Here is a 72,089-nt window from a genome sequence, read left to right on the forward strand (position 1 = left end):
CAGATTTAGATTTATTTATCACATGTACAGTACTGTGCAAACGTCTTAGGCACTCTGGATTTTTATATGGTTTCAGAAGGTATGGCCTCCACAGAGCTCTGATCGCAACATCATCGAGGCTGTCTGGGATTACCTGGGGATACAGGAGCAAGCGAAACGGCCAAACTCTGCAGAAGAACTGCGGCAGGTTCTCCAAGATGCTTGGAACAACCTACCAGCTGATTTTCTTCTAAACTTGCACGGCAGTGTACCTAAGAGTACTTAAGATGTAACTTTAAAGGCAAAGGGTGGTCATACCAAATATTTATTTGATTTACACACACAAAATGCTGGTGGAACGAAACGTCGACTGTACTTTTTTCCATCGATGCTGCCTGACCTGCTGAGTTCCTCCAACATTTTGTGTGTGTTGCTCAGGTTTCCAGCATCTGCTAATCTTCACTTGTTTGATTGATTAGATTCAGTTTTTTTTTACTGTTTACAGATCTTTATAGTTTTTTATATATTTGGAAACTTTTCATTTCATTATTTTCCAAAGCATCATCACCTTACAGAATTTTTTTACATGTGATCAAGACTTTTGCACAGTCATCATCATCATCATTATGTGCCGTGTCGTATGACGTGGGTGATCATGGTCTTTGACCAATATTGTTCTTGCCAATTTTTTCTACAGAAGTGGTTTGTCATTGTCTTCTTCTGGGCAGTGTCTTTACAAGATGGGTGACTCCCAGCCATTATCAATACGCTTCAGAGATCGTCTGCCTGCCATCAGTAGTCATATAACCAGGACTTGTGATATGCACCAGCTGCTCCCATGGCTTCACATGACCCTGATTGGGAGGGGAGGGTCTAAGCAGGTGCTGCACCTTGCCCAAGCGTGTCCTGCAGACTAGTGCCTTACCCCTCCTTTGGTAGAGATATATCTCCACCCTGCCACAGTTCTTACATGGAAACATACAGTGAAAAAGTTTATTTGAGTTAACAACCAATATATTCTAGGATCTTATCAATAAGATTGAAAGAGTACAGAGAAAATTTACAAGGATGATTCTGGAACCTGAGGACCTGAGTTATCAGGAAAGTTTGAATAGGCTGGACTTTATTCTCTTGAGTGTAGGAGAATGAAGAGAGATTTGATAGAGTATACAAATTTATGAGCATGTAGATAAGGTGTTCGTTTAATCATTTCCATAGATTCTTCATGATCTCTGAGTTCCTCCGGCATTTTAGACCATAAGATTACAAGACATAAGAGCAGAACTAGGCCATTTCCCCATTGGCTGATCCCAGATCCCTCTCAACCCCATACACCTGCCTTCTTGCCATATCCTTTGATGCCCTGACTGATCAGGAAACTATCAACTTCGCCTTAAGCATACCCACAGACTTGGCTTCCACCGCGGTCTGTGGCAGAGCATTCCACAGATTTGCTACTCTCTGGCTAAAAAAATCTCCTCCTTACCTCTGTTCTAAAAAGTCACTGCTCAATTTTGAGGCTGTGCCCTCTAGTTCTGGATACCCCCATTATAAGAAACATCCTCTCCACATCCACCTTATCTAGTCCTTTCAACGTTCAGTCAGTTTCAATGAGATCCCCATGCATTCTTCTAAATTCCAGTGAGTACAGGTCCAAAGTTGCCAAATTCTCCTCATATGTTAACCCCTTCATTCCTGGAATCATCCTCGTGAACCTCCTTTTCTTTCCAATGACAACACACTAATTCTGAGATATGGAGCCCAAAATTGTTGACAATACTCCAAGTGCAGCCTGACTGGTGTTTTATAAAGCCTCAGCATTATCTTCTTGCCTTTATATTCAATTCCCCTTGAAATAAATGCCAACATTGCATTTGCCTTCTTTACCACAGACTCAACCTGTAAATTAACCTTCTGGGAGTCTTGCGTGAGGACTCCTAAGTCCCACTGCATCTCTGATGTTTGACCCTTCTCCCCATTTAGATAATAGTCCACACTATTGCTCCTTTTATCAAAATGCATTATCATACATTTCCCAACACTGCATTCCATCTGCCACATTTTTGCCCCTTCTTCCATTCTGTCTAAGTCCTTCTGCAATCCTCAACACCACTCCAGCTATTTTTGTATCATCCGCAAACTTTGCCACAAAGCCATCAATTCCATTACCTAAATCGCTGACGAACAGCTTTCTTTAGATAAGGGGCCCAAAACTGCTCCCAGTGCTCCGAGTGAAGCCTTGTCAATGCCTTATAGAGCCTCAACATTACATCCTTGCTTTTATATTCTATTCCTCTCGAAATGAATACTAACATCGCATGTGCCTTCCTCACCACAGACTCAACGTACAAATTAACCATCAGTTCTGTGTGTTGTTTTAGATTTCCAACAACTGCTGAATTTCTAAGGTTTATCAACAGTAATGCAAGCCCGTTTGCTGTCATCCTATCCAGCCACTCATTCACATGCTCAGACAGGTCTGCAACGCTTCATGTCTCCAGGCCTTGGCCCCAGATGTCAGGCCACCAATCTCCAGTCCCCGATCCTCAACATGGCAGGCAGAATCTGCAGGGAGAGAAACAGAGTTGACTTATCAGGTCAATGGCCTTCCGTCAGGGCTGGGAATATTTAGAAAGCAGAACTGTTTTAACTTGGCGAGAAGAGGGAGAGAGGGGAAGAACAGAGGGGATGTTCACAATCGCACTTCCAGTAACTATTTTTGCACTGGTAAGCTCCCAGCCTATCGAATAATGAAATGGATTAAAATGAATTAAACATAAAATAAATTGTCAGAACTGTACATACTAAACAATGTCTGAAAGAAAATGAACAGTTAATCTGTCAGTGCTGAACTGCTGTGCCCATTCTCTCTGCCTTCAGGGGGTGGAAGAATTTGTCTTGCTTCCTCAAACTTCATTTCGATTTGACTACAAGCTCCGAACAGGAGACCCACCCAATGCACAGATGCATTTCTTCCTGTGCGGATTCTGACTGACAAATTGAGGACCTGATGAAGGGTCTTGGCCCAAAATGTCGGCTCTTTGTTCCTCTGCCTTACCTGCTGAATTCCTCCAACATTTCGTGTGCATTACTCATTTTTTTCAGACGTGATACATCGAACCTTGAAGTGGATCCGTCCTGCTGTGTGATGAACTGAGGCTGTGGGCCTGCTCTGGGAATCTTGTCTCTTTCACTCTGAATGCTGATGCTTGCTTTTATTGTTTGCATGATTTGTGTTTTTTATCCTCTCTCTGCACATTGGGTGTTTGTTGCTCTTCTTTTAATGAGTTCTTTTGGGTTTCTTGTCTTGTGGCTGCCTGTAAGCAGACAAATCTCAAGGTCATATAATTTATACATAATTTAATAATAAATGTGCTTTTAACATACCCACTAAAGTGGGTAAGAAAGATCTGAAGTGAGTGACAAATGTGGTTTCATTTGTGGGAAAGGATTTTCCAAATTTGCCCGAATCCACAGAGATTGTTAGATTATGCTCAATCACACATTTTGTTATGATGATGTTATTGTACAATATACACCCAGTGGCCACTCTATTAGGTACACCTGTACAGTTGCTCGTTAATGCAAATATCTGATCAGCCAATCACGTTGCAGCAACTCAATGCATAAAAGCATGCAGACATTGTCAAGAGGTTCAGTTGTTGTTCAGACCAAACATCAGAAAGTGAGTTTGACCGTGGAATTTTTGCCCGATGGGGTGGTTTGAGTATCTTAGGTAATCCTGATCTCCTGAGATTTTCAAGCACAACAGCCTCTAGTGTTTACAGAGAATGGTGCGAAAAACAAAAAAAAATCCAGTGAGTGGCAGTTCTGTAGGTGAAAACGTCTTTTTAATGAGAGAGGTCAGAGGAGAATGGACAGACTGGTTCAGACTGACAGTAATTCAAATAACTTCACATCTCAACAGTCGTATGCAGGAGTGATCTCCGAATGCACAACACGTCGAATCTTGAAGTGGATAGCTACAGCAGCAGAAGACCATGAGCAGGAGGAAGCTAATAAAGTGACTACTGAGTGTACAATTCCTTCAATCAGTAAAGGAAGGTGGAAGAACAGAGGGGAAATTTATTAAATGGTACATCATGATCTGGTATTAACTTTATGAAATGAACTTGTAATGAAGATTTGAAATGTACCTAAGCAGAAAAAATTGCAAGTGTGAACTGTTGCACTTTGGGAGGTCAGAATAAGAGGGAGTATACAGATGGTGAGGCAACACTTTATACTCCGATTTTGTGGCCTCCAATCTGATGGCATGAGCAACAATTCCCTGAACTTCTGGTAATCCCCCCTCCCCTTTCACCATTTCCATCTCTCACCTTATCTCCTTACCTGCCAATTACCTCCCTCTGGTGCTCCTCCCCCTTCCCTTTCTTCCATGGTCATCTATCCTCTCCTATCAGATTCCTCCTTCTCCAGCCCTGTTTCTTTTTCTCAGCTCTTTATTTCACCACCTCCCCCTCTCCCAATTTCACCTATCACCTGCCACCTTGCACATCTTCTTGCCCTCTGCCAACTTCTTACGCTGACTTCCTTTCCAGACCTGATGAAGGGTCTCGGCCTGAAATGATGACTACTTACTCTTCTCCTTGGCTGCTGCCTGAGCTGCTGATTTCCTCCAGTGTTCTGTGGGTGCTGGTCAGGAGTCCCAGCAGCAGGAATCTTGGGGTCCATGACCCTAGCTCCCTGACAGTGGTCAGACAAGTAGAATAGGTGGTACAGAGGCATGCTTTGTCCTCAGTGTTCAGGGCACTGAGTATAAGGAAGGCATGTTGCAACTACAGTCTTGTGCAAAAGCCTCAGATACACAGACAGGGTGCCTCAGACCTTTGCACAGCACTGTATTTGTCAACGTGGAGAGGAAGTTGGGAATGGTGAGGGTGGAGCGCCAAAGGCGGGGTGTGGGACAAGTGACAGAGGAGGAATGGAGCTTGGGAAGGTGGGAGGTGACGTGGGAGCCCTGAGACACCAGGCAAGGTTATTTGATTCTGAACAATTGGTTTATTGATCATTACAGAATGTCCTTCTGGTGCTTCCCTCTCCCTTCCCCTTTTCCCAACCATGATTCCCCTCTCCCTGCCCCTTCCCACTCTCAGTCCACAATAGAGACCCATATCAGAATCAGATTTATTATCACTCATAGATGTTATGAACTTTTTTGTTTACAGCAGTAGTACAGTGTAATACATAACATTGCTACAGTACTGTGCAAAAGCCTTCGGCAGCCCAGTTGTACATATGTGCCTCAGACTTTTGCACGGTACTGTAATTGTTACCAACAATCTGAGTCATGGCAAAACAGAGGGAGAGCAGGAGAATGGCCTGACAGGTGACTACTTCCAAAAGGAAAGTACAGGCATGAAGGGTTGAATATCCTTCTTCTGCTCTGCCTCAGAAGAACCTGAACAGTGTTTCTCAGATCCAGGGCTTAACTAAAACAGATGTTTCACACAGGAAGCTGTCCGGCGTGTGTTCAGCAGCACCATCCTTTTATTGCCCATTGTAAATTATCCTCAGTGAGAAGCCCCAGCTGCCTGTGGGAAGTGAGGCCTCAGATACACACACAACCCTCAGCAGCTGTTCCGTCCTCTGAGACCAGAGGAAGTACGTGTGGCAGAGAATTCTGTAAGTTCGAAGCAAGAGAACTGTGAGAGTTGAGTCTCAATCTTGGTCTTTTAGTGAGCTGTACATGTATCACCTGGTAGCATGATGATTATGTAATTCACGTATTTTGATTAGATTAAATTATGAGGACATTCAGTCCTCGTTTATTGACATTTAGAAATGCATGTATTAAAATATGATGCAATGTTCCTCCAGAATGATATCATAAGGAAAACAGGACAAACCAAGACTAAAACTGACAAAACCACATAATCGTAACATATAGTTACAACAGTGCAAAACAATACCATAATTTGATAAACAGCAGACCATGGGCACGGTAAAAAAAAGTCTCCACGTCCCGATCGACTCATCTCCTAATGCAGGCGGCAGAAGGGAGAAACTCTCCCTGCCATGAACCTCCAAGTGCCGACAACTTGCCGATGCATTGGAAACACCCGACTGCAGCCGACTCTGAGTCTGTCCAAAAACTTCAAGCCTCTGACCAGCCCCTCCGACACAGCCTCTCCGAGCACCATCCTCTGCCGAGCGCTTCGACCCTGTCCCGGCCACCGAGGAACAAGCAAAGCCAAGGACTTGGGGCCTTCTCCTCCAAGATTCTGGACCACACAGTAGCAGCAGCAGCGAAGCAGGCATTTCAGAAGTTTCACCAGATGTTCCTCCGTACTCTCACATCCGTCTCCATCAAATCAGGATTGTGCACAGCACCCTACTTGACAAATAACAGACGTCACCACCGGAGTGGCCACTGTGAGCTGCGTCGCACCGCTATCTTCTCCTGATTATACAAATAACCCAGAACAAAGTATTTAAATGAACAAGAATGCTTAATCATAGAATATATATGTAATACGCTGTAAGGTTTCACTGCTAATGTAATGGACTCTCTGTAATGTTTCACTGCTAAAGCTAAGGTAATGGCAGCAATGTTTGGGTTATGACTAGAGATAACGGGCACTTTGGAACATATGTTAGCTAATGACAGGGGTGTTGTTCTTTCCCGTGGGTCTGGAAGAGGGATTTTCATGGTCCTTTGTTGGCGGGAGAGGAAGAAGGAGGAGGACATGTGTGGAGAGAGCTGGTAGACCACCAGACGAGTGGACTGGGAGCGAGGGTCCGAAGCTCGGCAATGCTCGGAAGAGATCTGTGGTTGATGAAGGTTGATGAGTGGCCGTATCAGTGAGTCCAATGTGCACTTTGATTTTTTCCTTAAAATGGGCCCTTTTTCTTTTTATTTTCTTTACTAACCCTATACTCAGATTAAGATTTATAAAGTTCATTCATTTAATTGCATATGGTGTACTGTTTGATATTTTGCGGTGCAGATTTGTATCCGGGCAATACATCACGCAGCATCCACACAAATGAGATTTCTCAGAGGCTGTCTTACCCTAGACAAACACTTGCTGGCTGAGCCTCAGGGTGACACACAGCACAAGGACACAGAGCACATTCGGTGTAAGATAGCAGTAAAATATAGTCACGCAAACAAATGTTGAAATTGTACAAGGTATTGGTGAGGCCAAATTTGGAGTATTGTGTACAGTTTTGGTCACTGAATTATAGGAAAGATGTCAACAAAATAGAGAGAGTACGGAGAAGATTTACTAGGATGTTACCTGGGTTTCATCTCCCAAGTTACAGAGAAAGGTTGAACAAGTTAGGTCTTTATTCCCTGGAGCATAGAAGGTTGAGGGGGGACTTGATAGAGGTATTTAAAATTATGAGGGGGATAGATAGAGTTGACGTGGATAGGCTTTTTCCATTGAGAGTGGGGGAGATTCAAACAAGAGGACATGAGTTGAGAGTTAAAGGGCAAAAGTTTAGGGGTAACATGAGGGGGAACTTCTTTACTCAGAGAGTGGTAACTGTGTGGAACGAGCTTCCAGCAGAAGTGGTTGAGGCAGGTTCGATGTTGTCATTTAAAGTTAAATTGGACAGCTATATGGACAGGAAATGAATGGAGGGTTATGGGCTGAGTGCAGGTCAGTGGGACTAGGTGAGAGTAAGAGTTCAGCATGGACTAGAAGGGCCGAGATGGCCTGTTTCTGTGCTGTAATTGTTATATGGTTATATAGTTATAAAAAAATAGTGCAAGTCCCTGAGACCATGAAAGTTGCAGCAGTCTGTAGTTGAACACAATATATCTTGTCTTCTGCCTAGCAAACACCAGAGGGCAGCACCAATTCCCATACGTTTGCCACGCCACATCGCCTCCGGCACTCTGGTGAAGAGCACTAACTCCATCGCCTCTGTCCTGAGCAGCTGCAAGCAAGGCTTGAGACCCAGTCCTTGCTACAACCGAGGACACACTGCTCCCCCGGCGATCGCCAGTAAACCTGTGAACTGGACTTGCAGCGTTCCACATTAACAATAGCCATCGCTGGCTGAAATATTTCCAGTTTCGTGCTAGGGAGCTATGCCAAAGAAAACATTGATGTACACTGTGGCCCTATTCAGCGATCAGGTTTACAGACTGAGACAGAGCAGTGATTATATACAATACATATATTGATATCTATATGGATGTAGGTGTATACACATAATGTTCATGTTTGTAACCTGCATATTCTAAAGTATTCAAAGTTACAAGAGCTTCCCCGCCCCCCCACTGTAAGTATCAAATTTCCCAACACCTGATAGATGGGCTTTGTGTTGAAGGGCAAATGATGCTTTGGATTTTAACCGGTTCTGCACAGAGCCTGCTTTGTTCTGGGTCCATGTAGGGAACGGTTGCTTTTAATTCTCTTATGTGACTTAAATGATCAGAGAGAGAGGCTGAATAACTTCTCTCGCCACAACATTGAACTGATTCACTTTCAAGGACTCGATAACTTATGTTCTCTCTGTAGTATTTAGTAACTTCTTATTACTTTTATTTCTCAGCTCAAGCTGGTAAAGCCTGAGGTACGAGCATAGCCAAGTATACTTATTTCTCAATCACTAGGAACCTTCAGATTATTCTAGTGGTGTTTGTTATTGTGGAGATTTACATAAATATTGCTGTGTAGGCCTAGTTGTTTAATGCTACTGTGTAGTGACTTTGGGATAATATTAGTTGTAGATATTACTATTGGGACAATCTATGCCCTGTTGATGTTCCATAGTCTTTCAATTTCCTCCTTTAATTCAGCATACAAAGAGCGAGTCCATAAGATATAGGAGCAGAAATTAGGCCATTTGGCCCATCGAGTTTGCTCAAGAAAAACACAAGGAACTCTAAATGATTAAAACAATTAGCCATTTTAGGTGCTCTAAAAACTTTGGAGCCCAGCACTTCCCAGCACCCTACACAGGACTGAAGAGTCAGTCATTCTTCCTGTGAGTATGTGGGTTTCCTCCGGGTGCCCTGGTTTCCTCCCACAGTCCAAAGGCACCCGGTTTAGGGTTTCTGAGCTATAGGTATGCTATGGTGACTCTCGCAAGCTCACCAGCACAACCCTCATTGATATGATTTGACGCAAGCAACATATTTCACTGTATGTTTCAAAGTAGGTGTGAGAAGGAAAACTGATCTTTGATCTATAAAGTGCTACAACTAATGAGAGAGTGCAGTGCAGGTAGACAATAAGGTGCCAGATCATAATGAGGTAGACTGTGAGGTCAAGCATCCCTCGTATTGTTCAGGAGGGTTGTTTAACAGCAGGTAGAAACTGTTCTTGGGTCTGGTGACACAAACTTTCATGCCCAATCCTTCTGGGTGTGATTGCTTCAGAGAACATTACACGGGAGATGAAGATTTAAAGATTAGTTTTATTTGCCACACAAACTTCTTCTTGGACACTCAGTTTCAGTGGAGTACAGGCCATCGATGACATCCTGTCTCCATTGTCCACTGTCCTGAGCCACTTTCTCCAGAGTGGACCGGGGTGCCCCCATTGTCTAATTTCAGCCTCGATTTCTCCCCTCCATGTGTTCTTCAGACATTCCTTTTATTCTCTTTCCTTGGGATTTCCATTTTATTGCCTTCCTGGTGATGTTGCTTGGCTTCCTCAAGGTGTGGTTAATGTATCTCCATTTCTGATTGTGTATTTGTATCTCTAAGGATGCCTGGTTGGTGTTTTCCCACAGTGTCGGGTTAGTTCCTTTGTGAGTTTACCTGATGTTTAGGACCCTACTCAGGCACTGGCTGATGAAAGCCTGCAGTTTTATAGTATCACACATGCATCGAAATTTAAACATACAATGAAATGTGTTGTTTGCAGCAACGAATGACACGGTAGTGTAGTGGTTAGCACAACGCTTTACAGTACCAGTGACCCGGGTTCAATTCCCATCGCACGGTAGTGTAGTGGTCAGCACAACGTTTTACAGTACCAGTGACCCGAGTTCAATTCCCATCACACGGTAGTGTAGTGGTCAGCACAACGCTTTACAGTACCAGTGACCCAGGTTCAATTCCCATCACACGGTAGTGTAGTGGTTAGCACAACGCTTTACAGTACCAGTGACCCGGGTTCAATTCCCATCACACGGTAGTGTAGTGGTTAGCACAACGTTTTACAGTACCAGTGACCCAGGTTCAATTCCCATCACACGGTAGTGTAGTGGTTAGCACAACGTTTTACAGTACCAGTGACCCGGGTTCAATTCCCATCGCACGGTAGTGTGGTGGTTAGCACAACGCTTTACAGTACCAGTGACCCGGGTTCAATTCCCATCACTGCCTGCAAGGGGTTTGTACATTCTCCCTGTGACCACGTGGGTTTCCTCTGGGCATGAAATAACAAGGTAAAGAGTCCTTTAAAGTGAGATCATTGGTTGTGGGAACACCAGAAGAAGAATGAGTGTAGTTATCCCCTTTTGTTCAAGAGCCTGATGGTTGAGGGATAGTAACTGTCCCTGAACCCTGCGGTGCGAGCTCTGAGGCTCTTGTACCTTCTACCTGATGACAGCAGTGGGAAGAGAGCACAGTCTGGGTAGTGGGGATCTTTGATGATGGATGCTGCTTTACTATGGCAACGTTTCATGTCGATGTGCTCAATGGTTGGGGGGGGGGCTTTACCCATGATACGAGGTCGAGATCTTCGCAGAGTAACACACACAAAACGTTGGAGCAAGTCAGGAGGAGAATGAACAGTTGAAGTTTCGGTACTGCTTACCATTCCCATCATCTGTGTCTTGGATTTGCACAGGACCTGTGGCCATAATAAACCGGTTCCAATTCCATCCTGCTCACAGTGCCCCAGGTGTGGCCTAACCCACCCAGTGAAGGTATTAGTGTCATAAGCCTCCAAACTGCCTCCCACACATTGCATTCTTCCCCCTAATTAAGGAGGCCCTCTCTGCACATTGTGGTCCAGATGAGGTTTCACAGTGACCTCATAACTGAAGCATAACCTCCCCCATTGCTCTATTCAGCAGGTCGGACCAGTGTTTGGGGAGTGGCACCTGTTCCACACCTGAGAATGCAGACATGGGCTCAGACTCTGCAGCAGACGTGAACAGCTGGCATGCATAACAAAGACGTTAACATGTTCGAACTGGTGTCAGCTAATGCAATCAACCCATTTCGTCAGATTTGGAGCACTTGGGGGCAACTGAGAGAAAAAAATGACATTCCTTTGCAATTCCCTCCTTCAAAGCAGCATTGTCTGATGTTGTACTTGGCAGAGGGTGGGTCCAGTTTTAAAATATTTGACTCCTCTGGTAAGTGGCATTCCATCCTTGCAATACGGAAACATAGACAATTGAAAGGGCATTCAGTTCCCAAGCCTATTCTCACACGAAGTGAGTCAACAGCTAATGTGCGGTCAGACACATCGTCAACACAAGATTCTGCAGATGCAGGAACTCAAGGATAACACTCACAAAATGCTGGAGAAACTCAGCTGGTCAGGAAAGGAATAAACAGTCATCTTCTTGGGCCATTAACATTGATTTAAGCAATTATATTAATTTAATTTTATTTATACAGTATGGAATATGGGAGGAAACCAGACTACCTGGAGGAAATCCCTGTGGTCACAGGGAGAAAGTAATTAACTCTTCAGCCCTGTGTGGGCGCCAGAGAGCACTGAGCTCCTTCTGACCCACTGAGCTACACTGCCCAGCAACCCCCTGATTTAATCCCAGCCTAATACAGGACAATTTGCAATGCTCAATTACCCTACTAACTGGTACGTCTTTGGACTGTGGGACGAAACCAGAGCACATGGAGGAAACCCATGTGCACACAGGGAAAATGTACGAACACTCTTACAGAGGACCCCGGAAATGGATTCTGAACTGATGTTCCGAGCTGTTGTAGCATCATCCATGGCACCCTGACTTACAGTAATTTCCTCCCCCTCCCTGCTTCCCTCTTTTTCCATTCCCCGTTCTGGCTTCCCTCTTACCTCTTCCCTTCTCAACCTGCCCACCACCTCCATCTGGTAACTCTCCTCCTTCCCATAATCCTATTGTCCATTCTCCTCTCCAATCTGATTCCTTCTTTTGCTTTCTTCAAGAATCAACTCCCAGGTTCTCATGTCAATCTCCTCAATCTCACCCACCCATCTTCTCCCTTACTTGTACTCCTTCCCGTCCCCTGACCTTCTGACTCTGGTTTTTGCCCCCTTCCTTTCCAGTTCTGAAGAAGGGCCTTGGACCGAAACATCAGCTATCTATTCATTTCCAGGGCTGCTGCCTGACCTTCTGGATTCCTCCAGCATTCTGTTTGTGTTGGTCCCTCTTTTCTCTGACCTCCTGAGGAAATAGCACAAAACAGAAACCAGAGGGCTCTGGTTTAAGGTGAGGAGTAAAAGGTTTAGAGAGGATATAGGGAAGATATTTTACACCCTGAGGCTGACTAGTATCTGCAATACAATGCCTGAAAGGATGGTTAGACTAGGGGCTCCTGCAACTTTTAAGTACCCAGAGGAGTTTAGTAAATGGGAGTCGTATAGATGTGTACTCGATCGTCAGCATGGATCAAAGTGCTTCCTTCCCTACTGTAAAATGTCAGCACCTACCCCACTGTCATCAGACTCGTGACCTCACAACCTACCTTGTTATCATCTTGAAATTTATTATTTACCTGCACTGCACTTTCTCTGTGGCTGTGACACTTTATTCTGCATTGTTACTGCAGTGGGAGGGTGGAGATACATCTCCAGCAAAGGAGGTTTAATGTGCTCCTTCCCACCGGTAGCCTGCAAGTCACCCTTGGACAAGTTGTAGCACCTGCTTAGCCCTTCCTGCGCCGTCCCCCCCTGCCGAATAGGGTCACATAAAGCTCTGGGAGAAACTGGTACATATCACAGGTCCTGGTTGTACGGCCACTGATGGCAGACAGACAATCATTGAAGAGTATTGATAATGGCTGGGGGAGGCACGGTTGGGTCGTCACCCGATTTGTAAAGACACTGTGCAGAAGATAGCAATGGCAAACCACTTCTGTAGAAAAATTTCCCAATCACATTCATGGAAAGACCATGATCACCCATGTCATACGACATGGCGCATAACGAATGAACAATTGTTTGACCTTGTTCTGCCTCAATGCACTGAGCAATGGTCTGATCTGTATGAAAAGCATGTAAGACAAGCTTCTCACCGTATGTTGACAATTGCAAACCAATACCAATACCACAGGAAGTTATTACCCTAAATCAGGGGTTCCCAACCTGACCCTTCGGTTAATGGTAGGAGTCCATGGCATTAAAAAGGTTGGAAACTCCTGCTCTAAATCCGTCAGTCTCCTGAACCTTGAAGTAGATGGTTAGAGCAGCAGCAGGACACAAACATGCACTCCGTGGCCACTTCAGGAGATACCTGATAAAGAGGCTGCTGAGTGTAGTATGAGGTAATTCCCTAGTACAGTACATTGGACTCAACCTCACAGTCTGCCTTGTTATCACCTTGCACCTGCACTGCACTTTCGCCCTAGCTTTTACACTTTATCCTGCATAGTTATTGTTTGACCTTGTTCTGCCTCAGCGCACTAAGGAATGGTTTGATCTGTATGAACAGCGTGCAAGACAGGTGGAATCGGAGCTAGTGTGCTGCACTGGAATGCCAGCGGCGGTGTGGCCTGGCGAACATGCTGGAGTCAGAACTGCCTCTAGTGTTCACTCAGCAGAAAACAAGAGTATTGTGTTCAACCGCAGACTGCTGCAACATGCATGGACTCAGGGACTTGGACAATACCTTCTTTACATGGTTATATTTTACTGATGTCTTATATCAGCTCTGTGTTCCTTGTTCTGTGTGTGACTGTTCGAAACATAGAAAACCTTCAGCACAATACAAGCCCTTTGGCCCACAGTGCTGTGCCAAACATGTACTTACTTTAGAAATGATCTAGGGTTACCCATAGCCCTCTATTTTTCTAAAGTCCATATACCACGTTGGTACTGTGTTTTGCACCTTGACCCCAGAAACGCTGCTTTGTTTGGCCGTATTCATGGGTGGCAAAATGACAATTAAACTTCCACTTCAACTACTAATCGAACAACCTCCTCCGCTGCACATACATACTTCCTCTGGACTCGAAACAGCTGCTGAGGGTTGTGTGTGTATCCGAGGCCTCACTGCCCGGAGGCAGCTGGGCTCTCACAGAGAAGGTTATTTACAATGTGCTTTTTAATTACCTGCAAAGACAGCAGAGAGATGATTTCCCCCCTTCTCGCCCTCCCATTGGCAATAAAAGGATGGCGCTCCTGAACAAACGCCGGACAGCTTCCTGTGTGAAACATCTGTTTCAGTTAAGCCCTGGATCTGAGAAACGCTGTTCAAGTTTTTCTGAGGCAGAGCGGAAGGAGGATATTCAATCCTTCATGCCTGTACTTTCCCTTTGGTAGTAGTCACCTGTCAGGCCATTCTCTTGCTCTCCCTCTGTTTTGCCATGATTCAGATTCTGATTGAGATTATTAATTGCATCTACAGTACTACAAAAGTCTTAAGCATATAAGCGGGGCATCTGTGGATTGAGCTACCAAAAAATAGCTTGAGCCAGGTGCAACACCTAAAAGACATTTGGATAAGGACGTGGGTGGTTTAGGGCAGGGGTTCCCAACCTTCTTAACTCCATGCTCCACTACCATTCAGCAAAGAGTCCATGGTCCGCAGGCTGGGAACCCTTCATTTATAGGGATAAATGAATTTTATTATTAACAACCATTACTCTGAGCAGGAAATTTTTACATGGTCTGGAAAGTGCTTGGCACTTTAAAGGTGTTGTTGTAGATGGCATCAGCATTCCACAAAGCTGACGGTTTATTAACAATGACTTCCATTCTGTGTTTATTTTTGCAATTTGTAACAGTGTTGTAACTTGAAGCATTAACAATATAAATATGTTGAAGTTCTAAAATAAGTCAAGGTTGTAGCACATTTATTATTTAGAAAATTTATGGATTATATTCATTAACATATAATTAATTACAGGGTATTTCATAATTAGAGCAACATAATTTCAAAATGACTGTGTTTTAACATTATAGAAAAGAAAATTCCAGCTGTGCAGCAACAAAGGCCATGTGCTCAGGTGGTCTCAGTTACTGTGCGGCCGTGCACCTGTACAGCTTAGAGGGCACAGCAGAAATGGGCAAAATGTGGGAAATGGGACTTGCTTAGTGTCTTGGCTGAGTTGGGTCAGGGTTTGTTTCCATGCCATTTTAATCTCTGACACCATTCTGTTCTTCTTCCTGGAGCAAAAGGAAGTTGTCTCTATGGAAGGGTGGAGTTTGTAAGCACAAGAGGTTCTGCAAATGCTGGAAATCCAGGGCAACACAGACAGAATGCTGGAGTAACTCAGCAGGTCAAACAGCATCCATGGAGAGGAATAAACAGCTGACATTTCAGGTCGAGTCACTTAATCATGACTGGAAAGGAAGGGGGAAGATGCCAGAACAAGAAGCTGGGGGGACTTTGTCCCTATATAATTTCACATATGGGCCTGGCATCCAACAATGGCTGGGATATTGTAAACACAAAATAATCTGCATATGCTGGGGTCAAAACAACACTCACAACACGCTGGAGGAACTCAGCAGGTAGGGCAGTATCTGTGGAAAAGATCGGTCGACGTTTCGGGCCAGAACCTGTCCTGATGAAGAGTTCCGGTCCGAAACGTCGACCAATCTTTTCCACGGATGCTGCCTGACCTGCTGAGTTCCTCCAGCGTGTTGTGAGTGTTGCAATGGTTGGGATATGGATTGTTGAAGAGATGGTTAGCGTCATAAAGTCACAGAGTACAACAGTACAGAACAAAAATATTATGTTGATTTATTTACTTTTTTACATGCAAATTCCCTGATAGTGAGTTTTATTCCATATCTCAAATTTTGGGCAGTAGTTTGTGAATCCTGCAAACACAAATTGCTGTTAGCAGAATGGCTGGAAGGAAAGATCTCTTGTACCCTCTGAGAAAACTGAACAGCACAGTACAGGTCTTATGGACCACGATGTTGTACCAACTGTTAACCTACACTAAGATTAACCTAACCCTTCCCTCCCATATAGCCCTCCATTTTCTGTCATCCATGTGCTTATCTGAGATTCTTTCTAATGGATCCGCCTCCACAACCACTCCTTGCAGGGCATTCCATATACCCACCATTCTCTGTGTAGAAAACCTCTGAGATCTCACCTATACTTTTCTCCAATCACCTTAAGACTATCTCCTCTTGTATTAGCCATTTCTACCCTGGGGAAAAGTCTCTGGCTGTCTGCTCTATCTATGTTGCTTATGGTCTTGTACACCCCTCAGATCACCTTTGGCCCCTCAGAGGAAAACCCAAGCTCACTCAACCTTTCCTCATAAGAGATGCTGTCTATTCCAGCCAGCATCCTTGTAAGTCTCCTCTGAACCCTCTCCCACCTTGTTTACAATTGAGTTCCAGTTCTTACTTACAGTGAGACCTGTGTCTTTGTTAAAATTCTTTTCCTTTAGTTTTATTTCAATGGTTTCCTCACCAGGCAGTCCCAAATACAGCAAACATTCAATTTACGATGGAGATGGAGAATGGCTGCCTCTGTTCCTGGACATTCTAAAATGACGGAAAACGGACATGATGTCGATCGGAAACCCACTCAAACGGACTTATACCTCAACAATAACAGCCACCATTACACTGCCCAACATACAGCAGTTCTTTCTACTTTGATTAAACGTGCAAAAACTATTTCAGACCCAGAGAGTGTCCCCGAGGAAGTAAGATGATTACACACGATGTTCCCACAAATGGCTACAAGGTGAAGGAAGTCAATTGGACCCTTAGAAGGAGCAACGGGAAAACCAGGAAACTGAACAACGAGGAGGAACTCGGCACTTTGGCCTGTCTTCCCTATATTCCAATAGTTTCTGGAAGGATCACCAGGATCCTGAAGAAGTACCGGATTAATACCATTCACAAACCTGTCAGGAACCTCAAATCACAGCTGATGTGGGTCAAAGATGACCTGGGACTCAGGACAGCTGGTGTTTACAGGATTCCCTGTGAATGTGGAGCAGCATATATCAGCCAGACGGGATGCACAGTGGAAACTCGCATCAAGGAGCACAGGAGGTGTATCTGTTTGGGTTACCTGGAGAAATCAATGGTAGCAGAACACTGCATTTGCAATGGCCATAGAATTGACTTCGATGGCACAAAAATATTGTACCATGCCAAAGGCTTTTGGGACCGCGTGGTGAAGGAAGCCATTGAAATAAAACTAAAGAAAAAGAATTTTAACAAAAACGAAGGTCTCGCTCTAAGTAAGAACTGGAAATTGATTGTAAACAAAGTGGGAGAGTGGAAACCTGATTGGATAAGGACTAACCAATCAGGAGGGACAGACTACAGGAGTATAAATACCACCAGATTAGACATGTCCAGGCATCATCCCTGATGAAGATGGCAGAGTTTGTCATTGAAACATCTGTTATAATGACAAGAGCAGGGTCACTAAACAGATCCCTGTGGAGCAGCACTAGTCACCAACATGGTCCCCCCTCAGATCCCCTCGAAACCTCAAACCCCTTACTTTGAATGTATGACAGTTTTATTCATCTCTGGGGGGGAATAGTTTCCTGCAGTCTGTGCTGTCTCCACCCCACATAATTATGTATACATTCAATGTGCATTATCACAGTACGCACGCAGTATTCAACCCTGAGATTCGACATCCCTGCAGACAGCCACAAAACAAGGAAAGCCATGGAACCCTGTTCAAAAAAGAAACTCACTCCCCTCACATGCAAAAAAACAAATTGCACAGACGGCAACCAAAAAGATGAGCGGAAAACACAGAATATAAAACACAAAATTGAAAGAGTCCAGGCATATTCAGCTCAGCTCAGTGTTTGTTATCTGCAGTCCGCCCCATTCAAATCGCCACAATTACACCAACAACGGCAATAACAAACCAGAAACACATCATAACGTGAACTAAACAGTGGAAACCTGCATCAATAATACACAAACCGTTGACTAAACCTTGCCCAAGACCCATCAGAGGACGATGACAGCACCATCCACTGACAGCTTCGAGACGGAGAGACCATTCAAAATGCAGAGACTTTCCTCTGGAACAGTGAGAGAGAGACCGCCACACCCTGACATCTTCATCTGGGAAGAGTGAGAGAGAGAGAGAGGGACTGTCACACACTGTCACCTTCCTCTGGGAATAGTGAAAGAGAGAGAGTGTCACACACTGATACCTTCCTCTGGGGCCAGTGAGACAGAGAGAGAGAGGGAGAGAGAGAGAGAGAGGGGGGAGATACAGAGAGAGAGAGAGAGAGAGCTCGTCACACACTGACACCTTCCTCTGGGACCATGAGACAGAGAGACAGAGAGGGAGAGGGAGACCATCACACATGGACATCTTCCTCTGGGAGCTGTGATTGAGAGAGAGAGACAGAGAGAGAGAGAGAGAGAGACAGAGACAGAGAGAAAGACAGAGAGAGAGAGACAGAGAGAGAGAGAGAGAGAGACAGACAGAGACAGAGAGAGCTCGTCACACACTGACACCTTCCTCTGGGACCATGATACAGAGAGAGAGAGAGAGAACATCACATGCAGATACCTTCCTCTGGGACCATGAGACAGAGGGACAGAGAGAGAGAGAGAGAGAGAGAGAGAGAGAGAGAGAGAGAGAGAGAGAGAGAGAGCTCATCACACACTGACACCTTCCTCTGGGAGCTGTGATTGAGCGAGAGAGAGAGAGAGCATCATACACGGATACCTTCCTCTGGGACCATGAGACAGAGGGACAGAGAGAGAGAGAGAGAGAGAGAGAGGGAAAGAGAGAGAGAGAGCTCGTCACACACTGACACCTTCCTCTGGGACCATGAGACAGAGAGACAGAGAGGGAGAGAGAGAGACCATCACACATGGACATCTTCCTCTGGGAGCTGTGATTGAGAGAGAGAGACAGAGAGAGAGAGACAGAGAGACAGAGAGAGAGAGACAGAGAGAAAGACAGAGAGAGAGACAGAGAGAGCTCGTCACACACTGACATCTTTCTCTGGGACCATGAGACAGAGAGACAGAGAGGGAGAGAAAGACCATCACACATGGACATCTTCCTCTGGGAGCTGTGATTGAGAGAGAGAGAGAGATCGTCATACACTGACACCTTCTTCTGGGAAGAGTGAAACAGAGAGGGGGAGAGAGAGAGAGAGACAGAGAGAGAGAGAGACAGAGAGACCATCACTTCTGACACCTCTCTCTGGCAAATTCGAGGGAGACAGACTGTCCCTCACAGATACTTTGCTCTGTTTGCAGTGAATGAGAGGCTGCTCGATGACAATGGACACCCCCGCGCCTTGTGCACTCGCCTCGATGATTTCAGTCTCTTCAGTGCTTTAATCTCTGAGATCAGCAAGGAATGGAGTCAATCATGTTCTGCAGGCTTCTTGCCTCAAGGCCGCATGCCTCGCAGTACCCCCTCAGAGACAACAAAGAGCCAGATACAATTTACAGTTCAAGAGATATGGGTTCAATGCCTGCTGCTATGTGTAAGGAGTTTGTGCATTTCCCTGTAACCACGTAGGTTTTCTCCAGATGCTCCGGTTTCCTCCCACAGTCCGAAGACGTGGTGGTCAGTAGATTGTAAGCAGTGCCATGGTTAGGCAAGGGTTAAATCAGTGGGTTGCTGAGTGGTGTGGCTCAAAAAACCAGAGGGGCCTGTTCCATGCTCTACCTCAAAATAGACCGAAATAAAGTCATTTGGTCAGCCCAAAAAACACAAAACACCAATATGTAGATCACAGGCTTCAACAGTAGCAGAACTACATTTGAAAGGAAACAGTGATGTAAAGGAAGTGAAAGAAGTAGCTTTGTAAACTATCTGGAGAACGTCATCTTTGGTCGTGTTGTTCGGTTCCACCATCTCCTTCAGGAAAGAATGGCATTGGTTTATTATTGCCATGTGCTACATCAAATAGCTATATCTGGGTGAATGGTTTCCTGCAGGCTATGCTATCTACACACCTCATCATTATCTACACCATTACGCTGCATTGCTACAGATCAGGCAGAGCATGGAAACATCAAAACATATAACCATAGTTAGCGAGCCTTTTTATTCTGGCCTCATCTCCATTCCTGCCCCATTCTCAACCTGAAACGTCCACTGTTTAATCATTTCCAGTGATGCTGCCTGACGTATATAATGTGTTGCCCTCTCGTTGTTTAGCTGCTGCCGTTTAGGGCAGCAAGGAAGGTTTCTCCATCTCTGGCAGTGCTTTCTTCATCTTGTCAGTAGCTCGGTTTTTGCTACTGTCAGTCATGCAAGTCCCGGGTGGAGACTCAGGAATAATGTCTTACCAGTCAGGGTTGTTAGCTCTGAACTGAACCCCCGAACCTAGAAGACCATGGACCACTCTATAGTCTGGCCTCTACCCTTCGACCTGTTTTGCATGGCTCACCTTACCAAGAGCCCTGACTAGCCAACATAGCTCTCTGGGTCATTGAGGCACGCAAGCCTCCAAACCCTACAATGAGGTTGTGGTCCTCATCGTTGTTCTAAGTCAAACCAAATCACCTGGGGTTTGCTGGAGGCAGCCTGCAAGTGTTGCCAAGCTTTCAGCACAACATAGCATGCCCACAACTCACTAACCCTCACCGTACATCTTTGGAACGTGGCAGAAACCCACTTGGTCACAGAAAGAATGTGCAAACTCCTCACAGAGACCGCTGGAATTGAACTCTGAACCACAATGCTCTGCGATGTAATCGTTTTATTTCTCATGAATTCATTAAGACACAGTGAAATGCTTCTCTTGCATCAGATCAGTGAGGACTGAGCCGCAAATGCATCGCCAGCATACTTACTAACCCCTAACTCGTACGTTCCTGGACGGTGAGAGGAGGAAGCCCACGCGGTCACGGGGAGAACGTGCAAGCTCCTGATGGGAATCTCGACCAGGATCGGTGATCGCAGGTGCTCACTGCTGCACTACCAGAGTACCCAGTGAAAAGATTGTCTGTTCATACATAAATGAATAAGTCATTACCCAGGAACAGAGGAAACCAGTGCGTCTTTCGGTGAAAGGCAATAACCCACCGGTAAAACTTATGTAGCTGATGTGACAATTTTTCAAGGCGTGTACAGGTGCTTTTTTATTCACAGACATTATGATATCCTTGTTTTTTCACACACGTCCTCGCAGGTAGTAACAGATTTCCATTCTGTCAGCTGCTACAACGATTACCACAAATGTCACACTTTCTGATCTCTACTCAGGCAAGATCTGGCCTACTGATTTGGTTAGTTACTCCACACAGATGCTTCTGCATCACAATCTGTGTGCTTCCCCCAGACAGCGTCCCACGCCCACCCAGTTTCCAATGTCTATGTGATCTCTGGGCTACAGATGTCTCCAGATTTCTACAAATTTCGACAGATGTCACGTGGAAGCGTTCTGTCTGGATGCATCATTGGCTGGTATGAAGGCTCCATCGCACAGGAGAGGAAATGTGCTGTAGAGTGTTGCAAACTCAGCCAGCTCCACGAGCCTCCCCATCATCGACTGCATCTTCAAACGGCATTGCTTCAAGAAGGCAGCATCATTATTAAGGACACAAAAACGAGAAAATCTGCAGATGCTGGAAATCCAGAGCAACATGCACTAAATGCTGGAGGATCTCAGCAGGTTAGGCAGGAAGTATGGTAAAGAGTTTTTCGGCCAAGATGCGAAATGCTGACTGTTTACTCTTTTCTGTAGATGCTGCCTGGCCTGCTAAGTTCCTCCAGCATGTTATGTGTGTTGCATCCATTATTAAAGACCCCTACCATTCAGGACATGCCCTTTTCCCATAACTATCATCGGGGAGGAGATACAGGAGCCTGAAGGTGCACACTCAGCATTTTAGGAACAGATTCTTCCCCTCTGTCATTACATTTCTGAATGGACAATGAACCCATGAACATGTCTCACTATTTTGCTTTTTGCATTACTTATATATTTTTATATTTATTATTGTATCTGCAGGAACTTTTTCAATGTATTGCAATCTACTGCTGCCACAAAACAACAAATTTCTCAGTGATAATAAACTTGATTCTAATTTTGACTTCCGGCTGATCTCTGTTTTGTTAAATGTTACATTGTGAAACTATGTTCAGTTGCCAATTGATTAGGTGCAGGAACGGAGCCCAGTGTCATCTTTTCTGCTGTATTCCAACCACTTCAAACTTTGATATGTTGTGTGTTCAGAACTGATCTTCTGCACACCACTGTTGTAATGTGTGGTTATTTGAGTTACTGTCACCTTCCTGTCAGCTTGAACCAGTCTGGCCATTCTCTCACCTCTCTCATCAACAAGGCATTTTTACTCACAGAACTGCTGCTCGCTGGATGTCTTCTTGTTTTTTGCACCATCCTCTGTAAACTCTACAGACGGTTGTGCATGAAAAATCCCAGGGGATCAGCAATTTCTGAGATACTCAAACCACCCTGTCTGGCACCAACAATCATTTCACAGTTAGTCACTTAGATCAAATTTCTTGCCCATTCTGATGTCTGGTCTGAACAACAACGGAACCTCTTGACCACATCTGAATGCTTTTATACATTGAGTTGCTGCCGTGTGATTGGCTGATCAGATGCAGTACTAGCATCAGGTGTACCAAACAAAGTGTCCACTCTGTGTATAAGAAATTCAAAGGGTGGTACAATAATAATTCCGTTTGTCGACGGCCCATTAGTAGTGCATCCTTGCTGAAAAGCAATGGTGTACTAATGAGAAATCCTCCAAGGAGACCACAACCTCATCTCGGGTTTGGGAAATCCCCCAAGAGGACCACAGCCTTGTCATAGGGTTTGGAGGCTTGCGTGCCTCAATGACCTGCAGAGTTTGTTGGCTAGAGTCGGGGATTATGCTTTGGCTCTTGGTACGGTCACCCATGCCAAACAGGTCAAAGGCTAGAGGCCAGACTAAGAGTGGTCCCCCAGTTTTGGGGGTTCAGCTCAGGGCTAACAACCCTGACTGGTCAGAAACAAAACTGTTTGAGTGTGACGGTATTCCTGAGTCTCGACCCTGGACTTGCGTGACTGACGGTAGTGAAACCGAGAGGAAGCTACCGACACGATGAAGGAAGACTTGAACACCGTCAGAGATGGAAGACATTCATTGCTACCTTAAGCACTAGTGGTGTAATGGGCAGGAAGTAAAGACTGTTGGGAAGTTGCTCTCAGATCAATCTGTGGAGACCTGACCCAAGGAAGGTGTGCATCTAATGGGGTTTCAGAAGTACTTGGTTGGTGTAGGTAAGTAGGTGACTTTGAGGTTTACAGTTTTCCTTTGGGTACCTAGGACACCTTGCAGTACCAGACCAAGCACATGGAAAAAGTTCTTTTGCAGTAACAGGCATTCAAGAATGGCCCAGAGAGAAAAACCAAGGTTCATGCCTCAGTTAGGTCAAAATTATTATAAACGCAAGAGAGTCTGAAAATTCTTGCTTTTATTAGTCAGGGCATTGAGTTCAAAAGGCAAGAGTTTATGCTGCAATTTTATAAAACTCTGCTTAGGCCACATCTGGGGTATTACATACTGTTCTGGTCACCCCACTACCCCCACTATAGGAAGGATGTTGAGGCTTTGGAGACGGTGCAAAGAGGCTCAATAGTTCAATAGTTCCATTTAAGATCAGTGAATATATACAAATTCTTGCTCTTCTGAAAACAGAAGAGTACCCCAAAAAATGTGTGACAGTTAACACATTAGAACCCCAAACACCCCTACTTTCCCAACCCCCCCAATACACAAAGCATCAACCAGGATGCTGCCTGGTTTCGAGGGGATGTGCTATTGCGAGAGGCTGGATAAATGTGGGGATGTTTTCTCTGGAGCACGGGAGACTGAGGGGAGATCTGATAGAGGGTTATAAGATTATGAGAGGCATAGATAGAGTGGAGAGAGAGTATCTGTTTCCCAGGGTGGAAATACCTAATACCAGAGGGCATGCATCGAAGGGGGGGGGGGGTGTAAGTTCAAAGGGGGATGTGAAGAGTAAGTTTTTCACTCAGAGAGTGGTGGATGCCTGAATGTGCTGGTATGGTGGTAGAAGAAAATTCATTAGAGGCTTTTACAAAACATTTAGTTAAGCACATGGATGTGAGGAAGATGGAGGGATATGGACATTGTGTAGGTTGGTGAGATTAGTGTTTGGGTGTTTTTGATTTGCTTTTTAGCTGGGTTGAGAGTAAGCAGAATGGGGAATGGAAGAAGAGGGTTAGAGACATCGATATTCATGCCATCCAGTAGGTGGCCACTCAGACAGAATATGAGGGAGTTGCATCTCCAGCCTGAGTTTGCCTGGTCATTAAATGAGGAGGCCATGGACAAACACATCAGAGTAGGAGTGGAAAGCAGAATTGAAATGAGTAGTCACCAGGAGATCAGGCCTTTTGCAGTCAGCAGAGTTAAGGTTATCATGTGCACAAGAACATTGAGGCTTGGTACCATGAAAAATTTTCTTGGAGCAACGCATAGGTACAGATATCACACAGAATACAAATTAGACCTTGAGACCAGAAGACATAGGAACAGAATTTGGCCATTTGGCCCATCTAGTCTGCTCTGCCATTTCAGCATGGCTGATTAATTATCCTTCTCAATGCTATTCTTTTGCCTTTTACCCGTAACCTTTGAGACCCTGACTAATAAAGAATCTATCAATCTCAGTTTTAAATATACCCAATGACTTGGACTCCACAGCCATATGTGGCAGCAAATTCCACAGATTAGCCATGCTCTGGCTAAAGAAATTCCTTAACATTGTCAATGATCCCTCCAATCCATCCAATTATCTCTTTGAAACCTCCCCCCCCCCCACCACCACCACCATCAGGTAGGAGGTGCCATAGCATTAGGACACCAGGGAGAGAGCAAACCAGAGATGCTCCTTGTGAACTTACAATTGCACAGTACTGTTCAGCAGTCATAGGCACATATATATAGCTAGGCTGCCTAGACTATACTGCTGCCACAAAAAAAAACAGATTTCATGACATATGTGAGTGATGATAAACCTGATTAACTTTCCTTTATTCAGGACATTTACAGCAGCAGGTGCATAAAAAGGGCCTGGAGGATCATCAGGGACTCCAGCCACCCCAACCACAAACTGTTTCTGCTGCTTCCGTCTAGTAAACCATACCGCAGCATTAATACCAGGCTCCCGGACAGCTCCTTTCCCCGGGCCAGCAGATTGATCAATACACATTGATCTGATTGTGTATCTGACTGTGCATACAAGTATACAAAACAATTACATACACAATCTTAGTGCCTGAGCAATATCCTCCCACATCTCCCTTCCTTATTGCTTCTACATTACGATGGAGACACAACATAAAGATATTTATTCCCTCATGTTGTGACATGGATGTAAGAAGCAAAAATTCTAATTCTAATTCTAATTCTGATCTGGGTCTCTATTATGGACTGACAGTGGGAAGGGGGCAGAAGGAATCCTGGTTGTGAAAAGGGGAAGGGAGGGGGGAGGGAGCAGGAAGCACCAGAGAGACATTCTGTAATGATCCATAAACCAATTGTTTGGAATCAAATGACCTTGCCTGGTGTCTCAGGACTGGGTGTGTCTGCACTGCACCAGCCTCCACCCCTGGCACTCCTTCTCTGCTACCTGTCCCACTCCCCTCCACCCTCTTCATTCCCAACAACTTTGCTCCCACCAGATTTACAAACTTTCTCTCTGCACCATGTTGACAAATACTCTGCAAAAGTTTCAGGCACCCTAGTGACCAAAACGCTAAATACCAGAGGTGAAGTAAGAGTGATAGCCCTTGACATCAAGGCAGAATTTGACCAAGTATGGCATCAAGGCTCCCTAGCTAAAATGGACTCAATGGGAATGAGGGTGAAACCCTTCCACTGGTTGGAATCATACCTGACATAAAGGAAGACGGTTGTGGTGGTTGGAGGCCAATCATCTCATCCTCAGGGCATCACTGCAGGGGTTCCTCAGGGAAGTATCCTAGGACCAATCATCTTCAGCTGATTCATCAATAATCTTCCTTCCATCATAAAGTCACAAGTAGGGATGTTTACAGATGACTGCACAGTGTTCTGTACCATTCGTGACTTCTCAGATAGTGAAGCAGTTCATACTCAAATGCAGCAGGACCTGGACAATATCCAGGCTTGGACTGACAAGTGGCAAGTGATATTCAAGCCCCGCAAGTGCCAGGCAATGACCATCTCCAACAAGAGAGGCTCTAACCATCGTCCCTTGACATTCAGTGGCATCACCATCAGTGAATGCCCTACTACTAATATCCTGGGTGATACCATTGACAGGAAGCTGAACTGGTCTAGCCATATACGCACGGTGGCTACCAGAGCAGGTCAAAGACTAGGAATCCTGCGGCGTGTAACTCACCTCCTGACTCCCCAAAGCCTATCCACCATCTACCAGGCTCAGGTCAGGAGTGTAATAGAATACTCGCTACGCACCTAGATGAGTGCAGTTCCATCAACACTCAAGAAGCTCGATACCATGCAGTACAAGGCAGCTCAGTTGACTGGTACCCCTTCCACAGGCATCCAAGCCCTCCACCATTGATGAACTGTTGCAGCAGTGTGTACTATCTACAAGGTGCTCTGCAACAACACACCAAAGTTCCTAAGCAGCACCTTCCAGATCCACAACCACCAACATCTAGAAGGACGAGAACAAGAGATACTTGGGAGTACCATCACTTGGAAATCCCCCTCCGAATCATTCACCATCCCGGCTTGGAAACATATTGCTATTCCTTTGCTGTCACTGGATCAAAATCATGGATTTCCCTCCCTAACAGCACTGCGGGTGTACCTATCCCTCTGGGACTGCAGCGGTTCAAGAGGCAGCTCATCACCACCTTCTCACTAGGGATGGGCAATAAATGCTGGCTTAGCTGGCGCCGCCCACATCCCGTAAATGAATCAATTAAAAAATTATATGAGACTTGCACATTACTGTACATGAAATTTTACCATGCACTGAATGAGGACGGTGTAAGAGCAAGACCTTAGTAAAAAGACAGAACAATCAAAGACAAGTTGATGGTGGTGGAAGAGGTGGCCTGTAGTTCTCCATTGTTGAGGCAGGGTTGAGGCTCAAGAACTTGACGGCTGTTGAAAAATGCAGAAACTGGTGATGAGAGATTTCAGGCTTCTCTAAAATCCATAGAACCACAGCTAAACTATAAACACAGCCCTTGATCAGATCTCAAGCCCCACATGATTGAAACCAAAAGTTGCTTCAAACTACCTCTTCCCTCAAGCGATGCAAGTCTGGTCACGTAGACTTTGTTCAGTTTTAACCACACACCACCCTGTCCTTTCTTCTGGAAGTGCTATCAGACCAAAATATTTACCCACACTGCTAAAGCGCGATCAGATTACAGAAGCTGTGGTTTTCCTGTTGCTATCTTGAGATGATACAAATTGTAGACGCAGGGTGCACTTTGTCGGTTTCATACAGCCACTCACTGCCACCGATACTAGACCTTTTGACCTCTGATTCACCCAGAGTTCGTGGGAACCAGGAATCATCAGGGACTACTCAAACTACTGTATGTTCCCCCCACCCCGCCCGACACACACACACACACACACACACACACACACACACACACACACACACACGCCCGTGCTCAAAGATGATGCTGGAAACAAATCAATCTTACAGGATGATCTGACCTACATCCAGTGTGGATAACTTCACCCAGCTCAATGTGAGCCTACGCTCGCTTTCAAACACTCTGCAACTCACGTTCTCAGTATTATTAATGAGGTGGCTGGGTAGCGTAGCGGTTAGCACAAAGCTACTACCACAGGACCATAAAATGTAAGAGCGGAATTAGGGCATTTGGCCCATCAAGTCTTCTCCGCCATTTCATCATGGCTGATTCATTTTCCCACTCTGCTTCTTCCCCGTATCCCTTCGTGCCCTGACTAATCAAGAACCTATCAAGCTCTACCTTAAATGTACCGAATGACTCGGCCGCCACAGCTGTCTGTGACAATGAATTTCATAGATTCAGCAATCTCTGGTGTAGGAAATTTCTCCTCCTCTCCGTTCTAAAATGACGCCCCTCTATTCTGAGTCTGTGTCTTCTGGACTTAGAGGAAACATCGTCTCAGGTGGTCAGAGTTCAGAGTTCAATTGCAGTGTCCGCTGTAAGAAGGATTGTACACACTTCCCATGTGCATGTAGGCTTCCTCCCACAATCCAAAGAATATTAGTAGGCTAATTGGTCATTGTAAATTTCCCTGTGAATAGGCTAGGGTTAAATTGGAGGATTGCTGGGCAGCATGGCTCGTTGGACTGGGAGGTCCTATTCCACGGTATCTCCAAAAATAACTTTTTTTATTATTTGCATAATTTGTCCTTTGCACAATGTTTGTCAGTCTTTATGTATAGTTTTCATAAGATCTACTATATTCTTTATTTTTCTGCAATGTGGTAACAGTCGTCCAGATTCCCCTCTCGCCTTCGCCAGTGTAGTCCAAAGGAAAGTTTATGGAGCGATGTGTTTGACACCGGCCCAGCTTCAGGAGCTGCCAGAAGGACATTCAATGATCCAGCCCGAGTCCGAAAGGAGTTCATTTTCTGTGTGTCACCGGGGAGGAGGTACTACATGAAACTTGCTGTTGCAGAGGCTATGTACGGGCAGGAGGAGACTTGCACATTCAGATCTCCTTTTCACAAGACGGCTAGCCAGCGGTGGAAGCTGAAAGTGAGAGCAACAAGCTCTACCCACTACACTACCACACTAGACGCATCAGAACAACCATTTTGACACCAATATACACATATACTTATTGCAATTCACAGTTTGTTTTTATTGTACTACTGCCACAAAGACAATGAATTTCATGACATATGCCGGTGATATTAAACATGATTCAGATTCTAATGGACCTTCATTTATTTACTATTTGGGAAACAAAATCATGTTTAACATCACTGGCATGTACTGCTGTATGTACTGCTGTACTGTTGTATAATAATAGAGAAAAAACTGTGAATTACAGTAAGTGTATATATATGTGTGTGCATGTGTGTGTGTGTGTGTGTGTATAAAATAGTTCAATTGAATAAGTAATGCAAAAAAAAGTAGTGAGGTAGTGTTTCAAAGTCCATTGAAGGATTTACTGGAGTGGTTTTAGAGGTGAGGGTCAGACTGGAGAAACTCTTCTCCTTGGAGTGCAGGTGGTTGAGAGCAGATGTGCATTATAAAAAAGCATCAGAGAAAGCAGCCCCCCTCCATGGGCAGCCCCCCCCTCCATGGGCAGCCCCTCCTCCATGGGCAGCCCCCCCCTCCATGGACAGCCCCCCTCCATGGACACTGTCTACGCCTTGTTGCCTTGATAAGGCAGCCAGCAGAATCAAATGTTCCACCCCCCCACAAAGTGCTGTCTTCTCCCCAACGGCCCCTACCCACACCCCACTTACCATTGGACAGAAACGGGGTGCAGTTTGTTAGGTGTGCTCAGGAAGGTTTCTTGATACAATATATAGATACGTCTACAAGAGGAGAGACTGTACTTGATTTGGTATTGGGAAATGAACCTGGTCAGGTGTCAGATCTCTCAGTGGGAGAGCATTCTGGAGATAGTGAACACAATTCTATCTCCTTTACCATAGCATTGGCGAGGGATAGGAACAGACAAGTTAGAAAAAAGGTGTTTAATTGGAGTAAGGGGAAATATGCTATCAGGCAGGAACTTGGAAGTATAAATCGGGGACAGATGTTCTCAGGGATATGAATGGCAGCAATCTGGCAAATGTTCAGGGGATATTTGCATGGGATTTTGCATAGATACATTACAATGAGACAGGAAAAGGATGGTAGGACACAGGAACTGTGGTGAACAAAGGCTGTTGAAAATCTAGTCAAGAAGAAAAGCTTACGAAAGGTTGAAAAAACTAAGTAATGAAAGATGATCTAGAAGATGATCTACAAACATTTGATTAAGGTTAGCAGGAAGGAGCTGAAGAATGAAATTAGGAGAGCCAGAAGGGGCCATGGGAAGGCCTTGGTGAGCAGGATTAAGGAAAACCCTAAGGTACTTTACAAGTATGTGAAGGGCAAGAGGATAAGACGTGAGAGAATAGGACTAATCAAGTGTGACAGTGGAAAAGTGTGTATGGAACTGGAGGAGATAGCAGAGGTACTTAATGAATACTTCGTATCAGTATTCACTACAGAAAAGGACTTGGTGATTGTAGGTCCTGACGAAGGGACTCACCCTGAAACGTCGACTGCACCTCTTCCTAGGGATGCTGTCTGACCTGCTGCGTTCACCAGCAACTTTTATGTGTGTTGCTTGAATTTCCAGCATCTGCAGAATTCCTGTTGTTTGGTGATTGTAGGGATGACTTACAGAGGACTGAAAAGTTTGAGCATATAGACATTAAGAAAGAGGATGTGCTGGAGATTTTGGAAAGCATCAAGTTGGATAAGTCACTGGGACCAGGTGGGATATAACCCAGGCTACTGCGGGACGCAAGAGAGGAGATTGCTGAGCCGCTGGCAATGATGTTTGCATCATAAATAGAGACAGGAGAGGGTCCAGAGGATTGGAGGGCTGCATATGTTGTTCCCTTATTCAAGAAAGGGAGTAGAGGTAACTCTGGAAGTTATAGACCAGTGAGTCTTACTTCAGTGGTTGGTAAATTGATGGAGAAGATCCTGAAATGCAGGATTAATGAACATTTGGAGAGGTATAATATGATTAGGAATAGTCAGCATGGCTTTGTCAAAGGCAGGTCATGCCTTACGAGCCTGATTGAATTTTTTGAGGATGTGACTAAACACATTGATGAAGGTAGAGCAGTAGGTGTAGTGTATATGGATTTCAGCAAGGCATTTGATAAGGTACCCCATGCAAGGCTTATTGAGAAAGTAAGGAGGCATGGGATCCAAGGGGACATTGCTTTGTGGATCCAGAACGGGCTTGCCCACAGAAGGCAAAGACTGGTTGTAGATGGATCATATTCTGCATGGAGGTCAGTGACCAGTGGTGTGCCTCAGGGATCTGTTCTGGGACCCTAACTCTTTGTGATTTTTATAAATGATTTGGATGAGGAAGTGGAGGGATGGGTTAGTAAATTTGCTGATGACACAAAGCTTGGGGGTGTTGTGGATAGTGTGGAGGGCTGTCAGAGGTTACAGCAGGACATTGATAGGATGTAAAACTGGGCTGAGAAGTGGCAGATGGATTTCAACCCAGATAAGTGTGAGGTGGTTCATTTTGGTAGGTTAAATATGATGGCAGAATATAGTATTAATGGTAAGACTCTTGGCAGTATGGAGGATCAGAGGGACCTTGGAGCCCGAGTCCATAGGACACTCAAAGCTACTGCGCAGGTTGACTCTGTGGTTAAGAAGGCGTACGGAGTATTAGCCTTCATCAATTGTGGGATTGAGTTTAGGAGCTGAGAGGTAATGTTGCAGCTATATAGGACCCTGGTCAGACCCCACTTGGAGTACTGTGCTCAGTTCTGGTCACCTCACTACAGGAAGGATGCGGAAGCCATAGAAAGGGTGCAGAGGAGATTTACAAGGATGTTACATGGATTGGCGAGCATGCCTTATGAGAATAGGTCGAGTGAACTTGGCCTTTTCTCCTTGGAGAGACGAAGGATGAGAGGTGATCTGATAGAGGTGTATAAGATGATGAGAGGCATTGATCTTGTGGATAGTCAGAGGCTTTTTCCCAGGGCTGAAATGGCTGCCAGAAGAAGGCACAGGTTTAAGGTGGTTGGAAGTAGGTACAGAGGAGATGTCAGGGCTAAGTTTTTTACGCGGAAAGTGATGAGTGCGTGGAAGGGGCGGCCAATGACGGTGGTGGAGGCGGATACGATAGGGTCTTTTAAGAGACTTTTAGATAGGTACATGGAGCTTAGAAAAATAGAGGGCTATGGGTAACCCTAGGTAATTTCTAAAGTACATATTCGACATAGTATTGTGGGCTGAAAGGCCTGTATTGAGCTGTGGGTTTTCTATGTTTCTATGTTTCTATTATCTGTATGGATAGCATGCAAAAGGACCACAACCTTGTTGGGGTTTGGAGGCTTGTGTGCCTCAATGACCAGAAGAACTATGTTGGCTGGAGTCAGGGCTTTATGCTTTGACTCATGGTGGGGTCACCCATGCCAAACTGGTCAAAGGGTAGAGGCCAGACTAAGCGTGGTCCACCGGTCCTCCAGGTTTGAGGATTCAGCTCAGGGCTAACAACCCTGACTGGTAAAACAAAATTGTTATGGAAACAGCAATGCAGAATCCTTCTATATCTGAGTGCGGCCATTTTCCTGAGTCTCCAACTGGGACTTGCATGACTGACAGCAGCAAAAACCAAGAGGAGGCTACGGACATGATGAAGGGAGCCCTGAGCACCGCCGGAGTTGGAGGATCTTCATTGCTGACCTAAACGCCAACGGAGTAAAGGACAGTAATAATTCAGTCCGTGTGACAATGTAAGAAGCAGGAAAATGAAGTGTAAGTATAAGGTGAGCTTCTCCCACTAGAAAATTAAGTTAAATACGAAGCTGCCAACAAAAGATAAAGTGGGATAAATCATTTCACACAGCTTTTTATCCTTTGTATGTTAGTTGTTTGTCCGTCTCTGTTGTGTGTGGTCTTTCCTTGATTCTGTTGTGTATCTTCCTAATTACTGTGACTGCGCACAAGAAAATGAACTCGGGGTGTGCATGGTGACATGTGCAGTACTGTGCAAAACTCTTAGACACACATATAGAGAGCTAGGGTGCCTAAGACTTTGCACAGAGCTGTAGTAATTTTATGTATTGCTCTGTATTCTTCCCCCCAAAAAAACAAATTTCATGACATATGTCAGTGATGATAAACCTGATTCTGATACAGGTTTTTATTGTGGACTGAGAGTGGGAAGGGGCAGGGAGAGGGGAATCATAGTTGGGAAAAGGGGAAGGGAGAGGGGAAGGAGTGGAAAACACCAGAGAGACATTCTGTAATGATCAATAAACCAATTGTTTGGAATCAAGTGACCTTACCTGGTGTCTCAGGGCTGGGTGTGTCTGCACCCATGACATTTCCCCACCCACCTTGGCACTCACTCTGCCACCTGTCCCACACCCCTCCCACGATGCTCCAACCTCACTATTCCCTCACTTTCCTCCCGCCACATTTACAAACCCGCTGCTCCTTGTTCCACGTTGACAAATACAGCACCGTGAAAAGTCTTAGACACCCTCGCTATTTATATGTGCTGAAGACTGTTGCACATGACTGTACATACATTGATAATAAATTTACTTTGAACTTTGAACTTTGGAAACACTCAGCAGTGCAGGGTGCATCTGTAGGAAGAAAAAATTGGTTAAATTTTCTGATTGTAGGCTCTTTTTCATGATATAAAAGAAACTTGTTAAGAGGCAGGCAAGGTGAGGGAGGGGGAATTCTCTGAATGGGTAAAGCAGAGCAACTATGGGGGTTAGCTGTAAACAAAGTTATCAGTGAGAGAACACTTTCCACCTTTGAGTTTCACAGCTCCTAACATGCCTATGTTATTACGCTCCAGTTGCTCTCAGTTGGTAAAGCACCAGATCAGAGACAGCGCATCAGAGATCTGTGTTGGAACCAGCAGCTAAGTGCCATCACAAACAAAGCATGACAACGCCTCCATTTTCTTAGAAGTTTTGCATAGATTCAGCATGTCAGCTTACACTTTGACAAACTTGCGTAGATGTGAGCTGAAGAGTGTCCTGACTGGTGGCGTTACAGGCTGGTGCGGAAACATCATTGCCCAGGAATGGGAAAGTCTGCTGAAATCGCTGAGTACAACACAGCAGAGCCTTCCCCGCCATTGACTACATTTACACAGAGAGCTGCCACAAAAATGCAACATCAACGACCCCCACCATCTGGACAATGCTAGCTTCTAGCTGCTGCCAGGAGCCTAACAGCGGATACAGTAGCCTTAAGTTCCACCCCACTAGGTTCAGGAACAGTTTTACCCCTCAGTCATCAGGCTCCTGAAACAGCATGGTTTGTCATGATTTGGAGGTTTGTGTGTCTCCATAACCCGGAGAGCTATGTTGCCTGGAGTCAGGACCTTGTGCTTTGGCTCTTGTTGGGGTCACCCATGCCAAACAGGTCAAAGGGAACAGGCCAGACTAAGAGTGGCCCACCAATCCTCCAGTCTCAGGGGTTCAGCTCAGGGCTAACAACCCTGACTGGTCAAACAAAACTGCTATGGAAACAGCAATGAAGAATCCTTCTACATCTGAATGTGACAGTATTCCTGAGTCTCCACCCAGGACTTGCATGACTGAGAGTAGTGAAAACTGAGACGAAGTTACTGACATGATGAAAGAAGCTCTGAACACAGCCAGACTTGGAGGATCTTCATTGCTGCCCTAAACGCCAGTGGCGGAGTGGGCAGTGAGTAACAGTAATACCTGATAAAAAACACAACAAATACAAACACATAGTATACACAGACTACAGGAATTCTGCAGATGCTGGAAATTCAAGCAACACATATCAAAGTTGCTGGTGAACGCAGCAGGCCAGGCAGCATCTCTAGGAAGAGGTACAGTCGACGTTTCAGGCCGAGACCCTTCGTCAGGACTAACTGAAGGAAGAGTTAGTAAGAGATTTGAAAGTGGGAGGGGGAAGGGGAGATCCAAAATGATAGGAGAAGACAGGAGGGGGAGGAATGGAACCAAGAGCTGGACAGGTGATTGGCAAAGGGGATATGAGAGGATCATGGGACAGGAGGCCCAGGGAGAAAGACAGTAGGGGGGGGGGGAACCCAGAGGATGGGCAAGGGGTATAGTCAGAGGGACAGAGGGAGAAAGAGGAGAGTGAGAGAAAGATGTGTGTATAAAAATAAATAACAGATGGGGTACGAGGGGGAGGTGGGGCATTAGCAGAAGTTAGAGAAGTCAATGTTAGAGAAGCCAACTCACAGGTGAAGTGCCACCTCACCTGGAAGGACTGTCTGGGGCCCTGAATGGTAGTGAGGGAGGAAGTGTAAGGGCACGTGTAGCACTTGTTCCACTTACAAGGATAAGTGTACACTTCACCTGTGAGTCGGCTGGGGTGATATACTGCGTCCGGTGCTCCCAATGTGGCCTTCTATATATTGGTGAGACCCGATGCAGACTGGGAGACCGCTTTGCTGAACACCTATGCTCTGTCCGCCAGAGAAAGCAGGATCTCCCAGTGGCCTCACATTTTAATTCCACATCCCATTCCCATTCTGACATGTCTATCCACGGCCTCCTTTACTGTAAAGATGAAGCCACACTCAGATTGGAGGAACAATACCTTATATTCCGTCTGGGTAGCCTCCAACCTGATGGCATGAACATTAACTTCTCTAACTTCTGCTAGTGCCCCACCTCCCCCTCGTACCCCATCCGTTATTTATTTATATACACATATTCTTTCTCTCTCTCTCCTTTTTCTCCCTCTGTCCCTCTGACTATACCCCTTGCCCGTCCTTTGGGTTTCCCCCCTCCCCCTTTTCCTTCTCCCTGGGCCTCCTGTCCCATGATCCTCTCATATCCCCTTTGCCAATCACCTGTCCAGCTCTTGGCTCCATCCCTCCCCCTCCTGTCTTCTCCTATCATTTTGGATCTCCCCCTCCCCGTCCCACTTTTAAATCTCTTACTAACTCTTCCTTTAGTTAGTCCTGACGAAAGGTCTCGGCCTGAAACATTGACTGTACCTCTTCCTAGAGATGCTGCCTGGCCTGCTGCGTTCACCAGCAACTTTGATGTGTGTTGTATACACAGACTGACTGTTTGCACATACTGTATTCACAGGGCACCAATATTCAAAAATAACATTAGATGTATTTCCCACATGTACATCATAACAGAAATGGGTTCCTTAAGGTTGTCACTGTGGCAGGGGGTGGGTGGTTTGCGGGGGATAAGCTCCCACTACCAATGAAATGCTCCCAATGGCAGACATCACAAATAGTCTCTGACAGCCAAGTCCATCTCCTGGCTTTCAGAATCAGAATCAGGTTAATATCATTGGCATGTGTCATGAAATTTGTTAACTTAGTAGCAGCAATACAATGCAACACATGATAAATATAGAAAAACACTGAATTACAGTAATTCTATATACATGTATTAAATAGTTAAATTAAATAAGTACTGTAGTGCAAAAACAGAAATTAAAAAGTGGTGAGGTAGTGTTCATGGGTTCAATGTCCATCAGAAATCAAATGGCAGAGAGGAAGATACTGTTCCTGAGTTGTTGTGTGTGACAAAAGGTCGTTGCTACAACACCACTCATCTAGCTGGTATATCTCACCCCTATACACCTTCTTGTCACCATCTGAGATTCTGCCAAAAATGGTTGTATCATAAACAAATTTATAGACGGTTTTTGAGTTTCATTCATGTGTGGCTTAGCTACTAAGCCCAGCAGAACTCTTTCTACTGACAGGAGAAGGGGCAAAGGTGAGTCATTGGCACCTTAAGAGCAGTCGCTTCGGGCAGATGGAGCTCATCAGCTGTGGCTGGCAGCTCAACGGGGAGAAGAAAAATTCTGATATCAAACCTCCATTGCCTCGATTCAGCAGCACCAGCAGTAGAGCTGTTGTAACAATGCAACATCTCCAGCAATGCAGCAGCCATCTCAGTTCTGCACTGACGTTGTTACCTTGCACCATCCGCTCTGGCACAAGATCAGAATCAATAACCTGACTGACTCACAAGATGAGAGTTCTACCGAGTTAACCACATCCAACAAGTGTTGAGTTAAACCCATCCTGCTAGAAGTTACAGCTTTTACTGGTGATGTGAAAAAGCAAGTACTGTAAAGTTTCAAGTCCTTTAAAGGCAGTGTAAGCTCAACCAGACTCTTAGGACCTTAGGACCATAGAACCATAGACATTACGGCACAGAAACAGGCCTTTTGGCCCTTCTTGGCTGTGCTGAACCATTTTTCTGCCTAGTCCCACTGACCTGCACCTGGACCATATCCCTCCATACACCTCCCACCCATGTATCTGTCCAATTTATTCTTAAATGTTAAAAGTGAGCCCGCATTTACCACTTCATCTAGCAGCTCATTTCACACTCCCACCACTCTCTGTGTGAAGAAGCCCCACCCTCCCCATGTTCCCTTTAAACTTTTCCCCTTTCACCCTTTACCCATATTCTCTGTTTTTTTCTCCCCTTGCCTCAGTGGAAAAAGCCTGCTTGCATTCACTCTATCTATCTTACATCATCATCTTATATACCTCTATCAAATCTCCCCTCATTCTTCTACACTCCAGGGAATAAAGTCCTAACCTATTCAACCTTTCTCTGTAACTCAGTTTCTCAAGTCCCAGCAACATCCTGGTAAACCTTCTCTGCACTCTTTTAGCCTTATTTTAATATCCTTCCTGTAATTTGGTGACCAAAACTGTATACAATACTCCAGATTCAGCCTCATCAATGCCTTATACAACCTCATCATAACATTCCAACTCTTATTCTCAATACTTTGATTTATAAAGGCCAATGTACCAAAAGTTCTCTTTACAACCCTATCTACCTGTGACGCCACTTTTAGGGAATTTTGCATCTGTATTCCCAGATCCCTCTGTTCTACTGCACTCCTCAGTACCTTACCATTACCCTGTATGTTCTACCTTGGTTTGTCCTTCCAAAGTGCAATACCTCACACTTGTCTGTATTAAACTCCATCTGCCATTTTTCAGCCCATTTTTCCAGCTTGTCCAAATCCCTCTACAAGCTTTGAAAACCTTCCTCACTGTCCACTACACCTCCAATCTTTGCATCATCAGCAAATTTGCTGATCCAATTTACCACATTATCATCCAGATCATTGATATAGATGACAAATAACAATGGACCCAGCACTGATCCTTGTGGCACACCACTAGTCACAGGCCTCCACTCTGAGAAGCAATCCTCTACTACCACTCTTTGGCTTCTTCCATTGAGCCAATGTCTAATTCAATTTACCACCTCTCCATGTATACCTAGCAACTGAATTTTCCTAACTAACCTCCCATGCGGGACCCTGTCAAAAGCCTTACTGAAGTCCACGTAGACAACATCCACTGCCTTCCCTTCGTCCACTTTCCTGGTAACCTCCTCGAAAAACTCCAATAGATTGGTCAAACATGACCTACCACGCACAAAGCCATGTTGACTCTCCCTAATAAGTCCCTGTCTATCCAAATACTTGTAGATCCTATCCCTCAGTACTCCCTCCAATAATTTACCTACTACCAACGTCAAATTTACCGGCCTATAATTTCCCAGATTACCTTTAGAGCCTTTTTTAAACAACGGAACAACATGAGCTATCCTCCAATCCTCCAGCACCTCACCCGTAGATACCAACATTTTAAATATATCTGCCAGGGCCCCTGCAATTTCAACACTAGTCTCCTTCAAGGTCCGAGGGAATACCCTGTCAGGTCCTGATAGGGAATACCCTATCTACTCTGATTTGCTGCAAGATAGCAAGCATCTCCTCCTCCTCAATCTGTATAGGTTCCATCACCTCACTACTTGTTTGCCTTATTTCCATTGACTCCTTGTCAGTTTCCTTAGTAAATACAGGCGCAAAAAAACCATTTAAGATCTCCCCCATTTCTTTTAGTTCCAAACATAGCCAACCACTCTGATCTTCAAGAGGACCAGTTTTATCCCTCACTGTCCTTTTGCTCTTAATATACCTGTAGAAGCTCTTTGGATTATCCTTCACCTTGATTGCCAAAGCAACCTCATGTCTCCTTTTAGCCCTCCTGATTGCTTTCTTAAGTATTTTTTTGCACTTTTTATACTCCTCAGGCACCTTATTTGCTCCCTGTTTCCTATACATGTCATACTTGTCTCTCTTCTTCTTTATCAGAGTTCCAATATCCCTTGAGAACCAAGGTTGCTTATTCTGATTCACTTTGCCTTTAATCCTGACAGGAACATACAAATTCTGCACTCTCAAAATTTCTCCTTTGAAGGCCTCCCACTTACCAATCACATCCTTGCCAGAGAACAACCTGTCCCAATGATCCTTTCTCATTCCTTCAAATTTGGCCTTTTTCCAGTTTAGATCCTCAACCCGAGGACCAGATCTATCTTTATCCATGATCAAGTTGAAACTAATGGTGTTATGATCACTGGAACCAAAGTGTTCCCCTACACACACTTTCATCACCTGTCCTAACTCATTTCCTAATAGGAGATCTAATATTGCATCCTCTCTAGTTGGTACCTCTATATATTGATTTAGAAAACTTTCCTGAACACATTTTACAAACTCTAACCCATCGAGACCTTTAACAGTATGGGAATCCCAATCAATAGGTGGAAAATTAAAATCCCCTACTATCACAGCTTTATGTTTCCTGCAGTTGTCTGCTATCTCTCTGCAGATTTGCTCCTCCAATTCTCACTGACTATTTGGTGGTCTATAAAACAACCCCATTAATGTGGTCATACCTTTCCTGTTTCTCAACTCCACCCATATTGCCTCAGTAGACAAGCCCTCTAATCTGGCAGTTGAACCATCAACTGGCTGACGATCTGAACAAGTTTTATTGTAGATTCGACACCTTCATTCCCCCCAGCCAAAACACAGACCTACCTGCAACCCCATCATCCATCACCCCGACATCTCAGTATCCGCTTTCTCACCCCACATTACAAAAACTGCTCCCCCTACCCCCCTTCATTTCAACCCTCTTGTACCTGCACTCAGGACCTGTGAGAGGGAGGTGAGTCAGCTGTTCTGGAGGCAGAAGACCAGGAAAGCTCCAGGCCCAGATGGCATGTCACCCTCCTGCCTGAAGACCTGCGCTGATCAGCTGGCCCCCATCTACACATGGATCTTCAATAGATCTCTGGAGCTGTGTGAAATCCCTCATTGCTTCAAGTGATCCATTATCATTCCAGTCCCTAAGAAACCCACTATCAAGGGACTAAATGACTACAGGCCTGTTGCCTTGACATCTGTGGTCATGAAGTCCTTTGAGAGACTAGTGTTGGCTCACCTGAAGGACATCACAGGCCCCCTGCTGGACCCCTGCAGTTTGCTTATCGGGCAAATAGGTCAGTGGATGATGCAGTCAGCCTGGGACTGCATTACATACTACAACACCTCAACAACCCAGGAACTTCTGCGAGGGTCCTGTTTGTTGACTTCAGCTCAGCGTTCAACACCATTGTCCCAGAAATCCTCCACTCCAAACTCACCCAGCTCACTGTCTCCCCGGCCATCTGTCAGAGGATCACATGCTTCCTGACTGACAGGGTGCAGCAAGTGAGGCTGGGGAGCATCATTTCTGCACCCAGACAATCAGTACTGGTGCCCCCCAGGGATGTGTGCTCTCCCCACTGCTCTTCTCCCTTTACACTAATGACTGCACCTCACAGGATCCATCTGTTAAGCTCCTGAAGTTTGCAGACGACACAACTGTCATTGGCCTTATCCGAGACGGTGATGAGTCTGCATACAGACGGGTGGTGGAATGGCTGGCCCTCTGGTGTGGTCAGAACAATCTGGAGCTAAATATGCTCAAGACTGTGGAGATGACAGTGGACTTCAGGAGAAGCCCCCCAATACTCCCCCCACTCACTATACTCAACAGTATTGTGTCTGCTGTGGAGACCTTCAGGTTTCTGGGTGTCACAATCTCCCAGGACCTGAAGTGGACACCCAACGTGGACACCCTTATCAAAAAGGCTCAGCAGAGGTTGTATTTCCTACATTAACTCAGGAAGTACAACCTGCTTCAGGAGCTGCTGATTCAATTCTATTCAGGAATAATGCAGTCTGTTCTCTGTTCGTCCATCACTGTCTGGTTTGGATCAGCTGCCAAACAAGACAAGAATAGACTCCAAAGAACCGTCAGGGCTGCGGAAAGGATTATTGGTGTGAAGCTGTCCTCGATCCAGGACTTATATGCATCTAGAGTCAGGAAGCGAGCAAGCAGCATCACTGTAGACCCATCACACCCTGGACATCACCTGTTCCAACTCCTTCCTTCTGGTAGGCGCTTTAGATCACTGTATGCCAGGACAAATAGATACAAGAACAGTTTCTTTCCATATGCCATCAGTCTTATGAACACTTGAATTTTAGTCTATTATAAACCAAGTCCACCTGTACATACACAGGTATACCTCATTGTATATAGTTCACGATTATTTGCACTATTGTTTTGTTTGCTTTTTGATTCTGTACAGCGAGAGCTCAAGGAAACCGGCATCAAATTCCCTGTATGTGTCCACATACTTGGCGATAATAAAGGATTCTGATTCTGATCCTGATTCTGTCCTGCCTGAGCACTGCTGTAACATTTTCCCTGACTAGCAATGCCACCCCCCCCCCACCTTTCATTACTCTGCCTCTATTATGTCTGAAACATCGGAACCCTGGAACATTAAGCTGCCAGTCCTGCCACCCCCCCCCCAACAGCCAAGTTTCACTAATGGCTATAATATCGTAATTCCATGTGTCAATCCATGCCCTCAGCTCGCCATCCTTCCCTACAATACTCCTTGCATCGTAATAGACAAACCTCCGAAGATTATTACCACCACACACAACCCTTCTATTTGTGACTTTGCATGAACTTTTAACATCATTTATTTTCACCCCCGCTCCACTATCTGCTCTGGCACTCTGGCTCCTATCCCCCCGCTTCTCACAGGGCTTTGACCAATGTGTGTGTTTTGAGATCCAAATGTGTCCCCACTCATAATTTAAAAATAAGGTGGTGGGGTGGAGCTACATCTCCTCCAAAGGAGGTGTAAGGCACTCCATCCCTCCACCAGCCTGCAGGTCACCCTTGGGCAAGATGTAGCACCTCCTTAACATCAGGGTCACGTGAAGCCATGGGAACAGGTGGTGGACAGTTGTATGAGCAGCTGGTGCATATCACAAGTTATGTGACCGCTGACACCAGGCTGACAATCTCTGAAGTATTGATAATGGAAATATAAGTACAAAAAATAGAAATATAAAAAGTGGTGAGGTAGTGTTCACGGGTTTAGTGTCCATTCAGAAATCGATGGCAGAGGGGAAGAAGCTGTTCCTGAATCACTGAGTGTGTGCCTTCAGGCTTCTGTACCTCCTTCCTGATGGTAGCAATGAGAAGAGGGCATGTCCTGGGTGATGGGAGTCCTGAACTATGGCTGCTGCCTTTTTGAGGCACTGCTCCTTGAAGATATCCTGATTACTACGGAGGTTAGTGCCCATGATGGAGCTGACTGAGTTTACAACTTTCTGCAGCTTACATTGTAATACCTGTTGTTCTGTGGCAGCAGTACAGAGCAATATATAAAAATTACTCTGTTACAAATAAATAAACAGGTAATGAAAGAAACAACAACTACACAAGTAAATAAATAAAGTGAAGAGGAATAATGAGGAAGTGGTCATGATTTCATGGACCATTCAGAAATCTGATGGCAGAGGAGGAGAAGCTGTTTCTAAAACAGAGTGTGTGTTTTCCGGCTCCCGTAGCCCCTCCCTGGTGGTAGCAATGAGAGAGGATGGTCCCAGCTGGTGAGAGTATTTAATGGTCAGGGCCAGCTCCTGGAGTATGCACCTTTGGAAGACGTGCCTGATGGCGGGGATGGTTGTAGTTGTTGCCATGGTGAAGCTGGCTGAGTCTAGAACCCTTGACCACCTCTGAACCTGGCACATTGGATCCTCCAACCAGTCAGAAAGCTCTCCACCGTACAGCTGTACCAACCTGCTAGTGTCTTTGACGACATATCTAATCTCTTCTCAGTCGTAATGAAGTGCCTTCGGTATGACTGCACCAGCGTACTTTTTAGCCACGTCTGATACATTATAGTTGGTAACTAGCAGTTCCGACCAGAGTCAGGGAGCACTAACCAGCGCCCGGTGGTGTAGTGGCATCTAACCTGGACTTTGAGGTGAGTGGTCTGGGTTCGAATCCAGCCAGCTCCTTACACGCTTTCCATCCATGCTGGGTTGAGCATCAGGATAACTCAGCCTCGTAAAAAACAGACAGATGCTAAAGAAACGGCAAGGGTACTGTCTGATGTGCCACAAGGCATGGAGAGGAACTCAATAAGTACAGTAATGTGCCAGCGTTCTTAGGCACACATATATAGCTAGGGTAATTTTATGTATTGCACTTTATTGCTGCAAAAAATGTCATAACATATGTGAGTGATGATAAACCTAATTCTGATCTGGGTCTCTTGTGGACTGAGAGTGGGAAGGGGTCAGGGAGAGGGGAATCATGGTTGGGAAAAGGGGAAGGGAGAGGGGAGGGATAGAGGAGGGAGCAGGAAGCACCAGACAGACATTCCGTAATGCTCAATAAACCAATTGTTTGGAACCAAATGACCTTGCCTGGTGTCTCAGGGCTGGGTGTGTCTGCACTCACATCACCCCCCCACCTACCCCAGCACTCCTTCACTGCCACCTGTCCCACACCCCTCCTGTGGTGTTCCACTCTTGCCAGTCCTTTGTTCCTGCCAGATTTACAAATCCTCTGCTCCACATTGACAAATACAGTATTGAACCAAGGTCTTATGCATCTCAGCTATAGATATATATAGATATATATATATATATATATATAGATAGATATACACACACACACACACACACACACACACGCACACACACCTAAGGGTTTTGCACTGTTCTGTACGTGCAGGGGAGGGTAATGGGCCAGTTGCAGGATGCTGTGGTTGACAAGGTTAGGCTGGGTTTCTATGTTTCTGTGATATACAGTATATTGAATATAAAGCAGACCATAGAACACAGTACAGGCACTTTGATCCACGATGTTGTGCTGACCTTTTACCCTACTCCAAGGTTAATCTACCCCTTCCCTCCCACATAAACCTTACTCTTCTAACATCCGTGTACCTATCTAAGAGCTTGTTAAATGCCCCCTGTGTACCTGCCTGTACACCCCGCTGGCACACTTACTACTCTGTGCAAAAAACACTTACCTCTGACATCCTATGATACACTGGGCTCTTAACTTGTTAAACAAACCCATATGCCTTCTGAAAACCCAAACAAACAACATGAAAATGACTCTCCTTTGTCTACACTGCCTGTTAGTTCCTCAAAGAATTTCTACAGATTTGTTAGGCAAGATTTCCTCTTAAAGAAACCATGCTGAATTTGGCCGAATTTGTCATGTGCCTCCAAGTACCCAAAAACCTCATCCTTAATAATAGACCCCAACATCTTTCCAACCACTGAAGTCAGGCTGATTGGCTTATAATTTCCTTTCTTCTGCTTCCCTCCCTTCTTAAAGAGTGGAGTGACATATGTGATTTTCCAGTCCTCGAGAACCATGATTCTTGAAAGATCACCACCGATGCCTCCACAATTTCTGCAGCCACCTCTTTCAGAAAGCTTCTTATGCCCCACAGATATTAGCCACGCGCCCTGGGAAGGAGTATCTGACTATCCATTCGATCTATGCCTCTTATGTGTCCATATTCTATGATTCCATGGCACTAAATAGTCTTTCTTCTTACAGATGATGTAGGAAACTACAGTTGTGAAGATAAATGAGCTGTCAAACTGTGGCTTCTATAAATGGAGGGAGGGAGGGTGAAGAGGTGTTGGTGACATATGAAATGCTTTTGGGTTAGGGTGCTGAAGGCTATAGTCATTCACTACAGAGCAGAGCCAACAACGACATTATGCTTATTTAATGTTCATATCAATGGATCAAAACATCTTAAGCCCTTGAAAGAACTGTTCATACTGTGACACTGACACAGAATTTGCAACTGAGATAACAAGATATTTTACGGAACTGCCTCAGCCAGTGGAACGAAGGAAAGATGTACTGGCTCTGGAGAGGGTCCAGAGAAGTTTCACGAGAATGATCACAAGACCATAAGACAATAAGGAGAGTTGAGCCATTTGGCCCATTGAGTCTGCTCTGTCATTTCATCATGGTTGGTCTGTTTTCTCTCTCAGCCCCAGTCTCCTGCATTCTCCCTATATCCCTTCATGTTCTGATTAATCAAGAATCTATTAACTTCTGCCTTAAATATACATAAAGACTTGGCCTCCACAGCCGTGATGAAATCACAGTAAATACATGAAACGTAGTAGAATCAATCAACTGCACTCAACCAGGTAGACAAACAAGCAATGTGCAAAAGACAACAGACTGAGTAAATACAAAAGGGAAGTGATAATAATAAAAATAAATCAATATTGAGAATGTGAGATGAGGAATCCTTGAAAGTGAGTCTGTAGGTTGTGGGAACAGTTCAGTGATGGGTGAGTGAAGTTGAGTGAAGTCATCCCCTCTGGTTCAAGAGTCTAATGGTTGAGGGGTAATAACTGATACGCATTACCTCCTGTATTTGTTACCTCCATTAATAGGAGGGGTCTGGAATCTGAGGGCACAGCCTCAGAATTAAGGATGTCCCTTTAAAGCTGAGATGAGGAGGAATTTTATCAGCCAGATGGTGGCGAATCTGTGGAATTTGTTGCCACAGAGGGCTATGTTAATACAAAGAAATTGTGGTATTACAAGAAGATCCACATTCACCTATACTGGATTTCTCATGGTCTCATTCACCCCCTTCCTCCTCATCTCTTTCATATTCTGTCCTTAACCTGAAAGGAATCTCCTCTGAAACATTGAGCGGAGTTTCCTCATTCATTTGTTATGTGCCGTGTCACATGACATGGGCGAGTGTGGTCTTTCCATGGCCATGATTGTTCTTAGCAAATTCTTCCACAGAAGTGGTTTGCCATTGCCTTCTTCTGGTCAGTGTCTTTACAAGATGGGTGACTCCAGCCATTATCAATACTCTTCAGAGATTGTCTGCCTGGCGTCAGTGGTCACATAACTAGGAATTGTGATCTGCACCAGCTGCTCACATGACCATCCAGCACCTGCTCCCATGGCTTCACATGACCCTGATCATAGGGGGTGGTGGGGGGGTTGTGAGGCCGGTGCTACACCTTGCCCGAGGGTGGCCCGCTAGCGAGGGGGAATGAGCACCTTACTCTTCCTTTGGTAGAGAAGTATCCCCACCCTATCATCCCAATACAGAAGGGAGAGCAGAATGCTCAGTGGAACTTGGAGTGGGGTGAATTGCCAGTGGAAGAGATGTATCATGGAATGGGCCTCTTCCCATACTTCATGTCTCTAGCAACTGTCTAGCAACCCCCAACTTAACCTTAACCTTGTGGGACAGTTTACAACGTTCAATTAACCTACTAACCAGTACAAAAGACTACTAAGAGACTACTAGACAGGTATATGGAGGAATTTAAAGTGAGGGGTTATATGGGAGGCAAGGTTTGAGGTTCGGCACAACATTGTGGGCCGAAAGGCCTGTAATGTGCTGTACTATTCTATGTTCTATGTTCTATGACGTTGGAATTCCAAACTCTGACACCTCAAACTGTAATAGTCTCACACTATCCGCTCCAATACCATGGCGCCCTGAGATAGGTAGAGCAACGGGGCTTTCACTACGTCCACCAAGTTTAAGGAAAATTTTGATTTCAAGTGCTGAATATAGGCTTGGTAAATATGAGCTACATCTATTGGCTGGCTAAATTAAAGGACTACAATCTTGTTGTGGTTTGGAGGCTTGTGCGCCTCAATGACCTGGAGAGCTATGCTGGCTAGAGCCAAGGCCTTGTGCTTTGGCCAAGCAGGTCAAAGGGTAGAGGCCAGACTAAGAGTGGTCTACCGGTCCTCCAGGTCCGGGGGTTCAACTCAGGGATAACAACTCTGACTGGTAAAATTCTTGAGTCTCCACCCGGGACTTGTGTGACTGAGAGTAGTGAAAACCGAGAGGAACTACTGACATGATGAAGGAAGCCCTGAACACCATCAGAGATGGAGGAGCTTTACTGCTCCCCGAAATGCCAGCGGTGTAACAGGCTGTCTCTGTAAATTAAAGACACAAACACATGGTCTTAATATAAGCTGGAGATGTATAAAAGGGAATACCAGAACTGTCAGCTGAGTTTGTGGGAGGTGGAATGTTTCCCTAGAAGTGGTGATTGTCGTTAAATTAAAATCTTCAATAGGTCCTGGGTAACTACTTAAGGAGAAAGAATAAGAGAGGGATGTAGAGGAAGGAGAGTCAATGAGGCTGTGTTAAGTGAGTCTTTGAGGTAACTTTTAATCCAATGCAGGGTTAGGGAACCAGGGGGCCCTCTGGCAACACACTACTTGTTGTGTCTAAGTGTGGCCGAAATGCGTAAGTAAACATTCATCATAACTTCAGCAGGTTCGCAGTGGTAAATGTTCCAGGCAGGGTACATTTGAAGAGACTTTTTTAGCATGGAATAGGTCCTTCTGATCCTTCAAGCCGTGCCACCCAGCAACCCAACACGCACCCCCACCCCCACCCCCGTACAAACTCTTTACAAACAGTGGTGGGAATTGAACCCAGGTCACCGCTACCATAAAGCGCTGTACTAAACACTACGCTACCGTGCTGCCACATGCCTCACGTCCGAAGAGTGGGTGTAAAGTTCAGAGCGTCCAACATCCTTCATTGGCAAGTCTGGACTTCAAGGTCTGTAGTTTGGGATCCCTTCATTGACTACTTCTGGTGTCATTACCGAAGGATGATCAGAAGTCTGAAAGTCAAAGCACAATAGTTGAAACCCTGGGTCTGAGAGTCCACTGGGAAGGCCAGAGGCCTGAGGCTTGTGAATTCACCTATCCACTGGAAGCTGGAGGTCGAGGTCTGTGAATCCACCTGTCCTCTGGAGGCCGGAGGCCTGAGGTCTGTGAATCCAACTGTCCTCTGGAGGCCGGAGGCCTGAGGTCTGTGAATCCACCTGTCCTCTGGAGGCCGGAAGCCCAACACCTGCCTGCGCGTGTGAGGGAGGGAGGAAAGGGATCGGTTTTGCTGTTGTGGTTTTATTGCTTGTTGTGTTCTGTGTTGCTCTGCTGAGCATTGTGGGCGTGCTATGTTGGTGCCGGAAAGAGTGGCGGCTCTTGCAGGCTGCCCCCAGCACATCCTTAAGTGTTGGTTGTTAATGCATTTCACAGCAGGTACTATACTGTGCAAAAGTCTGAGGCACGTGTAAAATAAATTCTGTAAAACAAAGATGTTTTCGAACATAATAGAAACATAGAAACATAGAAAATAGGTGCAGGAGTAGGCCATTCGGCCTTTCGAGCCTGCACCGCCATTCATTATGATCATGGCTGATCATCCAACTCAGAACCCCGCCCCAGCCTTCCCTCCATACCCCCTGACCCCTGTAGCCACAAGGGCCATATCTAACTCCCTCTTAAATATAGCCAATGAACTGGCCTCAACTGTTTCCTGTGGCCGAGAATTCCACAGATTCACCACTCTCGGTGTGAAGAAGTTTTTCCTAATCTCGGTCCTAAAAGGCTTCCCCTCTATCCTCAAACTGTGGCCCCTCATTCTGGACTTCCCCAACATCGGGAACAATCTTCCTGCATCTAGCCTGTCCAATCCCTTTAAGATCTTATACGTTTCAATCAGATCCCCCCTCAATCTTCTAAATTCCAACGAGTACAAGCCCAGTTCATCCAGTCTTTCTTCATATGAAAGTCCTGCCATCCCAGGAATCAATCTGGTGAACCTTCTTTGTACTCCCTCTATGGCAAGGATGTCTTTCCTCAGATTAGGGGACCAAAACTGCACACAATACTCCAGGTGTGGTCTCACCAAGGCCTTGTACAACTGCAGTAGTACCTCCCTGCTCCTGTACTCAAATCCTGTCGCTATAAATGCCAGCATACCATTCGCCTTTTTCACCGCCTGCTGTACCTGCATGCCCACTTTCAATGACTGGTGTATAATGACACCCAGGTCTCATTGTACCTTCCCTGTTCCTAATCGGCCACCATTCAGATAATAATCTGTTTTCCTATTTTTGCCACTAAAGTGGATAACTTTACATTTATCCACATTAAATTGCATCTGCCATGAACTTGCCCACTCACCCAACCTATCCAAGTCACCCTGCATCCTCTTAGCATCCTCCTCACAGATAACACTGCCACCCAGCTTCGTGTCATCCGCAAACTTGGAGATGCTGCATTTAATTCCCTCATCCAAGTCATTAATATATATTGTAAACAACTGGGGTCCCAGCACTGAGCCTTGCGGTACCCCACTAGTCACCGCCTGCCATTCTGAAAAGGTCCCGTTTATTCCCACTCTTTGCTTCCTGTCTGTTAACCAATTCTCCACCCACATCAATACCTTACCCCCAATACCATGTGCTTTAAGTTTAAGCTTAATGAAATGAAAAGTTCCTAAATATCAAAATAATTTACTATGAAGAGCAGTAAACAGTAAAAAAAAAATCAAGTCAATATTTGGTTATGCCTTTAAAAGGTACACTGTTGCACAACTTTACAAGAAATTCAGCTGGTAGGTTGTTCCAACCATCTTGGAGAACTTGCCACAGTTCTTCTGCAGACTTTGGCCCTCTCGCTTGCTTCTGTCTCTGCAGATAATCCCAGACATCCTCGATGATATTGAGATCAGGGCTCTGCGGAGGCCATGATAACTAATCAAGAAATCTGGGGTGCCTAAGACTTTTGCACAGTACAGTAAGCTTCAGTGTACTCATGGTATATAAATGAATCTGAACCTCATGTGGAACGCAGTTTTCCAGTCCTTGTTAAATGGAATTCCAGATTTCCACACTCTGTCCTGTGATCAAACAACTTACACCATGTACATCAATGTTTTGGCTGGCTGTTCTAGCATTTTCTTTGCTCTCTTTTGGTATTACTTATTTAATAATTGATAAATACATTTATATTTCTTATTGTAATTGATGGATTTTTTATTATTGTGTATTACACAATGGTGGTTGGCCTTCGTGTCTGACGATGACAACCTGTGCCGGAGAGTTTTTACAGCGGAAAAGCCCTTGCACTGGGGCAGTTCCATTCTCTTGGCCTTAGACACCTGGATTCAGTGGTACGGGTAGCTGTCACAACTGGGGCCTTCCTTGGTCGCAGTGGATGACCATGACTCCTTCTGGGCCTTGTCATGCCCTTCGCTCTTCACGGAGCATGGCAGACTCACCTTCCTGGTCATTAGATCTCACTGTAGATCTCATCCCCGCAGTCCACCAGCAGTGACTTTACATGCATGTCCCTCTCTCACCAGGGTATGAGGCCGCCAGCTACCCTCACCTGGCTTAACCCACCTGTCGAAGCGGTGAACTGGGGTGTGGCCACTGTCGTGTGCAAACAGCTACTTGAACCACAGGTGAGAGCTGAGTGTCTGGTGGGGACCAAAGGTGAGTGAGCTGCCCCTGAATGGACACGACAAGCTCCTTCACCAGAGGTGCTGCCCCTCCCTGGACATCTCATATACCCCAAATGCAATGTACTGCTGCCACAAAGCAACAAATTTCACAACATATTTTAGTGATATTAAACCTGATTCTGATCATTTTTCCACCCTGAAAGTGTTAAGGATATCCCCAGCTCTTGAATGAAGATTCTGCTGCCCACAATCACCTTAATGTAATGACCTCAGCACATTTTTCTAATGTGTGGTAGAACAAACGGCTCTGGGAACACAGGTCCATAGTTCAATGAAAGTGGTGTCAGAAGAAGAGAAGATCGTAAACAAAGCTTTTGGCACATTGCCCTTCATAATCAAAGTATTGAGAACAGGAGTTGGGATGTTATGTTGAAATTGTGTAAAATGTTGGTTAGGTCTAACTTGAATCAACAGGTTAGGACTTGGAATGCAGAAGATAGAGGGGAGATTTGATAGAGGTATATAAAATTATGAGGGGTATAGGTAGGGTAAATGCAAACAGGTTTTTTCCACTGAGGTTGGGTGGGACTATAACTAGAGGTCATGGGTTAAGAGTGAAAAGTGAAAAGTTTAAGGGGAACATGAGGGGAAACATCTTCACTCAGAGGATGGTGAGAGTGTGGAATGAGCTGCCGGTGCAAGTGGTGCATGTGAGCTCGATTTCAACGTTTAAATGAAGTTTGGACAGGTACATGAATGATAGAGGGCCGTGGTCCTGGTGCAGATCGATGGGAGGAGGTAGTTTAAATGGTTTGGCGTGGGGTAGATGGGCCGAAGAGCCTGTTTCTGTGCTGTACTTTCAATGACTCTATTGCACCACCACAGAAGTTTGCCAGCAGGACACTTTATCTTACTTTATCTACTTAGTGACTGAACGTCCACAGTCCTCTGGGTGGAGAGTTCCAGAGACTTATTCCCGGCATTGAGAATGTCGTCTGTTGCCTTCTGCTGAGACATGCCCCATGCCCCATGCTCCACACTCTCCAGTTTGAGGACAGCACTTAATTGATCCAGAACAATCCACACAAAATACTGGAGGAACTCAGGAGGTCAGGCAGCATCTACGGAAAAGAGTAAACAGTCGATGTTTTGGCCCCAGACCCTTCATCAGGACAGGAAAGGAAGGGATATGTTTCCAGAATAAAAAAAAGTGAGGAGGGGAAGGAGGCTATCTGGAAGGTGATAGGTGAAGCCAGGTGAGTGGGAAGGTCAAGGGCCGGAGAAGAAGGAATCTGAAAGTAGAGGAATGTTGATTGTAGGAGAGGGGGGGGTGCGGGAGAAGTAACAGGCAGGTGAAAGGTCAGAGTGGGGAATAGAGGAAGGAAGTGAGGGAAATCTATTCAGAAACTTCAATTGAATTGATCCCCTCTACCTCTCAGTGTGTTATCTTTCAAGAAGTATTGAAACAAATTTGGATCATTGTGCAGTTCTGGTCACCTACCAGAAATATAGCTAAAAGATTGAAAGAGTACAGAGAAACTTTACAAGGATGAATCCAGGGCTTGAGGACCTGAGCTATACGGAAAAAGTTGGCTAGGTTATCACTTTATTCTCTGGAGCATAGGAGAAAGAAGGGAGATTCGATAGAGGTATACAAAATAGGTGGAGGGGTGCTGATAAATCTCTACCTAAGGAGCAGTAAGATTCTCCTTCCCTCCTCTAGCCTGCAGGTCACCCTTGGGCAAGGTGTAGCACTTGACTAGCTCCTCCCACCATCAGGGTCACATGAAGCCATGGCAGATGACGGATGGTTGTATGAGCAGCTGGTGCACATCACAAGTCCTGGTTATGAACCACTAATGCCAGGCAGACAAACTCTGAAGAGTATTGATAATGGCTGGGGACACCTGATTTGTAAAGACACTGCCCAGAAGAAGGCAATGGCAAACCACTTCTGTAGAAGAATTTGCCAAGAACAATCATGGTCATGGAAAGACCGTGATCACCTACGTCATATAACACGGAACATAATAAACAAACAATACAAAATTATGAGGCCTTGTCCTCTGATTTTGAGTGAAGCTAGAACTGGAGGTCATAGGTTAAGGGTGAAAGATGAAGTATTTCAGGAGAACCTAAGGGGGAACTTTGTCACTCAGAGGGCTATGGTCCAGGTGAGGGTTAACGGGACTAGGCATGGACTAGATGGGCCAATGGGCCTGTTTCTGTGCTGTAGAATGCTATAACTCTAAAGAGACCTAAAAGTAGACTCGCTTCTGTCCTTGGATTTGCTTTCTCACTCGACTTTGTACAACTCTATTGATTAATTATGAAGCCGTCACAGGCTGTGTGAAAATGACTGCTGCAGCTTGCCTGGGTAATGTAAATGATCCTCACGTTCACGGTATGTTGTCAGAAGAAAAACAAATGCCTTTCAGGTGAATGCTGAAGATCTGTTGATAACATTCAAAGAGAAATTATTCCTGATGCCCTCAAGCATTATCTCCTGATAGAGATTACCCAGCCCTGCCTCAGTGCTGTATGAGGAAGTTCGTGTCACTGTGCCACAGGTAGCTACCATGTTCACATGTCAATTACACAAGTATTCCATTGCTCTATGGTAGTTTGTGGAGTAAGGAGGTGATTCAGGGTTGCGATATGGGGAATAAATGGAGTGGAGGCACATGGGTTATGGTGGTTGTCTCTCGGGGTCCGAGGAAGGCTAAACAATGTGCAGTCATCTGTGGATACGCGTGGCTTCGGAGGCTGAAGGCCGAAGCACACATGCGGTTGCAGGTTGGACATGGAATGGTGGTTGTTGGAACAGGTGCATACACAGCTTTGTGGTGTTGGTCTCGTGCTGCTGCAAGGTGCTGATTACGGTCATCCTCAAAGTCAGATGCAGCTTTTCTGGTCAGGGCGTGCCACGCAGCCCTGTCGGCTGCGGACTCCTCATGTTGTCAAGGCTGAGGGTCTGCCCATTTGATGTACGATTTCAGATTGTCTTTGTATCTTTTTTTGGGGCGGCCCTGATTGTGACTGCCATGCTCAAGCTCACCGTAGAGCAGCTGCCTGGGGATTCTTGTTTCACCCATGCAGATTACGTGGCCAGTCCAGCATAGCTGGGCCTGGAGGATCCTTGCCTCAATGCTTGTGCTGTTGGCTCTGTCAAGGACTTCCTGGTTGGTGATTTGGTCCTGCCATCGAATCCTCATGATCGACCGCAGAGAGCTCATGTGAAACTGCTCCAGCTGTTTGATGTGCCTGCAGTACAGGGTCCTGGTTTCACAACCATACAGGAGAGAGGTGAGGACCACAGCCTTGTACACCTTGAGCCTGTTTGAAAGCTGAATGTCCTTGTGCTCCAGAACTTTGATACGGAGTTTCCCGAGTGCCTGGCTGGCTTTCTGGATCCTTGCTATGATCTCTTTGTCAAGGGATCCGTCACTGGAGACGGTGCTTCCTAGATACTTGAAGCTCTCCACATTCTTCAGGACAGTGCTGTCGCTGGTGATGCATGGCTGAGGAGGGTGACTGTTTGGTGCAGGTTGTAGGAGAACTTTTGTCTAACCGAGGCTGATTGTCAGGCCGAACAGCTTTGAGGCTGTGGAGAACTTGTCGACGATCGTCTGCAGGTAGTTCTCCTGGTGGGCCATGAGGGGACAGTCATCAGCAAGCAGGGCTTCCGTGATGAGCCTCCTCCACGTTTTGGTCTTTGCAGCAAGGTGTCTCAGGATAAACATCGATCCATCTAGGCAATATCTTATGTAAATACCCAGGTCTAGGTCCTTAACAGCATGCTTCAGCATTTGGGTGAAGAAGAGGTTGAAGAGCACTAGTGCTAGAACGCACCCTTGCTTCACTCCATTTGAGATGTTGAAAGTCTCAGATGGGGAACCATCTGAGAACACTTCTCCTGTCATGCCATCGTGGAGCAGGCGGATGAGTGTAGTGAATTTCTGCGGTCAGACAAGATTTCGAAGGATTATCCACAGCGCCTTTCTGTTGACCGTGTCAAATGCCTTCATCAGACCAATGAAGACAGAGTATAATGTCATGTTCTGTTTCAGGCACTTCTCCTGTATCTGTCTCACTGCGAAGATCATGTCAAAAGTGCTGCCTTCGGGTTGAAAGCCGCACTGCGACTCAGAAAGGTTCTCTTCTGACACTGTTGGAATCAGTCTGTTGAGGATGATGCGAGCGAGGATTTTTCCAGCAATAGAAAGTAGTGAGATGCCTCTGTAGTTCCCACAGAGTTAAAGTGCAGAGAAACAACGTGTGATTACATCTTTTTGTGTGTGTGTGTGTGTGTGTGTGTGTGTGTGTGTGTATGCGTGTGTTTGTGTGTGTTTGTGTGTGTCTGTGTCTGTGTTTGTGTATGCACGAAAGTGTTTGTATGTGTATGTGTCTATTGTATCTGTGTTTGTGCGTGTGAGTGTGTGTGTGTGTGTCTGTCTGTCTGTGTGGCTCCCTACACAACTCCCTTGTCCATTCGTCCCTCCCTACTGTTCTCCCTCCTGGCACTTAACCAAGCAGAACAAGTGCTACACCTCTTCCCTCACTACCATTCAGGGCCCCAGGTAGTCCTTCCAGGTGAGGAGACACTTCACCTCTGAGTCTGTTGCTGTCATCTACTGTGTCTGGTGCTCCCGGTGTGGCCTCCTGTATATCAGTGAGATTCTACATAGATTGGGACACTGTTTCGCCAAGCATCTACGCTGCATCCACCAGAAGAAGCGGGATCTGCCAGTGGCCACTCATTTTAATTCCACTTCCCATTCCCATTCCGGTATTTCAATCCATGGTCTTCTCTACTGTCGTGATAAGGCCACACTCAGGTTGGAGGAACAACACCTTGTATTCCTGCTGGGTAGCCTCCAACCTGATGGCACGAGCATCTATTTCTCGAAGGGGGTAATAGCTCCCCTTCACCATTCCCCATTTCCATTTCCCTCTCTCATCTTATCTCCTTACCTGTCCATCACCTCCCTCTGGTTCTCCTCCCCCTTCCCTTTCTTCAATGGCCTTCTCCTTTTAGATTCTCCCTTCTCCAACCCTGTATTGCTTCCACCAATCAACTTCCCAGCTCTTTACTTCACGCCTCCCCCTCTCCCAGTTTCTCCTATCACCTACCACCTTGTATTTCTTCCCCCCCTCCCCCTTCTTCTATGAATCCTCTTTTCTCTCTCCAGTCTTGATAGGCGTTCCGGCCCAAAATGTCAACTGTTTAGTCTTTTCCATAAATGCTGCCTAATCTGCTGAGTTCCTCCTGCATTTTGTGTGTGTTGTTTGGATTTCCAGCATCTACAGATTTTCTGTTGTTAACATCATATAAGCAGTATTCACAAGAAAAGCTAAAATTATAGATAAATTATACACAAAAAAGCATAATTAGAATTAAAAATCCCAAAGTTCATTTGAAGTGCAAAGTGCTCAAAGTGGTCATAGTGTTACTAACACACTTACTACCCATTACGCCACTGATGTTTAGGGCAGCAATGAAGCTCCTCCATCTCTGGCGGTGTTCAGGGCTTCCTTCATCGTGTCAGTAGCTTCCTCTCAGTTTTCACTACTGTCAGTCACGTAAATCCCAGGTGGAGACTCAGGAATACCATCGTACTCAGATGCAGAAGGATTCTTCATTAACACAGGAGATTCTGCAGATGCTGGAAATCTGAAGTAACACACACAAAATGCTGGACGAACTCAACAGGTCAAGCAGCATCTATGGAAAAGAGTAAACAGTTGACGTTTCAGGCCAAGACCCTTTATCAGGACTGGAAAGGAAGGGGGAAGATGCCAAAGTAAAAAGGTGGGGGGAAGGGGAGGGAGGATGGCTGGAAGGTGATAGGTGAAGCCAGGTGGGTGGGAAAGGTAAAGGGCTGGAGGTGAAGGAATCTGATAGGAGAGGAGGGTGGACCAGAGGAGAAAGGGAAGGAGGAGGAGAGGACCCATGGGGGAGGAGATGGGTGGGTTAGAAGAGGTAAAAGGCCAGAGTGGGGAATAGAAGAAGAAGGGAGGGTGAGAAAGGTGAAGCCATGGGAGCAGGTGGTGGATGGTTGTTTGAGCAGCCGGTGCTTATCACAGGTCCTGGTCATGTGACCACTGACACCAGGCAGACAATCTCTGAGGAGTATTGATAATGACTGGGGTCACCTGTCTTGTAAAGACACTGCCCAGAAGAAGGCAATAGCAAACCACTTCTGTAGAAAACTTTGTCAAGACCAGACATGGCCATGGAAAGACCATGATCACCTACATCATACAACACAGCCCATAACAAACAAATGAGCTACTCAAGAACCTAAACAATGCATACAAAACGCTGGAGGAACTCAGCAGGTCGGGCAATATCTATGGAAATGAATAAACAATTGATGATTCAGGCCGAGACCCTTCTTCAGGAATCAACCTTTGCTTTAAATACACTCAGTGACCTCGCCTCCACAGCTGTCCTGTAGTCTTTTCACTCCATACACGAAGGAGAAAACTCTTTAAGATGATGACTTTGTTTAAGCTGCACCCATGTGGACTGGATGAACTGGATAGATTCAGGTCAATAAGAAGGTGACTCTCCTGGCCACACACACACAGAAGTAAGCTGGAAGTCAGAAGGTTTCTCTTTGTGGAAGCCTTTGATTTGATGCAATCCTTTAGAAACAAGGCTGTTGAGCTTAATTTTCTGGTTAATATCAAATGGAAACATACTTCAAGCAAATGCTGGTCTGGAAAATATTGCTTAGGCCTGCTGCCTGCAACAGCTCCCAGTCATACGAACGTGAGAAACAGGAGAAAGTCCTGACCCCAAAGCCATTCAACTCTGCTCCAGATTATTGGTCATAACCCTAGCTCCACTTTCTTGCCTGTTCCCTGCTAATCCTTGCTGCTCCTACAATTCTAAACACTCAAATTGGAGGAGCAACACCTCATACTGGGTAGCCTCCAACCTGATGGCATGAACATCAATTTCTCTAACTTCCAGTAATTTCTTCCCATCCCAGACATCCTACCTCTCCTGGAGGTTCCGGGAGTCTCCCACATATTGATAGTGGCTTCCTGACGCCTGGAAGTTATATACAATATCCCGGAAATCAATTTTTTTGGGCGGGAGAGGGAGAGGGAGAGCGAGCATCCTGATTGGTCTCTCTTCGTGCTAAGTAGACCTATCAGTTTTCTCTGTGGGCGGGCTTTACAGTCAACATCAAAAATAATGACAGTGTTGTTCGCTGCACTGTTTGTAACAGTGACTTTTCTATTGTCCATGGTGGGTTAAATGACTGTAAAAGACATGTTGAGGTGGGTTTAACAGGTGTCATTCGTTCATTAGCATAGCTAACGTTATTTAAACTAGCTGGCTGGCTGCTAAAGAGTTACTCTATTGATGTCCTATGAGATGAGGCCAAACTCCCTGTAGAGTTGCTTAAAGTTGTAATAGAATAAACATGATTATATAATATAAGCGCATATTTTAATGTCTCATTTTCTACATATACCCAACTTGGTTTACAGATTAGACAAGATCACTAAACAAAGTATTACATACACCCTTGGAGGTCGACCGGGGAGGTGGGGGGAGGGGTGCTACCTCTCTGAAATGAGGTTTTGCAGGGTGGGATGTCTGCCATCCTCCTAATCCTTTTTTTACCATTTCTCATTCTGGCCACCCTCTTACCCTTTCCGTTCTCTTCATTTGCCCATCATCTTTCCCTGGTGACCCTCCTCCTTCAACTTCTCCCATGCAGCAAGAGTGAAGGAACTTCTTCTAATTCCTCCTCTCTCCTCCCATGATAGGCCTTGTTATTCAACCACCTATTACATCCCAGCTGCTTACCTCATTGCCCCCTCCCTCAGACTCCTCCTATGATATTCCTTGTTCTTCAGCCCTTCACCTCTTCCACCTATCGCCTTCCAGCTTCTTACTTCATTGCCCCCTTTCCTCACCCACCCACCTTCCCCCTCACCTAGCTTCACCTCTCACCTGCCAGCTTGTCCTTCTTCCCCTCTTCCTCACTCTCTTATTCTGGCCTCTTCCTCCTTCCTTAGCCCGAAATGTCAATTCCCCTCCTTAGATGCTCCCTGAAATTATGGGAGATATAGTTAGGGTAGACATTCAGAATCTTTTCTTCCATTTCAGAATGAAAACCACGCTAACTTGAAAGGCCTTGATAGTCGAGGTGGAGAGGATGTTTCCTTTGGTGGGGGTGCCTAGGGCCAGAGGACACAGCCTCAGAATAGAGGGGAATCCATGAGGGGAATCCATTTTAGAATAGAGATGAGAAGGAATTTATTTAACTGGGGAGAAGTGAATCTGTGGAATTCTTTGCCACAGGCAGATGTGGAGACCAAGTCATTAGGTTCTTGATTGGTCAGGGCATGAAGGGATACGGGGAGAAGGCAGGAGAGTGGGGAATGGATCAGTGATGATGAAATGACAGAACAGATTCGATGGGCCAAATAGCCTAATTCTGCTCATATATCATATGGTCTTATAGCCTAACTCCCTCGTCTACAGCAAATTAAATGACAAGAGGTCCTAGGCTTGAAGCATTAACAATTTTTCTTTCCACTGATGCTGCCTGACTTGCTGAGTTTTTCATTGAAATGCACACCTGCCCCCTGTTCGGCGGCCATGTTAATCATATAACTCACAATGCCAGAATATCTTATCATGAGCAACTGCTTTTTCAGAAATCCATATTTGGGGGTGCCACAGTAGTGGTTAGCGCAATCGTTTTACAGCTCCAGAGTGCAGAGTTCGGTTCCAGCGTTGCCTGTAAGGAGTTTGTATGTTTTCCCCATGACCGCATGGGTTTCCTCTGGGTCCCACAGTCCAAAGACGTACTGGTTGGTAGGTTACGTGGTCATTGTGATGAGCCCAGGGTTAATTAGGTGGGTTGCAGGCTGGTGCACCTTGTTAGGCTGGAAGAGCCAGCCCGCCCGCATGTAAGTCTCAGTAAAATAAAACTTCTATTGCTTATCTGCTTATTATCTTATATCACATAAGGAATGATCCGGATAAACTCAGGCTGAAAATAAACATTACATCTTGGATGAGAAATAAACCTTGCAACAGTATAGCAATAAGCCTGTTCAGGATGGGTGTGAAACTGACTGTAGTCAGGTCATTTCAATTCCTTATTCACTCTTTAACCAATCTGAAACATCAAACGATTCTCATTCCACAGATACTTTCTCACCTGCTGGGTGCTTCCTTGATCAAAGGGCAGTTTTACAATATTTCCTCCTTCTCTTCAGGCAGGAGAATGGGGTTGAGAGGGATAATAAATCAGCCATGACGGAATGGTGGGGCAGACTCGATGGGCTGAATGGCCTAGTTCTGCTCCTATGTCTCATGGTTTTCATGTCATTGCAACATTCTCCAGTCTTCACCCAACAAGGTACTTATTCATTTATTTGCACAGCTTTACTTCTTTTGCACATTGGCACTTTGTCCATCGTTTTTATGTGGTTTTTCATAAATTCTATTGGATTTCTTTATTTTCCTGTAAGTCCCTGCAAGAAAATTAATCTCAAGGTGACATACACAGGTTCTGAAAATAAATTTACTTTGACCGTTGGTAAGGCTGAATTTGGAGTATTGTGCACGGTTTTAGAGACCCTGTTATGGAAAGACATTGCCAGGCTTGACGGGGTGCAGAAAAGATTTACAAGGATGCTGTCTGGGGGTCTAATTTATAGGGAGAGGTTGGCCCAGCCCGATCTTTAATCATCACAATGTAGGAGAATGAGAGATGGCCTCATAGTACTATGAGTAGTTTTGTTCCCCGTTATCTTAGAAAGGACATTCTGAAACTGGAGGGGTTCAAAGGAGGTTCACAAAAATGATTCCAGGGCTGAACAGCTGGTTAGTTATGAAGAGTGTTTAATGGAATTCACTGGAACTTGAAAGAATGAGGGGTTACTAAATTGAAACCTATCGAATGTTGAAAGGTCTTGATAGAGAGGATGTGGAGAGGATGTTTTCTATGGTGGGAGGGGGGTGGGGTCTAAGACCAGAGGACAAAGCCTCAAAATAGAGGGGCATCCATTTAGAATGGAGATGAGGAGGAATTTCTTTAGCCAGAGAATAGTGAATCTGTGGAATTCATTGCCACATATGGCTGTGGAGGCCAAGTCATTGGGTATATTTAAGGCAGAAGTTGATAATTTCTTGGATGAAGGGATACATGGAAAAAGGAAGAGACTGGGGCTGAGATGAAAGATGGATCAGCCATGATGAAATAGCAAAGCAAACTCGATGGACCAAATGATCTAATTCTGCTCCTATATCTTATGGTCTTTGGGTTTTACAGACAGTCATGAAATCATGAAGGGTATGGATAAGGCGAGTAGTCATGGTCTTTTTTTCCAGGATTGGAGAGTCCATAGGCACAGATACAAGATGAGAGAGAAGTAAGAGACCTGAGGGGTGACTTCTTTCTACAGAGTACCTGGAATGAGTACCTAGAATGAACTATCAGTGGACATGGCCGAGGCAGGTTGTGGTAAACCATGTATATATGTTGTAACTCGGTTACTTGTCTGGACACACCCCTCTGCTGACTGCCCCTGTGGCTCCTCCCACAGAGTCCTGTATAAAGATGTTCACCTTGCCCCTCCCCCTCAGTCCGGGGGCAGACACTCACTGTGGAGGTCGTATTGTACAGCGAATAAAAACCTTTCAGTATTTTACCAAACCTCAGTCTTTTGGAGTAATTGAAGGTGCTTCACAGGTACAGTTGCAACATTCAAGGGGCACTTAGAGGGTACATGGAGGGGAGGGGTGTGAAGGGCTGTGTACCAAAGGCAGACAACTAATGCTAGCAGAGAAGATACTGTGGAGGTATGGACTGGTTGGGCTATGGGCCTGCTTTTTTACTGTGTTACCCCTTGTCTCCATAACTGCCTAGCAAGAGCAGGGAATGGCTTAATTCTGCTCCTATCTGTTATGGACCTATGGACTTATATAACTGCCATTCTCCTGTTTTTTGACAGCAGTCCATATGAAGGGTCTCAACCCAAAATGTCGACTGTCCCTTTATCCCCCAAAGATGCTGCCTGACCCACTGAGTTCTGGCAGCAGTTTGATTTACACTCTCTTCACAAGTGTTTCTTTGCACAGGCCAACCTGGTACTCTATTCTTCTCACCAAGGTAGAGCACATTGTGGATTCAGAAATTGGTATGGTCAGCGCAAACGTGGAAACTTTACAAGTGTTGAATGTTTACATTCGGTAGCCCCTGGGCTGAATGAAGTGGACACTGAGTGTATGTTTGTGGTCTTCTGCTGCTGTAGCCCATCTCCTTCAAGGTTCAACATGTTGTGCATTCAGAGATGTTCTTCTGCACACCACTGTTGTGTTATTTGAGATACTGTTGCCTTCCTGTCAGCTTGAACCAGTCTGTCCATTGACCTCTCTCACTAACAAGGCATTTTCACCCACAGAATTGCCATTCACTGGATTATTTTTTTGCTTTTTGTACCATTCTCTGCTAATTTTTGAGACTTTTGTGCATAAAAACACCAGGAGATCTGCAATTTCTGAGGTACTCAAACCACCCCATCTGGCACCAAGAATTATTTTACGGTCAAAGTCACAGATCACATCTCCTCCTCATTCTGATGTTTGGTCTGAACAACAACTAAATCTCTTGACCATGTCTGCATGGTTTCATGCGTTGAGTTGCTGCCACATGATTGGCTGATGAGATACTTGCATTAACGAACAGGTGTACTGGTGTACCTAATAAAGTGGCCACCGAGTATATGGCTATGATAATATTTCTGGTTTGGATTGTTCCTGTGCCAGTTTGGTGATAGATCTGTGCACACAGACACGCTTGTGCTTGGCACAACTCTACAACAGGCTCTCTTTTAAACTCCTGCCTGATCATCTTTTAAATGGAACATTCCACATCAATAGGATCGCTGTAGAATACTTACTTCGTTCCACCTTTTCTGGTGGATATTTATATGTAACTCATTATTCCTTATAATTGTGGACTGGTGATTTTTGTTGAATGTGGCTTTTTGTGATTACTCAGGGCTGAATGACGACTGCCAGAGAAAATGAAAGTGAACTGCTGCGTAATTGGCAGTGTCTTATCGGGATTTCAGACATGCTTCTCTCTGGTACCTGCGGCAATCCCTTTCCTGGATGCATCCCAGCAAAGTCAGATTCAGATCATACATGTCAGGGATGAATGAAATCCCTTGTTGGCGTGAAGCTCACGGGTAAACTGTGTACGTCATTGTAATAACTCAATAATAAATACACTTGTGAGCAATGGCGCAAGGACTGTAGGGCAGAATGAAGTTGCGTTAAAACAAATGTTAGGACTAGAATTACGCCATTTTGGCCTATCGAGTCTGCTCCACCATTCCATTATTATCCTCTTCATAAGTGGCAATGAGGGAATTAATAAAGAAGGTATTTATATATTATGCACATTTTATTCCATATCTGTATTTTAACCTCTAATTTTAATTTTTCAATGTAAATCTTTATAGTTTTTGGATGATGTTTTTCTTTCGTTGCAAAACCTGCCCTGACCAACACACCATATTGAGACCCTCTGGAAGAAGAGGCCTGCGACCCACTATTACATGACATTTTTATATGCTAAAGATCAAAGGTAACAGAAGGACAATTCTATAGTTACAATGTATCTACAATGCTTCCTTTGAAAAGTTTCGAAGGTATATTTAATGTCAGAGAAATGTATACAATATACATCTTGAAATGCTTTTCCTTCACAACCATCCATGAAAACAGAGGAGTACCCCCAAAGAATGTTAGAACCCCAAAGTACCCCCCAGCTCTCCCTCCCACACATAAGCAGCAGCAAGCAATGATCCCCCTCCCTCACCAACAAAAAAGCATTGGCGCCCGCCACCGAGAACTCAAACATGTAGCAAAGCATCAGAAAAGACACAAACTTGCAGCACCCCAAAGTCAACTCGTTCACCCAGTAATTCAACATATCACAGGCTCTCTCTCTCCCTAATAAGGGAAAAAGAGGTGTCTCCATTTCACAGCGAAAGGGGAGACATAACAAACAACTCGCTGATTTACAATGTTAAAAGTCCATTGTGTTGCTTTTTCTGAGCTCTGTGCCCAGAGATCTCAGGTCTTTGGGCATACAGCCAGAGATCTTCAGTCTTCCACAACACACCGATCTCCTGCTGGGACACCGACCTTCAGTCCACCTGTCTCCAGAGCCATGAGATCCTGGAATAACGGCCAGTCGTGAAACCCCGAGAGTGGGTCCCATTCCCTCAAAGAACCGAAGTCAGTGTGTAACTGAGATCAGGGTCTTCAAAGGAAACCTGAAAGAGAAAAATAGAGATATTAAAGTGGAAATAGAGCTGTTTTCGAAGATGCAAGCAAAGGAATTGCCGTTAGGTGCCACGGAGTCACTGTAGGATACAACTCTGAGATTTGTCTTCTCCAGACATCCACAAAACAAAGAAAACCATGGAAGTCAGAATCAAAGAGAAACACCAAACCACCTAACTCCCCACACAGAAAAAGAACAGCAACACGATCATGAACCCACATATCCTCCCTCCTCCACACAAAGTGCAACAAGAACATCGACCCCCCCAAACTCCCTCCCTTGTAAAAAATGCAACAAGATCAAACCCCTCCGAACTCCTACCCCTGCACAAAACACAACAAGAACATCGAGTCCCCCCTAAACCTCCCACCCTGTAAGAAGCACAAGAACTTTGACCGCAAACCTCCCTCCCCCGTAAAAAAACGCAACAAGAAAGAGAGAGAGACAGAAAGAGAGACGGTTTGAACACAGAGGGCTACCACATAGGCTCCTTCTCTGGCAGCAGAGGGATCACATCAGCGATCAAAAGGCAGGTAGTAGGCACTGAACCCTCACTCATCTTCGACACTCAGACTTAATGCCAGACTTAATCAGTGAAGTAGAGTGAGCATCAGCTCATACTTGTTTTGCCTCGAGGTTCACCCTCACTTCCTGGAGTTTTCTTTGACACAGAAAAGTTCAGGATCTCTCAATCTGTCTCCAAGTTGTAAATTGCAGGCTCTAACAGTTCCAGAAACACACTTAAGATGAAAAGCAGACATAAAAGAATTGAAATAAACAGTTTTGTGGTCAATCCCCAAGATATTGACCAATGGAGTGTTGCACGCAAACACCATCTTGACCAGATCAACTGTGAATCAAAGCAGGAACTGTTGTCGGCACTCAGTAGGCCAAGCAGCATCCACAGACAAAGAAACAGTTAGTGATTCGGGTCTGGCACGCTCCAATAGAATGTATAACTAAGTTCCATTATCGCCAGCTCCCATGGTTTCTGGCATCTGGCATTATTCAGCAATCCACTGCCTTTTTTTGACTACAGTATTGTGATATCAAGTCAGAACGAGCATGGATGATCCATGCCAGGAAGATCGCCTTATTCCGGAGGAGTTTCAGCTGCTGTGACTCGCCAGCTTTGAGCCTCCGTTAAATACAGGAATGTATTTCATCAAAAGAATTTGAAACCAGGCGCAGTGCCAGGGTCTGGCACAAAGATTCCCCAGGCACTTTGCTGTTTCAATTACACTCAGTAATGACCCGCTCTTCATTAACTATTAAAGTTACAGTTTATGCCAATTAAAAATAAATTAAGAGACAAATCCCACCCCCGCAAATGCATAAAGCTAAGGAAATTGGAAAAAGGAACAGCTTCCTCCACACTGCCTTCAGATTTCCAAAAGGACAATGAAACCATATACAATACCTCATTACTTTTGTCTTTATTTTGCTCTCTTTTTGCACTAATTATTTTATTTAATTTCTAAGTATCTACAGTACTGTGTGAAAGTCTTAGGTACATACATTGCCTATAAAAAAATATACACCTTCCTTGGAAGTTTTTATCTTTATTATTTTACAACATTGAATCACAATGGACTTAATTTAGCCTTTTTTTAACACTTTGACACTGATCAACAGAAAAGCCTCCTTTGGGTGAAAACAAATTTCTACAAATCCGTCTAAATTTATTACAATTAATAAACACAAAATAGTAAGTATTCACCCCCTTCAAGTGAGTATTTAGTAGATGCAGCTTTGGCAGCAGTTACACCTTGAGTCTGTGTGGATAGGTCTCTATCTGCTTTACACATTTGAACACTGCAATTTTTCCCTATTCTTCATTTCAAAACTGCTCAAGCTATCAGACTGCACGGAGATCAGGAGTGAATGGCCCTTTTCAAGTCCATCCACAAATTCTCAATTGTATTGAGGTCTAGACTCCAACGTGGCCATTCCAGGACACCAACTTTGTTTTTAAGCTGTTCCTGTGTAGCCTTGCCTTTATGCTTCAGGTCTTTTGTCTTGCTGGAAAACAAATCTTCTCCCAAGCTGCAGTTCTCTTACAGACTGCATCAGGTTTTCCTCCAAGATTTCCCTGTATTTTGCTGCATTCATTTTACCCCCTACCTTCACAAGTCTTTCAGGGCTTTCTGCAGTGAAGCATCCCCACAGCATAATGCAGCCAACACCATACTTCACAGTAGGGATGGGGTGTCTATGATGATGTGTGGTGTTTGGCTTAAGCCAAACATAGCGTTTAGTCTGATGGCCAAAAAGCTCAATTTTGGTTTTATCAGACATAGAACCTTCTTCCAGCTGACTTCAGAGTGCCCCACGTGCCTTCTGGAAAACTCTAGCCAAGATTTCATGTGAGTTTTTTTCAACAGTGCCTTTCTCGTTTGCCACTCTCCGATAAAGCTAATAAGACTGGTGAAGGAAGCAGGCAACAGTTGTTGGATGCACAGTCTCTCCCATCTCAGCACTGAAGCTTCTAACTCCTCTGGAAATGCCAAAGGTCTCTTGGTGGCTTCCCTTACTAGTCCCCTTCTTGCACGGTCACTCAGTTTTTAACGATGACCTGCTCTAGGCAGATTTACAGCTGTGCCATAAATCTACTTAACTGTACTCCGAGGGATATTCATTGACTTGGAAATTTTCTTGTACCCATCTCCTGACTTGTGCTTTTCAATAACCTTTTCGCAGAGTATCTTGGAGTGTTCTTTTGTCTTCACGTTGTAATTTTTGACAGAATACTGACTCATCAGCAGTTGGACCTTTCAGATGCAGGTGTACTTTAACATGGGAGATTTTAACATTCAGGTAGATTGTGCGAATCAGATTGGTAATGTATCTCAAGAGAATGAATTGGTTGAATGCCTACAAGACGGGATGTTAGAGCAGTTTGTTGTTGAGACTACTAAGCGATCAGCTATACTGGATTGGGTGTCATGTAATGAACAGGAAGTGACTAGGGAATTTAAGGTAAAGGAACCCTTGGGAGGCAGAGATCACAATATGATTGAGTTCAACTTGAAATTTTGTAGGAAGAAAGTAAAGCCTGACAGCAGTATTTCGGTGGAGTAAAGAAAATTACAGTGGTATGAGAGAGGAGTTGGCCACAATAACTTGGAAGGAGATGCTGGTAGGGGTGACAGCAGAGCAGCAATGGTGTGAGTTTCTGAGATAAATGAGGAAGGTGCAGGATAGATGTATTCCAAAAACAAAGAAATATTCAAATAGCAAAGTAGTATAACCGTGGCTGACAAGGGAAGTCAAAGCTAATGTAAAAGCAAAACAGAGGGCATACAACAAAGCAAAAATTAGCAGGAAGATAGAGGATTGGAAAGCTTTTTAAAACCTATAGAAAGAAACTAAAAGAATCATTAGGAAGGAAAAGATGAAACATGAAAGCAAGCTAGCAAACATTACCAAGGTGGATAGAAAAACTCTTTTCAAGTACTGTACATAAAAAATAAAAGAGAGATGAGAGTGGATATTGGACAGCTAGAAAATGATGCCAGAGAAATAATAATGGGGGCAAGAAGATGGAAGATGAACTAAATGAGTATTTTGCACTAATCTTCACTGTGGAAGACACTAGCAGTGTGCCAGATGTTGAATGGTGTTGGGGAAGAGAAATGAGTTACTATTACAAGGGAGAAGGTGCTCAAAAAGTTGAAAGACCTAAAGGTACACAATTTATCTGGGCCACATGAACTGCACCCTTGGGTTCTGAAAGGAGTAACAGAAGAATTTGTGGAGGCATTAGCAATGATCTTTCAAGAATCATTGGACTCTGGCATGGTTCCAGAGGACTGGAGAATTGCAAATGTCACTCCACTCTTTAAGAAAGGAAGGAGGTAGCAGAAAGGAAATTATAGACCAGCTAGCCTGACCTCAGTGGTTGGGAAGATGTTGGAGTCAATTGTTAAGTTAAGATAAGGACATGTTCGGCACAGCTTTGTGGGCCAAAGGGCTTGTATTGTGCTGTAGGTTTTCTATGTTTCTATGTTAAGGGTGAAGTTATGGAGCACTTGGTGACACAGGACAAGACAGAACAAAGTCAGCATGTTTTCCTTAAGGGAAAATCGTGCCTGAAGAAACTGGTGGATTTCCTTGAGGAGATTACAAGTAGGATAGATAAAGGGGATGCAATAGATGTTGTATATTTGGACTTTCAGAAGGCCTTTGACCAGGTGCCACAAATGAAGCTGCTTACCAAGTTAGGAGTCCATGGTGTTACAGGAAAGTTACTGGCATGGTTAGAGCATTGGCTGATCGGTAGGAGGCAGTGAGTGGGAATAAAAGGATCCTTTTCTGTTTGGCTGCCAGTGACTAGTGGTGTACTGCAGGGGTTGGTGTGGGAACCGTTCCTTTTTATGCTGTATATAAATGATTTAGATGATGGAATAGATGGCTTTGTTGTCAAGTTTGCAGATGATACAAAGATTGGTGGAGGGGCAGGTAGTGTTGAGGAAACAGGTAGGCTGCAGAAGGACTTAGACAGATTAGGAGAATGGGCAAGAAAGTGGCAAATGAAATACAATGCTGGAAAATGCATAGTCATACACCTTGGTAGAAGAAATAAATGTGCACATTACTTACTAAATTGGGAGAAAATCCAAAAATCAGAGACGCAAAAGGACTTGGGAGTTCTTGTGTACAACACCCTAGAGGATAACATGCAGGTTGAGTCAGTGGTGAGGAAAGCAAATGCAATGTTGGCATTCATTTCACGAGGTCTAGAATACAAGAGCAGGGATGTGATGCTGAGGCTTTATAAGGCACTGGTGAGGCCTCACCTTGAGTATTGTAAACACTTTTTGGCTCCTTACCTAAGAAAAGATATGCTGGCATTGGAGAAGGTTCAGTGGAGGTTCAAGAGGATGATTTCAGGAAAGAAAGTGTTATCATATGAGGAACATTTGATAGCTCTTGGCCTATATTCACTGGAGTTTAGAAGGCTGAGGGGGATCTCATTGAAAGCTTTTGAATATTGAAAGGTCTAGACAGAGTAGATGTGGAAAGGATGTTTTTCATGGTGGGGGAGCTAGGACATAGAGGCAGGAAATACGTTCCAGATGCTGGGAGAGTCCAGTACCAGAGGGCATGGTTTAAGAATAAGGGGTAGGTCATTTAGGACAGAGTTGAGGAGGAACTTCTTCTCCAAGAGTTGTGGAGGTGTGGAATGCGCTGCCTCAGAAGGTAGTGGAGGCCAATTCTCTGGTTGCTTTCAAGAAGGAGCTAGATAGGTATCTTATGGATAGGGGAATCAGGGGTTATGGGGACAAGGCAGGAACCGGGTATTGGTAGTAGATGATCAGCCATGATCTCAGAATGGCGGTGCAGGCTTGAAGGGCCGAATGGTCTACTTCTGCACCTATTGTCCATTGTCTATTGTCTATTGACAAGAGGGCACAACCTCAGTATAGAGGGGGGTCCATTTAAAACAGAGATGTAGAGAAATTTCTTCAGCCAGAGAGCGCATTTGTGGAATTTGTTACCACAGGCAACTGTGGAGGCCAGGTTGTTGGGTGTACTTAGGGTGAAAATTGATAGATTCTTGATCGGCCATGGCATCAAAGGTTATGGAGGGAAAGCCAAGGAGTGGGGTTGAAGAGGGGAAAAAAGGGTTTCAGCCATGATTGAATGGTGGAGCAGATTCAATGAGCTAAATACCCTAGTTCTGGTCCTATGGCTTATGGTCTTATGGTATTTTTATTATAACCAGTTCAAACTCCTTTATTACACGTGGGTGATCTCCATTTAACTAATTATGAGACTACTAAACCCAGTGATTTGGTGTGTCATATTAAAGGGTTGAATACTTCTACAATCAATTATTTTGTGTTTTATATTTGTAATTAATTGTAGAGATCAGTTTTCACTTTGACACGAAAGATAATTTTTCTGTACATTGGTGTCAAAAAAGCCAAGTTAAATCCATTGTGGTTCAATGTTGTAAAATAATAAAACCTGAAACTTCCAAGGTGTGAATACTTTTTATAGGTCCTGAGTATACAGTATATAGCTAGGGTGTCTGAGACATAGAAACATAGAAAACATAGAAAATAGGTGCAGGAGTAGGCCATTCGGCCCTTCGAGCCTGCACCGCCATTCAGTATGATCATGGCTGATCATCCAACTCAGAACCCTGTACCAGCCTTCCCTTCATACCCCCTGATCCCCTTAGCCACAAGGGCCATATCTAACTCCCTCTTAAATATAGCCAATGAACTGGCCTCAACTGTTTCCTGTGGCACAGAATTCCACAGATTCACCACTCTCTGTGTGAAGAAGTTTTTCCTAATGTCGGTCCTAAAAGGCTTCCCCTTTATCCTCAAACTGTGACCCCTCATTCTGGACTTCCCCAACATCGCGAACAATCTTCCTGCATCTAGCCTGTCCAATCCCTTTAGGATTTTATACGTTTCAATAAGATCCTCCCTCAATCTTCTAAATTCCAGAGAGTATAAGCCTAGTCGATCCAGTCTTTCATCATATGAAAGTCCTGCCATCCCAGGAATCAATCTGGTGAACCTTCTTTGTACTCCCTCTATGGCAAGGATGTCTTTCCTCAGATTAGGGGACCAAAACTGCACACAATACTCCAGGTGTGGTCTCACCAAGGCCTTGTACAACTGCAGTGTTACCTCCCTGCTTCTGTACTAGAATCCTCTAGCTATGAATGCCAGCATACCATTCGCCTTTTTCACTGCCTGCTGTACCTGCACGCCCACTTTCAATGACTGGTGCATAATAACACCCAGGTCTCATTGCACCTCCCCTTTTCCTAATCGGCCACCATTCAAATAATAATCTGTTTTCCTGTTTTTGCCACCAAAGTGGATAACCTCACATTTATCCACATTAAATTGCATCTGCCATGAATTTGCCCACTCACCTAACCTATCCAAGTCACCCTGCATCCTCTTAGCATCCCCCTCACAGCTAACACTGCCGCCCAGCTTCATGTCATGCGCAGACTTTTGCAGAGTACTGTATTTGCCAAAGTAGAGTGGAGATCAAGTTTGTTTATCAGGCAGGAGCAAAGAATGGTGAGGATGGAGTGCTGCAGGAGAGATGTTAAACAGGTGGCAGAGAAGGAGTGCCAGGGTCGAGGTGGGAGGAGGGGTGGCGTAAGTGCAGACATGCTCAACCCTGAGACACCAGGCAAGATAATTTGATTCCAAACAATTGGTTTATTGATCATTACAGAATGTCTCTCTGGTGCTCCCCACTCCTCCTCTCCCTTCCCCTTTTCCCAACCATGATTCCCCTCTCCTTGACCCCTTCCCACTCTCAGTCCACAATAGAGACCCAGATCAGAATCAGGTTTATCATCACTCACATAGCCATGAAATTTGTTTTTTTTTGTGGCAACAGTTCAGTGCAATACATAAAATCACTATAATATTGTGCAAAAGTCTTATATATGCCTCAGATATTTATATAGTAATATGTTTCTGATGGTAATTTATAGCTTTTTTTGTTATGTACTGCAATGTACTACTACCACAAAACAATTTCTCAACATATGGCACTGATATTAAACCAGATTCTGAGCCAAGCCGTTGGAGTTTTTTAAAGTGAATTTTGTGAGACCAAATCAGTATTATTTTTATCACAATTTCAAGAAATGCTGTGAAAGTTATTGGGGATATTTAAAGTGGAGGTTGATAGGTTCTTGATTAGTCAGGGCAACAAATGTAACAGGTAGAAGGCAAGAGAATGGGGTTGAGAGAGATAATAAATCAACCATGATGGAATAACAGAGCAGACTTGATGGGCTGAATGGCCTCATACTGCTGCTATGTCTTATGGATTCGGCTCAGTTACTCTGAACAAGCATTGCAGGGTTGGTGAAAGCCAACTAGTTGTGGATTCTAGAACCCAGATGAAAGAGTTGGGGAAATGCTATGAATACCTAACAGGCTGGGCAGCATCTGTGGGATGACACACAGAGTCACCGTTTGAGGTTAAAGACGCTTCGTCAGAGCCAGCAACGGGAGAGAACGAAGCTAGGTGTACACATGAGGTAGGGTTGGGGTCATACACGCGGAGTGAGACAACAGATGGTATGATTAAACATTTTTTCTGAGGTATTTGTCTATTGATCTATTGATTGATTGATTGAGATACAGTGCAGAGTAAGCCCTTCCAGCCCTTTCCTCAGCAATCCCTTGATTTAATCTTAGCCTAATCATGGGACAAATTATGATAGGAGGACTGTGGGAGGAAACCCATGTGGTGGGGAGAAGGTACAGGCAGCAGCAGGAAAGGAACCCATATTGTAAAGCACTGTGCTAACGGCTACGGTCCCGTACCTCCCACTGTCAATAGCTTACTGGGCAACTTAGTGCGGGTGTGGCAAACCAGGCCCGCCAAGATAAAAACATATGTGTTCAAAAGCCCGCACCAAAAGAGAGAGCACCCCCTCCTTCCCCACCCCCCACCCCC

This window comes from Mobula birostris, chromosome 22, assembly GCF_030028105.1.
Source record: "Mobula birostris isolate sMobBir1 chromosome 22, sMobBir1.hap1, whole genome shotgun sequence".
Taxonomy (NCBI): domain Eukaryota; kingdom Metazoa; phylum Chordata; class Chondrichthyes; order Myliobatiformes; family Myliobatidae; genus Mobula; species Mobula birostris.